This window comes from Lithobates pipiens, unplaced genomic scaffold (genome assembly GCF_037356315.1).
Source record: "Lithobates pipiens isolate NorthernLeopardFrog02 unplaced genomic scaffold, aLitPip1_a1.2 Scaffold_8, whole genome shotgun sequence".
In the NCBI taxonomy this organism is placed as follows: Eukaryota; Metazoa; Chordata; class Amphibia; order Anura; family Ranidae; genus Lithobates; species Lithobates pipiens.
In genome coordinates, this window is record NW_027507903.1 from 600,345,383 (window position 1) to 600,401,688 (window position 56,306).

Sequence of the window (56,306 nt, forward strand, 5' to 3'; positions counted from 1 at the left end):
AAGGTTTTAACCCCCCTGATTGCCCCTAGAGTTAACCCTTTCACCAGCGATCACCGTAAAAGTGTCACTGGTGACGCTGGATAGCCAGTTAATTATTTAGTTATTTAGGTTCCCGTCAGGTTTTTATATAGCGTCAGGAACCCCCATATACTACCTAATAAAGGTTTTAACCCCCTGATTGCCCCTAGTTAACCCTTCCACCAGTGATCACCGTATAAGTGTTACGGGTGACTCTGGTTAGTTAGCTTGCTTTTTATAGCATCAGGGCACCCACCATTTATTACCCAATAAAGGTTTAACCCCCTGATCACCCGGCGGGTGATATCAATTAGGTTTTAGGGTCAGGGTCTGCGTCGCCCCAGGCAGCACTAGGTTAGTGCCAGTAGAGCTAACACCCACGCGCAAAGCATACACCTCCCATAGTGGTATAGAATCTGAACAGATCAATATCTGATCTGATCAGATCTATACTAGCGTTCCCAGCAGTTTAGGGTTCCAAAAAAATGCATTGTTAGCGGAATCAGCCCAGATACCTGCTAGCACCTGCGTTTTGTCCCTCCGCCCAGCCAACCCAAGTGCGGTATCGATCGGTCACTGTCACTTACATAAAAACACGTTTGCAGAGTCAGGCCTGATCCCTGCGATCGCTAACAGTTTTTTTTGGTAGCATTTTATATTTAAATCCTGAAGGCGGTGCTTGGTTTTTGGGGTCCCGTACGCGGCTAGGCTCCCAAAAAGTCCCACACATGTGGTATCTCCGTACTCAGGAGAAGCAGCAGAATGTATTTTGGGGTGTAATTTCACATATGCCCATAGTATGTGTGAGCAACATATCATTTAGTGACAACTTTGTGCAAAAAAAGAAAAAGTTTGTAATATCCCTGCAACTTGTGGCAAAATATAAAATATTTCACGGACTCCACATGCTTCTCAGTAAATAGCTTGGGGTGTCTACTTTCCAAAAAGGGGTAATTTGGTGCTATTTTGGCATTTTATGGCCTTTGAAACTATGATAGGTAGTGAGGAGTGAAATCAAAAATTTGCACCCTTAGAAATCCTGAAGGCAGTGATTGGTTTTCGGGGTGCCGTATGCGGCTAGACTCCCAAAAAGTCCCACACATGTGGTATCCCCGTACTCAGGAGAAGCAGCAGAATATATTTTGGGGTGCAATTCCACATATAACTATGGCATGTGTGAGCAATATATCATTTAGTGACAACTTTTTGTAAACTTTTTTTTTTTTTGTCATTATTCAATCACTTGGGGGAAAAAAAAAATATTCAATGGGCTCAACATGCCCCTCAGAGATTTCCTTGGGGTGTCTACTGTCCAAATTGGGGTCATTGGGGGGGGGGGGGGTTGTACTGCCCTGTCATTTTAGCATCTCAAGAAATTAGATTAGTCATAAATTAAAAGCTGTGTAAATTCCAGAAAATGTACTCTAGTTTTTAGATGCAATAACTTTTGCGCAAACCAATAAATGTTCGCTTATTGACATTTTTTTTTTACTAAAGACATGTGGCTGAATACATTTTGGCCTAAATGTATGACTAAATTTGAGTTTATTTGATTTTTCTTATAACAAAAAGTAGAAAATATCTTTTTTTTTTCTAAATTATCAGTTTTTTTCCTTTTATATCGTAAAAAATAAAAATCGCAGAGGCTATCAAATACCATCAAAAGAAAGCTCTATTTGTGGGAAGAAAAGGACGCAAATTTTGTTTGGGTACAACATTGCATGACCGCGCAATTACCAGTTAAAGCAGTGCAGGGCGAAATTGTAAAAAGACCTCTGGTCTTTAGGCTGACAATTGGTCCGGGGCTGAAGTGGTTAAGAAGAACATGACAGGGACTTGACATTCTTCTGAACACCTTTGTACCTTTAGGTTTGATGTACCACTACCAACCTTTGCTTTATTGTCTCCCAATCAGGAAGTTATATTATCTGCCTTATGAACTATCTTAGATTTAATTTTTTATTTTTTGCTATTATATTATTTTACATCGCAGTTATTCATACACTAAATGTATGTGTCTATGCAAAGTGTGCAATGGTGATGTAAGTGAAAGGTATATAAGGAGGGATGTCTAGTCTCGGTCTCCATATTTCTGTTAAGGAAGAACCTTCTACAATCTCATTTCCAAGAAGTAATCTTATCATTGGATTTCATTACTGAGCAGACTCAACCATGAAGCTTTCATCGATGACTGTGATGCTACTTGTTGCAATGATAGGTAAGTGAAGCTCTTCTAATTACAGCATTTTTTACACTCTTTTGTAGCTGGGGGTATGTACTGACTTCCTGTTTGATGACAACTTGATGACAAAAAAAGGTACAGAATGGCATGACAGTGTATAATATATACACTATATTGTTAAAAGTATTGGGACCCTGACTTTACATGCACATGAACTTTAATGGCATCCCAGTCTTAATCTGTAAGTTTCAATATACAGTTGGCCCACCCTTTGCTGCTATTACAGCTTCAACTCTTCTGGGAAGGCTGTCCACAAGGTTTAGGAGTGTGTCTATGGGAATGTTTGACCATTCTTCCAGAAGCAAATTTGTAAGTTCAGGCACTGATGTTGGACGAGAAGGTCTGGCTCACAGTCTCCGCTCTAATTCATCCCAAAGGTGTTCTATTGTGTTGAGGTCAGTCAAGTTCCTCCACCCCAGACTCGCTCATCCATGTCTTTATGGACCTTGCTTTGTGAACTGGTGTGCAGTCATGTTGGAGCAGGAAGGGACCATCCCCAAACTGTTCCCACAAAGTTGGGAGCATGGAATTGTTCCATTCACTGGAACTAAGGGGCCAAGCCCAACCCCTGAAAAACAACCCCACACCATAATCCCTGTCCACCAAATGATTTGGACCAGTGCACAAAGCAAGGTCCATAAAGACATGGATGAGCAAGTTTGGGGTTGAGGAACTTGACTGGCCTGCACAGAGTCCTGACCTCAACCCGATAGAACACCTTTGGGATGAATTGGAGCGTAGACTTGTCCAACATCAGTGCCTGACCTCACAAATGTACTTCTGGAAGAATGGTCAAACATTCTCATAGATTGATAGATCTGATTTAAAGAAAAAATATTCCAGCATGTATTCCTGACTCAAGAGCCTTCTATTTCGCTCAGGCTCCTCAAAATCTCTGAGTTTCTGCTGTGATCTGACCTCCTGTGAGAGGGTGACTACATTCTCCATGGTCCTGCTGTATGTAGGAACATAACCACCCTCTCATGCTCGCTACATCTATGGGTTAGGAAGTATGGACTATGTGTGATGTGTAATGCGCATAGAGCAGTGCACATGATCGCAACCAATGTTCACCACTTGTTCCAAACGAGGGTGAAAAGGAGATGTTCAGGAGCTCATGGAGGACAATAACAAAGTCAGAATAACACAACAAGAAACAATTTAACGAAAAAAGATTACAGGGCCATTAGGTAGTGGACGTGCATAGATTATTTTTGGAAAATAGGAAAATTGTTTACTTTAATATCAGTAGTCTGGGCATTTTAACAGTGTCACTTTAATATCCATATTATGGACAATAACATAAGCAGCTAGGGTAGTATTGCTGGTAGACCCTGGCACCCAGGGTACATGCCCCTGATCTTCTACTGGGTGCCCTGGGTCTCTTTTGCAGCAATCTATCCTGTCAATGCAAGAACAGTTCTGTAGTCGTCCTTCGATGAACCTCCATTTATTGGCTGATGTATCCATTTGATTGGTTATATAATAATTAGGGATGGGCTGAACACCCCCCCCTTGGTTCGGTTCGCACCAGAAACACAGCGAACAGGCAAAAAGTTCTAAAGAACACGCGAACCCTATTAAAGTCTATGGGACACGAACATGAAAAATCAAAAGTGCTAATTTTAAAGGCTTATATGTATGTTATTGCCATAAAAAGTGTTTGGGGACCCATGTACTGCCCCAGGGGACATGTATCAATGTAAAAAAAAGTCTTTAACCACTTCCCGACCGGCGCACGCCGATGTACGTCGGCAGAATGGCACGAGCAGGCATATTGGCGTACAGGTACGTCCATTTTAATATGCCGCCCTGCCATCGCGTGCGCGTCGCCGGCAGCACGCTCGCGTGCCGGTCTGGACCCCCATGAGTCCCCGATCGTCTCACGGGGCAGCTGAACGGAGAGATGCCGTTGTAAACAGCATCTCCCCGTTCTGCCTAGCAACAGGTGACGCTGATCTCTGCTCCATGTGATTGGAGCAGAGATCAGTGTTCACTAACACAAAGCCCAGCCCCCCACAGTTAGTAGCACGCCCCTAGGAACACTTAACCCCTACACTGCCACCCACTGGTTAACCCCTTCACTGCCAGTATCATTTACACAGGAATCAGTGCATTTGTATAGCAGTGATTGCTGCATAAATGACAATGGTCCCAAAAAATGTGTCAAAAATGTCCGATGTGTCCGCCATAATGTCGCAGTCATAATAAAAATTGCTGATCGCTGCCATTACTAGTAAAAAAAAAAATATTAATAAAAATGCCATAAAACTATCCCCTATTTTGTAAACGCTATAACTTTTGCGCAAACCAATCAATAATCGCTTATTGCGATTTTTTTTTTTTTACCAAAAATATGTAGAAGAATACGTATCGGCCTAAACTGAGGGAAAACATTTTTTATATATATTTTTGGGGGATATTTATTGTAACAAAAAGTAAAAAATAATGCGTTTTTTTCAAAATTGTGGCTCTATTTTTGTTTATAGCGCAAAAAATAAAAACTGCAGGGGTGATCAAATACCACCAAAAGAAAGCTCTATTTGTGGGAAAAAAAGGACGTAAATTTTGTTTGGGAGCCACGTCGCACGACCGCGCAATTGTCATAGTGCCGAATCGCAAAAAGTGATCTGGTCTTAAGCCAGCTAAATGGTCCGGGGCTGAAAGTGGTTTACTACTGCTTAAAGTGAAACAATGAAAAAGAAAGTTTCCTTTAAATATCGTGTTGATGTTGATGGGGAAAAGAGCCTCTTCCCGACAACCCTGGCCATTGGTTGTCGGGGTCTGCGGGCGGGGGGCTTATCGGAATCTGGAAGGCCCCTTTAACCAGGGGGCCCCCAGATCCCGCCCCCCCCACCATTTGAATGGGCATCGGGTACATTGTACCCCTTAACATTCACCAAAAAAAGTGTCAAAAAGTAAAAACCACAACAGATAGTTTTTGACAATTTCTAAATTAAAAATAAAAAAAGGTGTCCCGTGATGTACATCCAGCTTCAATGACGTTGCCCGTCAGACCCGAAAAATAGAAGAAAAAAAAAAAACTGCCTCCATGGGGGGCCTCCCGGCGACTGCTGTCTTTTCGCTGTGACAGCTTATATATAGGCAAGGGCCAGGCCACCCACTGACGTGACCAAATGACCCTGCCCCCTCTGACGTCACATGAAGTCAGAAGAGGCTGGGTCACTCGGTTATGTCACTGGGTGTTCCCTTACTTGCCTATATAACAGCTGTCACAGCCAAGACACAGCCGTCGGCGGGAGGCCTCTTATCGAGGCAGAGCTTTTTATTTTTTCTATTTAACGGACGGCGGCATGATTGAAGATGGAAGGACATCGCAAGACATTTTTTTTTTCTAAAGGCAAAACTTCTGTTGGGTTTTATTTGTCATTTGTGCTTTTATTTATTTTCTGTAGAAGTAAGAAGAAATCTCTCCAAAGGAAATCAGTTCTTAGGCCTTGTACACACGGTCGGACATTCCGACAACCAAATCTGTCGGATTTTGTCCGACGAATTTTGTCCGAAACTGTTGCATACACACGGTCGGACAAAGTTGTCAGAAAATCCGATCGTTCAGAACGTGATGACGTTATTTCGTTACGACGGGACTACGTTCAGGCTAGTAGCCAATAGCTTTGGTGTAGGAATTTGATCTGAGCATGCGTGGCACTTTGTCCGATCGGAATTCTCTACACATGATCGGAGTATTCCGATCGGAGCATTTTGTCGGAAAATTTTATCAAGTTGGAAAACTTGGTCCGTTGGATACTCCGACGGAAACAGTCCAATGGAGCCTACACACAGTCGGAATATTCGACAAAACGGTCCGATCGGACACAGTCCGTCTGAATCTCCGACCGTGTGTACAAGGGCGTAGACATTTGTCCCTATGAGAAGATTTGACCTCTATTCCTGTTCTGGGGACAACTCAATATTTTTGATTTTTTTTTCCCCCTACTTCAGTCCCAGTGACAATGGTCGCCAGGACAAATAGAAAGTTCTAACTCACCAGTCTATCCAAAACTAAAAATAAAAAAGTTTGGGATTTAACTACACTTTAGGTTTAGGGGTTATAGCTAAATTAAACTGCACACAAAGTTTTGGACCTACAGCAGCTTTCTATAATGTGACGCAACAACTGCAAACTCTCTTATTGTACCTTCAGAATCTTGTCCCTGAACACATCAAGCTGCACATGCACAGATCATTGTACAATGTACAACATTTATGGCAGAAGAGACATACAGAGTCTTCTCAGTCATAAAAAAGATAACTCTCAGAATTTATAAATTAACCGACTCCAGTTTTTATTACGCCTGCCATTAAGTGAAGATTTATAGGTTGAGGTTAAAGAGGAACTGCAGTCTGCTCACATAATTTGTAATAAAAACATCTTTGCCATTCTAAAGCTTTCCTCCAACTACTTTGCATATTATTTTATATATTCTGTGATTCTGTAATTGCCAAATATGCTGCACAAATCTCCCTCCACTGAGACCGGCTGCATTCATGTTAACTGTGGGCAGCTGGGCAAACCTCCAGCTCTGCAGCCCGCTTTGCCCCTTTTATGACTCATCCCCCCTCCCTTCCTGGCAAACTCTCACAAGAGTGAGAGAGAGAGAGCTGTGCATGATGATATAAGCCTAGGCTTTTTACCAGACAAGAAACAGGATGTGGTCTGTATAAGGTATTTACTGGCACAAAAAATATTTTACTACCCAAAGTTAAAACAAGGGCAGAAGATTTAATAGATGGAAATATGAAAAAATTACTGAAGGTCCGCTTTAAGTTTAATGGTTAGTTGTACGTTAAGTTCACAAGTTAAGCTTAGTAAAGGCTATGTTAAATTTTATGCCACGTACACATGACCGGACTTTCCGGCTGGGTCTGATGGGATCAGCTCGTCAGACAATCCAATCATGTGTTGGCTAATCCGATCGTTTTTCCTTATAAAAATCAAGTGGACCTAGAAATAGAACATGTTTTAAATCTGTTCGGCGGACTCAATTCCTATCAGGAAAACCGCTCGTCTGTATGCTGGTCCGACGGATCAAATATGACGGAAGGGAAGCTATTGGCTACTGGCTATTGAACTACCTTTTTTAGTCCTGTCTTACGTCATCATGTTGAAAATGAACTGACTTTCGAACGGACTTAGTCCGTTCGTGTGTGGCCAAGTCCGTTCCTTTGGAAGTCCATCAGAACTCCACTGAAAAGTCAGTCGGGAAGACCGTCAGACCTAGTCTGCCGGAAAGTCTGGTCATGTGTACGTGGCATTAGTTGTACGTTTATGATGTTAGGTTGTCTTGAGGGTCATGGTTTTGAATAGGCTATATTGGTAACTTTGCTTTGATTGCTAGGGATTAAAAATAATGTTATGTTCATTAAAAAAATTATTATTTTAGTATAATCATATAGTTTTGTCCATGTCCTCATCAGCATGTTCACAAGGCGCTTTGCAGAGTTGGCCAATAGGCCCACAAGGTACTGCCAGATCTTGAAGGCATATGGCCTGGTATGGTTCAGAAGGGGAGGAACATGGTAGTTTCTCCCCTTTTCTGCCAGGCTGCATGCTCAGATAAGGGTCTAGAATAGATTTGGGGAGGGCATGCTTTTTTCTTGTTATAGCATTGGTTTCCCCCTACAAATCCATATCCGAAAGGGTGTGGTATGGACTGCAGGGGGAGTCCCGCTCTTTTTTTTTTTTGCATGGGGTGCCCCTTGATATCCATAAGAGACATGAAGGGTCACCCTTTGTTTACACACATCCGTCAACTGGAAATTCCAGCTAAATGGGCTGACCGGGGATGACTCACTAGTTTTTAGGGTGCCATGGCCACCAGCTCCCTAACAAGCAGTTTGTGGAAAGTAGCCACAGTTAGCAGCAGTAGTAGTAACACTGCTAAATGTATCACTTCCCACTGCAGCTGGAGTTTCAGCTTAGACAAACACCCCTTTAGTATGTTTGAAGGTTTAATGAACAACCAAACAAAATTGAGTCCAAACATGGGTTCAGATCAAACTGGTAGCTCATTCCTAGTATGGAGGGTCAACTACATTATATGCCAATTTTAACCATACAAAAGATATAACAATTTTTTTTTTTTAAGTATTTTTTAAGGAGGAGGGGGACAAATAGTTTTATCCTTCATAATAAGCCATTTCATAAAAATGGCTTCTACATTTTATAATGTGTATTAAATTGAGTTAAAAACACCCATTGATGCTTGTACTTTTTACCCTCTTTTGTTTTTTTATATTTAAATAAATTTCTTCTTTTCAGAGTGGTTGTTTCTTCAGTTTTTTTATTTTTTTTAACTAAAAATATTCACCTTTCTCTAAAAAAGGTGTCTTTAAATTAGCTGCCTGATCATAATAATCACTAAGAAAATTACAACTTTTTCTTTCATCATAAACTGTGGAAATGTAAGTATCCACTGAGGCTTATGGCAGCTGAACCATGATTATAAGTTGTTCGTTTAAGAAAGAATCATTAGAATGCGCAAATGCCATTACTACAAATAAATATCATTGGTGTTATTGGTGTTGTTCAGTCACTCCTGAAACTTACTAAGAGCACTTTTTTCACCATTCCAAATAAGAGGATGTCATCTATGTACCTTCCCCAAAACATCAGCTCCCGAGGAGTGGTAGCATAGACAGCACCTCCCTTCCAGCAAGCCAAATTAAATTGAAGACCATTTGCAACACCACCAAGTAGCTTTCCCAGCTATAGTGATTGCCAGGAACATCAGTATTTATAGCCACAGAAGTAACTCAGTACTTAAACCCGGACTAAACTTAAAGTAGTATTCCATTCAAATTCTAACTATACCTAAATCTATTCCCATTTTAAGCCTTTTCTAAATACCCTGTGTGTGAATGTGTGAATGGAAAGAGGTGTATACTCTACTATGCTGAGGGTACTCCTGTCTAGTTACATGATTTATTTCCAGTACCAGCTTCAGTGTAGAAGAGGGATAGCCAACAATGGATGCCTGTAGTAAGCCTATGAGTGACCTTATCGCCCAGGCTCTGCAGTCATTATCTGCAATCTTTCCTCTTCAGTGAAGTCGGCCATTGGAGAGATTGTGTAACTGGCCTGGAGTGCCCTTAGTATAGGTAAGTATAGATATCTTTCCTTTACAGTATATTTAGAATAGGTACAATGTCTCGTTTGCAATAATATACACTTAGCTGCCTACTTTTGATCTTCCACTGAATGCATGCTGAGCTGCTCATGCACAGCTCACCATACTTTCTTGGCACACTACAGCTGTTCACATGAGGCATGAAGGAGACATCTACTTAAAGGAGAAGTATGGCTAAACCTTTGTTGGCCATACTTCTCCTGTGGATCACAGGAGTGCAGTTAATTCTGCACTCCTGTGACCTATTTTTGGTCTAGGTTCGGGAAATATCTGGACAATATGGTCGGGATCCAACCAGATGCCTGGACCATAACCTGGCTCAGGCTTGCAGCTATCCACTGAGAGCCTGACCCAGCCCCCCCGCCCCTCCACAGCCCAGCACTCCAGTGAGAGCTGGAGGGGAGATCAGAGAGCTGCTGACTGACAGTCATGAGTTTCTGCTCAGAGTGGAGGGGGAAAACTGAGCGATCAGTGGTGTCTGATTGCTCAGTTCTCACTGCAAAACTGCCTGGGGACAGATGCAGCATCGGACCAATGCTGCATCTACCTAGGTGCATATAATTGTTTGTTTTTTAAATCACAAACATATCTTTTAAAACTTGAACAACCATCCCTAAAGAAAAGTGGGGGGCCTTTGACAACATCTGTCACTTACATGTAATGCTGTTCTAACATTTCTACCCCAAGGATTGGACAATTCAAACCTTAGGCCATATAACTAAGACAACTGACACTAGTCCTAGACTAGGTACTATGGTGATTGGAATCAATATACATAGAACAAATGTTCACCTTTTCCATTATGTTCTCTGCATAGAAACCAGCTTCCAGATGTTTTTGACAAAGCTTAATTGAGTAAGCTGAGGTTAAAAGCAGAGGGGCTGCCATGCACAGCTGCACCAGATTTTTCACTCTCCAGCTTTAGTAAATCAACCCCAATGAATACAGTGCAGTGGTTGAGACTATGTAACATGGTTACATTGCTGGTTATTATGGGAGAAAAAAATGCCTAAAGTTTTCAGTGTCAGGACATGTTAGACTAATAACAGGAGTGTGGGTATACAGGGTGCAGCCCATACCCTGGTATCAGTGTGGGTATACAGGGTGCCTCCTAGTGCCCAGATATTGATAGGGATATATAGGGAGCCAGCAAGAGAACAGGTATCAGTGTGGGTATAGAATGTGCCCCCACCCCCAGTGCCCAAGTATTGGTGTGGGTATACAGGGTGCACAACTCCCCTCCCACTGACCATCTTGTGTCCCCCAGAGCTCTCAGGATAATATAATGGAACCTACAAGCAGAAAGTGATAGGGCTCTGGCAAATAAGGTTGAGTATGAGCTTACAAGTGACAAATATGACAGCACATGAGCTTGAGGATTAACCCAGTACTGCATCATGGAAGGCAGAAGAGAGAGTCACATACTCCCCTATATTTGGAAGACACCAGGTATTTCATGGAACTCCGGGAAGGTAAATGGGGTGACTGGGAAGGATAAGTATTCACGGCAGAGTTGCAGGCTAGCCAAAAAAAATTTTTATTTTATCCCAAATGGAAAAATATCAAATTTGCTTTATTTACCTGAGAAGCTTTATTAAACTGCTTTATCTGTTTGAACGTTTTATGTATTCCTTTCCTGTCTTAGCCATGTTCATCACCTTTATTCATTTTTCTTTAATTTCTCCAGGAAACAACACAGCTACCTTAACCACTACTGCTCAATTATCACTTTCAACTAAAGAAGCAACAATTATAGCTCAAACTACAACAGAAGCAACCAATACAACACCTGCCTCTAATACAGCATCTACAAGTACAACCAATATAACAACGGCCTCTAATACAGAAAATATTAAAACTACAAGTACAAGCTCACTGACAACCACCACAAGTAACATTAGAACACCATCATGTGAGTTATGCCTAAGTATTGATGTATTCATTAAAAATAATCTAAGTGAGGCCCCATGTGTTCAGTCAGTAAGACTATCTTGGTTTACAGTATGTAGTATAGAGTTAATAGACTACTGGCTGTACTATAGAAGTTTTATTTGTATCTATAGCCAAGATTTTTAGTTTTGGATAAAGTAGGAAAGGGCTTATATACAGTTGTGCTCAAGAGTTTACAGAATGGCAGAATTTATGATTTCTTGACCATTTTTCAGAGAATATGAATGATAACACAAAAACTTTCTTCTTTCACTCATGGTTTGGCTGAAGCCATTTATTATCAATCAACTGTTTTTACTCTTTTTAAATCATAATCTCAACAGAAACTACCCAAATGACCCTGATCAGAAGTTTACCTGCCCCAGTTCTTAATACCTTGTATTGCCCCCTTTAACATCAATGACAGCTTGAAGTCTTTCGTGGTATTTTTGGATGAGGCTCTTTATCTTCTCAGATGGTAAAGCTGCCCATTCCTCTTGGCAAAAAGCCTCCAGTTCCTGTAAATTATTGGGCTGTCTTGCATGAACGGCACGTTTGAGATCTCCCCAGAGTTGCTCAATGATATTGAGGTCAGGAGACTGATATGGCCACTCCAGAACCTTCACTTTATTCTGCTGTAGCCAATGACAGGTCGACTTGGCCTTGTGTTTTGGATCATTGTCATGTTGGAATGTCCAAGTACGTCCCATGCACAGCTTCATGGCTGATGAATGCAAATGTTCCTACAGTATTTTTTGATAAAATACTGCATTCATCTTGCCATCAATTTTGACCAAATTTCCTGTGCCTTTGTAGCTCACACATCCCCAAAACATCAGCAATCCACCTCCGTGTTTCACAAAAGGAATGGTGTACCTTTCATCATAGGCCTTGTTGACTCCTCTCCAAATGAAGAGTTTATGGTTGTGGCCAAAAAGCTTACTTTTGGTCTCATAACTCAAAATTACTTTGTGCCAGAAGGTTTGAGGCTTGTCTCTGTGTTGTTTGGCATATTGTATGCAGGATACTTTGTGGCATTTGCGTAGTAATTGCTTTCTTCTGGCGACTTGACCATGCAGCCCATCTTTCTTCAAGTTCCTCCTTATTGTGCATCTTGAAACAGCCACACCAAATGTTTTCAGAGAGACCTGTATCTCACCTGAAGCTATTTGTGGGGTTTTTTTTGCATCTCGAACAGTTTGGCTGGCAGTTGTGGCTGGCATTTTAGTTGGTCTACCTGACCGTGGTTTGGTTTCAACAGAACCCCTCATTTTCTACTTCTTGATTAGAGTTGTAAGACTGCTGATTGGCATTCTCAATTTCTTGGATATCTTTTTATATCCCTTTCCTGTTTTATACAGTTCAACTACCTTTTCACGCAGATCCTTTGACAATTCTTTTGCTTTCCCCATGACTCCCTCACATGGTGAGAAGCATCTGCGGGCGCGCTCCCGTGATACAGCCGGTGGCTATAGCGTCAGTGGATGTGATTGACAGCAGCGCGAGCCAATGGCTACGCTGCTTTCCATCCATCCACTCCAGCCAATCAGCGGCCAGGCTGAACAGTGGAAAGGACGTCGGGGGACGAGCGCGGGACTTTCGAGGTAAGGTGAGGTAAGTAAAACGGGGGGGGGGGGCTGGGGGCGCAGGCACTGTCAGATGTTTTTTCACCTTAATGCATAGAATGCATTAAGTTGAAAAAACATTTACCTTTACAACCCCTTTAATGTTTGTAGTCATATCTTATATATGTGGTCTTTCAGTCCCCTTATTGTTCTTGTTGCCCTTCTCTGGACTCTATCTAGTTCAAGACATCCTTCCTGAGGATTGTTGACCAAAACTAGACTGCTTAACTCTTATCAGCTTAACTTTTGCTGTCTGTATCAATTGGTGAGATTTCTCTTGACTTCCTGTCCTAGATATGCAGCAGGAAATTAGAGATATTTTTTTTTTTTTACAGAATGGGGGGAAATTCTTTACTTAGACAGCTTCACCATTAAAACGATTTCTCTTCACCTCTGTTGGCATCTGTAACATTTTAGTTTGCCCTATACCACCCTCAGAGAGGGCTGACCCACTTGTGCTCAATAGTTGGAATAGGAAGATCCTACCCGCTTTAGGAATTGAATGGATTCCGGAGAGGGTTGCTGGAGTGGAACTCACTCCCCTCTCCTGATGTCTAGAGCGTCGGTCACCAGTATTGTCAGGTACATAAAATCACTTTCTGTCATAGTGACAATGCCTACAAGGACAAACAGATAGGGTAAGTCTAAACCAGGGACATCGACAGCAATAAAAACTTGACAAAGGATGTAATTCTTCAACACAAACTATTAATTCCAAAATGAAAAACAAACATACACTTTAACCTGTTGCTCATCATGATCACATGACCCCTGAGGACAGCAGACGCACTGAGGAAATGCGTCGGTTTACATACATGATACGACACTTCCACCATCGTGGTTGGAGCGCAGGTGGAGCGCAACTTGGCGTACCGACTCCATTTTTATGTGTTCTTAATGGAATGAGTAAATTTTTTCAAATAAACGGCTATAAGCTACACTATGGGGAGCTTCTTTTTCTGATCTACACATCTCGTTTGGCCACATCGTTGGGGAGAGACACCTGTGACAGACAGTTTATGGACTTTATTATGATTATATTGTTGCATTTACATAGTTCATTCATATTATTTGTCACATGCATATGTTTAATTTATATCACATGATTTGGTTTATTGAGGGTGGTATGAAATGTATTATTTATTTTTTTCACATTTTTAATAAATATGTTTGGCATAGGGATGTTGGTCCTTAACACCGATATTGCCCCATGGTGGTTAGGGTTTCTGTGATAAGTGTGTGTAATGAGACAAGCTCTCTCTTGATCGAGAGCCAGTGAGTCTGATTCCAAATCATGTGACCAAAGTGACAGCAAATCACAATAATCAGAAAAATTTGGCCCACCTGCTGGGATTTAATACCCAGTTAAAGGTCTGCAAGGAGGGGGAAGAAAGGGATGAAAAAAAGTATATGCTGCTGTTAGTGAGTAAAGCCATGTATATCTGGTAAATATATGGGAGCAAATCCAAAGCAATTTGTTTAGTATATTTATACTAGCTCTGTCGAATCTTCTTTATACATTCGACAGACACCATAAGCCTTCAAAGACAGATTCAATAGTAATTCATGTGGATTTTCGGACGAATGCAATTTTTGAACGAAAAATGAAATAAATAAAAACGAATTTCGGGAGTAACTAAATAAATTAAGTTTTCGGACGAAAACGAAATTCCGAAACAAAATATTTTACTCTGCACATGTCTAATATTTACTAGATCTTTAAAGTGGAAAGTCACTTAAAAGTTAAAGTTACACTCATCTTCCTCCTCTGCCACTCAGACCAGAAACAGTGTTTTATTGAGGGATAGAACTTGGATAGGTATTGTGATTATTATGGGTTGCCCATATTATGGGTTGCCCACCGGAACATACTTCTTCATATATACACTCCTTTCTTTCCTCCTGCACAAAACTTGTTGCAGAAAACAGCACAGACCCAGCTGGAACACAGTTTGGTGAATCTGGCAAGTCAGATCACTCAATCAGATCAAGCAAAAAGCCCTTTGCAGGCAGGGACCGCAGGCCCGTTTGGCTGTGTAGAGAAAATTCCAGTGTCCTGCTACATTCCTGTGGCTACTGTTCCCAGCACCACCTCTTCAGGCACTGCCAGCCCACCTGGCTGCAGCTGCCCCTCTCACTAGCCCTCCTAGCTGCGTCCCACAATTCTCCCAGACTGACAAACTTAGCAGCCACCCAGCTGTCTTCTCCCTGGAGACCTCTTGGATGTGCTAGCTGGCTCCTGTTGTCCTCACTCTTGCTCCCATGCTTCTGGACAGGACTCCCCCATGTGTTATAAGAAGATCCCTCCAGCACCTGACCCCAGGCCCGAGGCCATCCCCCAGAGTAGGGCGTTACCCTCAAGGGCCAATGACAGCCTCCTCAGCACTCCATCTACAGCTTCCACCCAAACTGCCCTTTGCTGACATGACCCTGTGTATTTTAGAGGTGCCCTCCCCCAGCCAGCCCACTTGCTGGAGCTTGGCTGGGGCCCTCATCAATACTCTAGGCAGATCCTCCTAACCTTCCTCCCATTCTTCTGGAAGTTTCTCCAAAGTTCCAGCAAGTAGGAGGAGGTGCTGCCTGATGAGTCATCCAGCCTCCCTGAGTCACTCCCACCTGACCCAGATTCAATACAGGCTTGGCTGCCAGCCAAACCTAACAATTTATCTACACTACAAACTATATACAACCTAGCACGCTACACTAGAGGGTGCTACAAGTGGAAATCTGATTCAATGACAATTCTCCCCAGAGGGGGTTTCCCTAAATTCAGAAAGACTTCCATTTATGTTCTAATATTTTCCCAGGGTCACAGACAGGGAAAAAATTGTGATAGTGTTCCCTACCTCTGTTTATTCCAAACTTAAAATAGTTATAGACACACTATAAAGGAAATTTGTATTGCAAGGACATAGAAGCAGAATTGCCCATCCCTACATGATCTTAAAACGCTAGTTGCTGGGTTGTCATGCTGGTAAATTTGCAGCAATTTTGTTTGAGGCACTGACCTGGAAAAAGTATATTATTCCCCACATAGGTCAATCTGACTTTCTAATCTGAAAATCTATATAAGATCAGAGGCAACCTATGGATGTGAATTAAATGGAAATTCTATTTGGATGTGAACACATCTGGTTGAGTAAGTTTTTTTGCTTTATAACTGAAAATGGCCAATGTCCAATGAGAACATAAAAGAATGAACCACGTAAACCAATGCCAATACCAACTATGTTTAGCCAGTTCCAGGCCCGCGGTTACAGCACTCTCCAGATCTGGCCTCACTTTCCTCTGCTGCATTTAAAAGAATAAAGCTTGGTCAAAGACTGCCCCAGCCAGTGATTGGATAGAGATGCCCCCTCCTATCAGGAAGCACCATGTGTACTGTGCAGTGTAAGAAGGCCTGATTGGCTTACAGTGTTTCTTTTTCTCATGATAGCCAATGTTTAAACCAACCACAATAAAGGCAAATACATCTGTTTGGTTGCTTTTTAATACGTCTGTATTGTTTCTTCTATAGTTCTAGCATGCCAGAATGGAGGTATCTATGAAAATTACATCTGTTATTGTCCAAGCAATTTTGAAGGAAAATTCTGTGAAATCATAAAAAACATTATAACTGTTGGTAAGTGTGGAAATAAATTAAATAGTTTATTATTTAACATACAATATATCTAACTTTGAAGTTATAGTCATGTTACTTAGTGTGCAGCTGAAGTTCCAATTCATTTTTTATTTTGCAAAGTGCTGTTAGCATTTAATAGGAGACACTTCCAGGAAAATCCCAATCTGCTCACTATGTTCACTGTGTTTAAGAGATTGGTGATACCTTATATCACCACCCCACTTTTTTCTCACTTTTCGCCCTTTTAACATCATCAGCAGCACCAGTAGTGAGCCCAGTTCTCACTGAAATACTTATCTCCAGTGCTGTTCCTTGCAGAAAGTTCACTTGACCACTAGATGGAGCCATTCCCTTCAGCATTCTCTTCTGAGCCCAAGATATCAAAGACCCTTCCCCTGGTGGCTCAGGCAACCCTGGAATCACAGGAGAGTGCTACCTCATGCCACCCCATCCTTGCTTGGTTCCTCAATGTGATGAGTGATCTCACTGCCAATAGTGAGACACAGGGGCCAGCTCTTACTGCAATATTTATCCTATCTCTGGCACTGTCCCCTACATAAAGCTGCTTCTGCCACTAGATGGTGCTGCTGTCTTCAGATTTCTCCTGGGAGCCCAGGGTGTCAAAGGTGCTGTCTCTTGGGGTAAAACATCTGGCCACCCTGCAGGAGAGTGTTACCTCATTCCACCCCATCTTTGTCCCACCATTGGCCCCTAAAAAATGATGAGCAGCTTCACTGGCGAACAGGGGCCAGTTTTCATTGCAATACTTATCCTATCTCCAGTGCTGCCCCTACAGAAAGCACTCTATGCCACTATATGATGCTGTCGTCTGCAGATTTCTCCTGTTAGCCCAGGGTGTCAAAGGTCCTCCCCTGGGAGCTCATCATCAGGTTGCCCTGGACCCCAGGAGAGTACTGCCTCAGTACCTGCTCCTTTGCCTTCTTATTAGCCTTTCGATCTGATGAGCAGGTTCACTGGCCAATGCAGAGGCACAGGGGCCAGCTCTCACTGCAATGTTTATCCTATCTGCAATGCTGTCCCCTGCAGAAAGTTCTCTTGGCCACTAGATGGTGCTGCTGTCTTCAGCTTTCTCCTGTTATCCCAGGGTGTCAAAGACCCTTCCCTCTGGGGGCTCATCATCAGGTCACTCTGCACATACAGGTGAGTGCTGCAAAGACTGGCAAGTGATTACATACTACTTGCAGAATTCAGGACCTGCCCACTGCCTGATGATGTCATAGGAGGTGGACACATGAGCTTAGGAAGCAAAAGGAATGCACCTGGAGGGAGCAGGAAAGTATAAAGAGTTAAAGTAAAAAAAAAAGTTGCAGAGGTCCTCCAAGGAAGCTAAAACACACTGATGATGTGGGAACATGCCTGGAGGGTACCCTATCTGACACTCCAAGAAGTGTCAATTTTGTATCAGGGCTGCTTCTCTAAACATCTAGCTCAGGGGTCTCAAACTGGCGGCCCTCCAGCTGTTGCAAAACTACAAGTCCCATCATGCCTCTGCCTGTGGGAGTCATGCTTGTAACTGTCAGCCTTGCAATGTCTCATGGGACTTGTAGTTTTGCAACAGCTGGAGTGCCGCCAGTTTGAGACCCCTGATCTAGCTGAATGTATATCTATTTCTGGGACTTCAGCTGTTCTTTAAAAAAAAAATGAGAATCAGTGTATTGGTGGGCATACACATAATGATCTGATTAAATGATTCTTCACAGAATCAGACAAAAATATGAATTATGGAAAAGATACTTAGGGATCTATTTATATAAAAAAAAACTAGCTGTGTGCATGTCTGTAAATAGCATACATTCGAGTTTTATATGCTGTGTTGGCCACATCCCTATGTTATAAATTTATAAAGAATAGAATTTCCCCTATTGGGTGGGACTTTTAAGGCTCAAATAATAGTAATATTTAAAAAATCTTTACATTTTACTTAAATTCCCTAAAAGAATAGTATACAAATTGTGTAAGAAGTTTTCACATAACAGGATACCAAATCACAAAATACAATATACATATGGTTGTTGCAAATTATACGTGCAGAGATTCTAAACGTATCCGACTCGTTTTGGAGTCAGTTAGCTCCTTCTTCAGGGTTAATTCTGTAAGCAGTATAATGTCATCTTTAGTAAAAATCACAACATATTTGGACATGCAAAATGGTGTAAAAATCACAACATACAGTACAGTTCCTTGAAATTTTCCACATTTTATCATGTTACAGCCAAAAACATATTTTTTTTTTGTTGGGATTTTATGTGATAGACCAACACAAAGTGGCACCTAATTGTGAAGTGGAAGGAAAATGATGAATGGTTTCCAAAATAATTTCCAAATAAATATGTGAAAAGTGTGGCATGCATGTGTATTCAGCCCCCCGGAGTTAATACATTGTGGAACCATCGTTCATTGCAATTACAGCTGCAAGTCTTTATGGGGATGTCTCTACCAGCTTTGCACATCTAGAGAGTGACATTTTTGCCCATTCTTCTTTGCAAAATAGCTCAAATTGGAAAAAAATTGTCAGATTGGATGGAGAGCGTCTGTGAACAGAAATTTTCAAGTCTTGTAACAGATTCTCAATTGGATTTAGGTCTGGACTTTGACTGGACCATTCTAACATATAGTTAGGTGAGGTTGAAAAAAGACACAAGTCCATCAATTTCAACCTATGTGTATGACTATATGTTAGTATTACATTGTATATTTCTATATGCTGCAGTCGTTCAGGTGCTTATCTAATAATTTTTGAATCTATTGATGCCCCCCCCCCCCCCCCCGCTGAGATCACCGCCTGTGGAAGGGAATTCCACATTCTTGCCGCTCTTACAGTAAAGAACCCCCTACGTAGTTTAAGGTTAAACCTATTTTCTTCTCAGTTTAATGAGTGGCCATGTATCTTAAACTTCCTTCTGCAAAAAAGTTTTATTCCAATTGTGGGGTCACCAGTATTGTATTTGTAAATTGAAATCATATCTCCTCTCAAGCGTCTCTTCTCCAGAGAGAATAAGTTCAGTGCTCGCAACCTTTCCTCATAACTAATATCCTCCAGACCCTTTATTAGCTTTGTTGCCCTTCTTTGTACTCGCTGCATTTCCAGTACATCCTTCCTGAGGACTGGTGCCCAGAACTGGACAGCATACTCAGGCGAGGCCAGACTAGAGTCTTGTAGAGCAGGAGAATTATTGCTCTATCCCTGGAGTTGATCCCCTTTTTAATGCATGCCAATATTCTGTTTGCTTTGTTAGCAGCAGCAGCTAGGCATTACATGCCATTGCTGAGCCTATCATCCACTAGGACCCCCAGGTCCTTTTCCATCCTAGATTCCCCCTGAGGTTCACCCTTAAGTGAGTAGATTGCAATCATATTTTTGCTACCCAAATGCATTATTTTAAATTTTTCTTCATTTGCCTTTTGTTGCCCACCCCATTAACTTGTTCAGAACTTCTTGCAAGGTTTCCACATGCTGTGGAGAAGTTATAGCCCTGCTTAGCTTAGTATCATTTGCAAATACTGAGATTGAACTGTTTACCCCATCCTCCAGGTTGTTTATGAACAAATTAAATATGATTGGTCCCAGCACAGAACCCGGGGGGACCCCACTTCCCACCCCTGACCATTCCAAGTATTCCCCATTTATCATCATCCTCTGAACTCGCACTTGTAGCCAGTTTTCAATCCATGTACTCACCCAATGCTCCATAACAACAGACCATGGCTTTTATCCAAACCATTCCATTGTAGCTCTGACTGTATGTTTAGGGTAATTGTCCTGCTGGAAGGTGAACCTCTGCCCCAGTCTACAGACTCTAACAGGTTTTCTTCTAAGGCCGCGTACACACGCGCGGACTGTTTGCCCAACCTTGTCCGTCAAACAGTTTCGGCAAACAGTCCGCTCAAAATTTGCATGAGCGGACTTGCCCACACACGAGCGGACTGTTTCAGCGAACTGTTTGCCAAACAGTTCGCTCAACTTTTGAAATGAACGGACTCGCCCACGTAAGGAGGTGGCAAATCCGCCCATTTCGAGCGCGTGTACAGGTAGGCGGGGCCCGCGAAGGAGACGTCGCGGGCTCCGCCGCCTGGAATGGGCTTAAAGGGGAACCCCAACGCCGAAAAAAATCGGCGTGGGGGTTCCCCCAAAGTCCACACCAGACCCTTGTCCGAGCACGCTACCCGGCCGGCCAGGAAAGGGGGGCGAGCGAGCGCGCCCCCCCTCCTGAGCCGTACCAGGCCGCGTGCCCTCAACATGGGGGGTGCCTTGGGGAAGGGGGGGCCGCGCGGCCCCCCCACCCCAAAGCACCTTGTCCCCATGTTGATGAGGACAAGGGCCTCTTCCCGACAACCCTGGCCGTTGGTTGTCGGGGTCTGCGGGCGGGGGGCTTATCGGAATCCGGGAGCCCCCTTTAAGAAGGGGGCCCCCGGATACCGGCCCCCCACCCTATGTGAATGAGTATGGGGTACAATGTACCCCTACCCATTCACCTGTGAAATAAAGTACAAAAAAAAACACAACACAGGGAAAAAATATTTTATTGCACAGCTCCGGGGGTCTTCCGTCTTCGGGGGTCTTCTCGCCGGACTCCTCCGCTATCTGTGTGCAGCTCTTTTACTAGCGGAGGAGTCCGGCTTTCTTCCTCCCCGCCGCCGGCCTCTTCTCCCGACTTCGGGGGTCTTGTCCCCCTCTTCGGTTCTTCTGCCGGGCCACCGCGCCTTCTTATAGCTCTTTTGCAGGCGGTGGCCCGGTCTTCTGTCGCCGCTGCCTTCCGTTCTTCTTTTCGCCGCCTTCGGTTCTTCTGCCGGGCCACCGCGCCTTCTTGTAGCTCTTTTACAGGCGGTGGCCCGGTCTTCTGTCGCCGCTGTCGTCGCCGCCGCCGCCGCCTTCCGTTCTTGTTCTTCTTCTTGTTCTTCTTCTTCTTCTCCTGGAGATGTTGACTCGACGAGCTCTCCGGCCGGAATGCCAGGGACACGCTCCGCTGCCACTTATATAGTGACAATGGGGCGGTGTCACATGGTATATGTCACATGGGTTGGTCACATGGTGACCCGCCCCCTTACGATGTCATAGTCCCCATGTGACATCAACCCATGTGACCAACCCATGTGACATATACCATGTGACACCGCCCCATTGTCACTATATAAGTGACCGCACAGCGCGGCTCTGGCATTCCGGCCGGAGAGCTCGTCGAGTCAACATCTCCAGGAGAAGAAGAAGAAGAACAAGAAGAAGAACAAGAACGGAAGGCGGCGGCGGCGGCGACGACAGCGGCGACAAAAGACCGGGCCACCGCCTGTAAAAGAGCTACAAGAAGGCGCGGTGGCCCGGCAGAAGAACCGAAGAGGGGGACAAGACCCCCGAAGTCGGGAGAAGAGGCCGGCGGCGGGGAGGAAGAAAGCCGGACTCCTCCGCTAGTAAAAGAGCTACACACAGATAGCGGAGGAGTCCGGCGAGAAGACCCCCGAAGACGGAAGACCCCCGGAGCTGTGCAATAAAATATTTTTTCCCTGTGTTGTGTTTTTTTTTGTACTTTATTTCACAGGTGAATGGGTAGGGGTACATTGTACCCCATACTCATTCACATAGGGTGGGGGGCCGGTATCCGGGGGCCCCCTTCTTAAAGGGGGCTCCCGGATTCCGATAAGCCCCCCGCCCGCAGACCCCGACAACCAACGGCCAGGGTTGTCGGGAAGAGGCCCTTGTCCTCATCAACATGGGGACAAGGTGCTTTGGGGTGGGGGGGGCCGCGCGGCCCCCCCTTCCCCAAGGCACCCCCCCATGTTGAGGGCACGCGGCCTGGTACGGCTCAGGAGGGGGGGCGCGCTCGCTCGCCCCCCTTTCCTGGCCGGCCGGGTAGCGTGCTCGGACAAGGTTCTGGTGTGGACTTTGGGGGAACCCCCACGCCGATTTTTTCGGCGTTGGGGTTCCCCTTTAAGCCCATTCCAGGCGGCGGAGCCCGCGACGTCTCCTTCGCGGGCCCGCCTACCTGTACACGCGCTCGAAATGGGCGGACTTTCCGAGCGGGAACAGTTTGCTCATTTCGAAAGTAGCCTACACACGGGCGGACTGTTCGCTCAAACACAGTTTCAGCGGACAGTTTTTCGGAATTTCCGAAAGACTTTGTCCGTCCAACTGTCCGCTGAAACTGTCCGCTGAAAGCCCACACACGGGCGGACTGTCCGCCCAAACACTGTTCAGCGGACAAGGTTGGGCGAACAGTCCGCCCGTGTGTACGCGGCCTAAGATTCCCCACTAAAGAAATGCATCCCCACAACATGATGCTGCCACCACCATGTTTCACGGTGGGGATGGTGTGTTCAGGGTGATGTGCAGTGTTAGTTTTCCACCACATATAGCAATTTGCTTTTAGGCCAACAATTTAAATTTGGGTCTCATTTCACTAGAGCACCTTCCCCACATGACTTCTCGCAACCTTCAAATGAGACTTGTTATGACTTTGTTTCAACAATGGCTTTCTTCTTGCCACTCTTCCATAAAGGCCAGATTTGTGGAGTGTATGAGTTATGCTGCGTACACATGACCGAACTTTCCGGCAGACTAGGTCCAACGGGATCAGTCCGTTGGACAATCCGATCATGTGTGGGCTAGTCTGATCGTTTTTTGAAAAAAAAAAACAGACGGACCTAGAAATATAACATGTTTCAAATCTATCTGATTGACTCAATTCCAATGGACTAAAAATTGGGAAAACCGTTCGTCTGTGTGCTAGTCCGATGGACCAAATATAACGCAAGGGCAGCTATTGGCTACTGGCTATTGAACTTCCTTGTTTAGTCTCATTCACGTCATCATGTTCAAAACAAACGGACTTTCAAATGGACTTAGTCCATTTGTGTGTGGCCAAGTCCGTTCGTTCGGAACTCCGCTGAAAGTCCATCGGGAAGACCGTCGGACCTAGTCTGCTGGAAAGTCTGGTCATGTGTACATGGCATAATAGTTGTGCTGTGGACAGATTCCTTTATACAGAATAGTTTTCCTGTGGTCCCGCACCCACGAACCACGTTATAATGCTCCGAGAGTCTGCTGAAACGAAAAGCACAGCCCCTCGTTGCCCAGGCAATGTGGGAGCAGCAAGACAGCATCAACCTCAATAAGCCGGAATCCGGAATCAGGACAGAGTGTCCCCTCGACTAGCATAAAAGGGGCCACATCTCCCTAAAGGCCCGTACACACGGTCGGACTTTTTGACAACAAACATGCAAATGAGCTGTTTTGGAGCAACATCCGACTGTGTGTACGCTCCATCGGACAAACTTTTTCTGTTTTCATCGGACTTTTGTTGGCTGTGCGAACAGACAAACTTTCTGGCAACAAAAGTCTGATGGAGCAAAGTCCGACCGTGTGTACGCAAAAGCATCGGACTTTTGTACAAGGTACAAACACGCATGCTCAGAACCAATGCAAAAGATCAGACTACAATACAGAAGTTCACCAAAGGTGGCGCTGGAGTCATTGAACGTCCTCTTTTGAAGCGGCGTCAGTACGTTGTGACGTCATTACGTTCGTGTTTGTTGTCAAAAAGTCCGACCGTGTGTATGCAATACAAACTTGTGGACCACGCCCTTTGTACAAAAGTCCACGGAAAAGTTTGTACAAAGTCCGACCGTGTGTATGAGGCTTAAGGGAAGAGGAAAATATATAGCCTGCCTGGAAGGAGTTTTGTTTTCCAAAAAACTGTCTCACTCTGATCATCTTCTTCAAACATAGTTCTCATCTGATCCATTTCATTATCTGGAGGTATGTAATCTGTACATTTACTATATACCACCAAATCGTGAGCCTTTTAAACGGGCCAGCAGTATATATTTATACTTCAATTAATCCATGTATTTTCTGATCATATTTTTCTCCTGGACAGTAAATTGAATAGTTCAATTGGTTATTAAATGGTTCCATGTATGGCCCCTATAAGACAGCCACTTAAAGAGCAACTCCCACTTTTGTTGGGCTAAAAAAAAAAAACATTCCCTCTGGGTGATCTATTTACATCGCAGGGATTTTGAAAAACTTTGTTGCAGATTCCTAACTTTAGTTATTTAGAAGAAGTAGCCATTTGTGCCCATGTGCAAAGCTAATGTCAATTATCAATTATGCCACAATTGTATATATACTATTTTATTTGTTCATCTGATATTTCTTCCCCATGAAAGTGGAATTACTCTTTAAGGGAGACTGACAGAAACAAGAGCTGGGAAAGAAGCTTCTTGCTGATTGGGTAGAAGTCATGGTTTTTGTGCTTGAAAAGTGGTTGTTCTTTTTAGCCTGGAGTTCTTCTTTACCTTTAACAAATCTACCATTTATATCATTGCAGATAATGGCACCACTGCGTCTTTAAATGTAGTCTTGAGAATCACCAACATGGTATTTACTGAAGATCTGAAAGATAACACATCTGAGGAATATAAGAAGTTTGAAAATGACTTCAAAAGACATGTAAGTGGATTACAGCCTTAAAAACTTATCATTAGAAGCCACATTGCATAGGTAGTGAGAACATAAGCATGACCAAATATCATTGGACTTTTAAAGTGTATCTAAGCCAAACAAACAAAATATTATACTCTACTTGTCTAAAGTATTGGGACGCCTGACTTTGCACGCATATGAACTTTAATGGCATCCCAGTCTTAGTCCGTAGGATTCAATATTGAGTTGGCCCACCCTTTGCACTTACAACAGCTTCAATTCTTCTGGGAAGGTTGTCCACAAGGTTTAGGAGTGTGTCTATGGGAATGTTTGACCATTCTTCCAGAAGCGCATTTGTGAGGGCTGGCTTGCATTCTCTGCACTAATTCATCCCAAAGGTGTTCTATCTAGTTGAGGTCAGTCAAGTTCCTCCACCTCAAACTCACTTATCCATGTCTTTTACATAGTTAGTCAGGTTGAAAAAACACACAAGGCCATCCAGTTCAGCCATAAAATAAATAAATAAATAAATAAATAAAATAAAATATATCATACAATCCCATATACCCAATACTATACCCACAATTGATCCAGAGGAAGGCGTTGCATTTGTATGAATGTGTTTTTTTTTTTCAGGGGGGACTTCCACTTTAATGCAATCTACTGAGCTGGCCAGAACCACCTCTGGAGGGAGACTATTTCTCATTTTCACGGCTCTTACTGTGAAGAAACCTTTCTGTATTTGGAGATTTAATCTCTTTTCTTCTAGACGTAAAGAGTGCCCCCGTGTCCTCTGTATTGACCGTAAAGTGAATAACTCAACACCACTATACAGACCCCTTATATATTTATACATGGTTATCATATCCCCCTTTAATCTCCTCTTCTCAAGAGTGAATAAATTCAGTTCCTCTAATCTTTCCTCATAGCTGAGCTCCTCCATGCCTCTTATCAGTTTGGTTGCGCTTCTCTGCACTTTCTCCAGTTCCCCGATATCCTTTTTGAGAACTGGTGCCCAAAACTGAACTGCATATTCCAGATGAGGTCTTACTAATGATTTGTACAGGGGCAAAATGATATCTCTCTCTGGAGTCCATAGCTCTCGTAACACAAAAAAGGACTTTGCTCACTTTGGAAACCGCAGCTTGGTATTGCATACTATTATTAAGCTTATGATCTACCAAAACCCCCAGATCCTTCTCCACCATTGATTCCCCCAGTTGTATTCCCCCCTAGTATGTATGATGCATGCATAGGTGTGCGCAGACTACTGCATTGGGGTGTGCACCCCAAAGCTCAAACACAAAGGAACAGGGAGGAGGCTCTGATGTGGGAGACAGTTGATTGGGAGCCTATTACCTTACATCCTAAGTATAGCTATAATGTGTTCCTACAGTTGAACCTAGCCTTTAATATAATGGGGGCAATTACACTGGCTGCTGGTACCCTAACCAACCACCTGGTGTCACTCCTGAATAATGCTAATGCACCATGGGGTGATTAGGGTGTGCTCGGGCACCTGTGCGCACGCCTATGGATGCATGCATATTCTTAGCCCCCAAGTGCATAATTTTATATTTATCAACATTAAACCTCATCTGTCACATCATCTTTATGGACCTTGCTTTGTCTTGTTGGAACAGGAAGGGGCCATCCCCAAACTGCTCCCACAAAGTTGGGAGCATGAAATTGTCCAAAATGTCTTGGTAGGCTGACGTCTTAAGAGTTCCCTTCACTGGAACTAAGGGGCCAAGCCCAACCCCTGAAAAGACAACCCCACACCATTATACCCCTCTACCAAATGATTTGGACCAGTGCACAAAGCATGGTCAATGCTGACATAGATGAGCGAGTTTGGGGTGGAGGAACTTGACTGGCCTGCTCAGAGTCCTAACATCAATCCGACTGAACACCTTTGGGATAAATTAGAGCAGAGACTGTGAGCCAGGCCTTCTCGTCCAACATCAGTGCCTGACCTCACAAATGCGTTTCTGAAAGAATGGTCAAACCTCTCCTTTATTTTCCATAACATAGAAAGGTGGGGTTCTCAAGTCCTCAAATAAAGCTGGGAACAATAGTAATTCAGCACAGACAGAGAGCACAGGAAGTTATTGGCTCACTAAATTAGTGGAAGGATCAACAGGTATTTTGTTATCAAGAAGATGTAACAAAACACTTTCAATGTTATATATAACAGACTAAAAGGAAGCAAATAAGAGAAGTTCAATGTTGGGGTTTACAGTGCATGCCCTTTAACCACTTGCCTACTGGGCACTTATACCCCCTTCATGCCCAGGCCAATTTTCAGCTTTCAGTGCTCTTGCACTTTGAATGACAATTACTCCATCAAGCTACACTGTACCCATATGAATTTTTTGTCATTTTTTTACACACAGATAGAGCTTTATTTTGGTGGTATTTAATCACCACTGGATTTTTTTGCACTATAAACAAAAAAAACTACAATTTTGAAGAAAACAATTAAATATTTTTTCTTCATAAATTGCAACATTTATGCTGCTGCATTGCTCTGGTAAAAATAACCCATATCAGTGTATATTATTTGGTCTGTGGGAAAATTATAGGCTCCTTTCACACGGGCTGTCCGATCAGGTCCACCTGTCATTTTTTTCAGGCAGACCTGAGCAGATTCTCCGGTCTCTTCTATGGAGCTGAAAAAAAACAGACGTATGGTCCTATTCCCCATCCATCTGGTGGCATAGATTGGAAACAGACAGGCGGTTTGTTTCCAACTGATAGCCCCATAGAGAAGAGTGGGCTGTGTCCCTGTCCACTCTGCGTAGCAATCATTGAAAAGTGATCACACCTGATGTACTGATAGCCTATCTAATTTCTTGAGGCCCTGACATGCCAGAACAGTACAAATACCCCCCCCCCCCCCCCCAATGACCAATTTTTGGAAAGTAGACATTCCAAAGTATTTAGTAAGAGGCATGATGAGTTTTTTTAAGGTTTCATTTTTTTTACCACAATCCTATTTTTCACAAAATTGTAATATTAACAATTTCTTTCTCCCACATGGCATAGGCATACTTGCAACTACACCCCAAAATTCATTCTGCTGCTCCTCCTGAGGAAGGGGATACCACACGTGTGAGACTTTTTCACAGCCTAGCCACATTCAGAGGCCCAACATACAGGGAGCACCATCAGGTGTTCTAAGGACATAAATTACACATCTAATTTCTTGACTTCACTTTTGAAGGCCCTGAAGCCCCAGGACAATTAAATTACCCACAAAGTGACCCCATTTTGGAACTAAAACACCAAAATTTACAGTATATTCCAAGAGGCATAATGAATATTTGTGGAAAGAAAATTTATTTATTGTCTTTTCTTTTCACAAAGTTGTCCATTTATAAGATATTTCTAACACACAGTATGTACATACCAATAATTAAACTTCAAAATACATTCTGCTGCTCCTACTGAGTATAGCAATACCACATGTGTGAGACTTTTTCACAGCCTGGCCACATACAGAGGCCCAACATCCAAGTAGCACCTTCAGGCATTCTAGTGGCATTAATTATACATTTAATTTCCTGACTATCTATCACATTTCGAAGGCTGTGAAGCACCAGGACAGTGGAATTACCCACAAAATGACCACATTTTGGAAAGCAAACACCCCAAGGTATATTCTATGAGGCATAATGAGTCTATTGAACATGTCATTTTTTTCCACAAGTTTTTGGAAAATATGGAAAGAAAATTAAAACATATTTTTTATACACAAAGTTGTCAATTTATAAGATATTTCTAACACATATCATGTACCTACCAAAAATGACATCCCAAAATACATTTAGCTACTCCTGGCCACTCAGAGAGGCTCAACATCCATGTAATACATCCAGGCATTCTAGGAACATAAATTACACATCTAATTTCCTGGCCCCCTCCGACATGACATCCATCCACAGACTGGCCCCCTCTGACATGACATCGCATCCACAGACTGGCCCCCTCTGACATGACATCCCATCCACAGACTGGCCCCCTCTGACATGACATCCCATCCACAGACTGGCCCCCTCTGACAAATCCCATTCACAGACTGGCCCCCTCTGACATGACATCCCATCCACAGACTGGCCCCCTCTGACATGACATCCCATCCACAGACTGGCCCCCTCTGACATCCCATCCACAGACTGGCCCCCTCTGACATCCCATCCACAGACTGGCCCCCTCTGACATGACATCCCATCCACAGACTGGCCCCCTCTGACATCCCATCCATAGACTGGCCCCCTCTGACATGACATCCCATCCACAGACTGGCCCCCTCTGACATCCCATCCACAGACTGGCCCCCTCTGAAATGACATCCCATCCACAGACTGCCCCCCCTCTGACATGACATCCCATCCACAGACTGCCCCCCTCTGACATGACATCCCATCAACAGACTGCCCCCTCTGCCATCGCCCATCTGCAGACTGCCCCCTCTGCCATCCCATCCACAGACTGGCCCCCCTACATACCGTCCTTCACGTTGCCGCACGGAGACTAACTTTTAACTGTGGTGCCGCCCACTGCACATTACACACACACTGGCAGCGGGGGTGGGCAGCGCCACAGGTTCTCTATTGAAGACCAGCTTCTGGTCTTCTTAAAAATGGCGGCTGGCAGAGACATTGTCTCTGCCGGGCGCGGACCTCTAGCGGCCGGCGAAAAAAAAACGGGAAATTAAATTTCCCGGGACAAACCGAATTTCTGGTCCACAAGTAACTAAGTAAATTTTCAGGCAAAAAAAAATAATTTCTGAAAAAGTTCAGTGTTGTTGAGTTGGAAGGCAGCCATATTGGGATGTCAAGATCATTTAGGAAGTATGTTTGGGCCCTGATTCCTAGATATGTGATATCCCCAGTGCTGGTACTGGGCCTTTCATCTTGGGGTCTAGCGCTGTTGGGGTTTGCCGATTGACCGTTCGGGTGTATAGTGCTGCTAGGGGCTGCCTGGTTTTCAGAGCGTCGTATCTTATTAGGAGGGACTCTTTCCTTCTCTGATTTGGTAGCAGATCCACTACTTTCAATGGGTTCAAACACCAAATCAGAATTGGACTGTGAGAGCTCCCCGCTGCTCTTATCAGTCATACTGTGGATTTTGAAAAACTTTTTTGGAAGTGGCCGGCTCTGGTGACACTGGGAGAGGTAGACTGCTAATGTGCAATGGGTACTCTGCTGATGGTGGCTGTGTGACGAGTAAACTTCTGATGGGCACTGATTGCTGATGTGCGACAGGTGCACTGATTGGCGACAAGTGCACTGCTATACACGCTATACGATCCAAGAGGAACGTTAGGGAGTGGCAGGTATGCAAGCCGCATGAATGAGCTGAAGACTCTGGGTCACATGACATGATGACGTCAATGCATTTCACTCACTGGGTCACGTGAGCTTCATCAGGACACTGTGGGAATCCATTCACGGGCTTAAATGGGGAACTAAATTTCCTCCCCTTTGAAGTTTTCCCTCCGCTGCTCACCGCAGTATTAAAGGGCCCACATCATGCTAATTGGAACACAAGAAAATTGTATATATGGATGTGTATATTTTGTCAACAATTTCGTCTTCTGATGGCCTTAAAGTAAAAGGTTTTTCTGCCCTCACCCTATCCAACTGCAGGGGGGACTTTGATACAGTCCTCTGGCGGAAGGAAAGAGTGGATTTATTCATTTACGAACAATGATTCCTAAAGGGCTCAACACCGAGCCCAGCTTGCAGGTGTTCTCTGATCCCTTAATTGGATTTGCTGTCATGGAATCAATTTCAATTTGATTAATTCAATCTTCCCATTCTTACCCTGAGTCTCCTCTATCGCCTGCCCGTTTTAAAAATAAACTTTTTCTTTTTTTTTTATATATATATTTTGGTATTTGTATCTACTGTAGGTGTTACTTTTGATTGTCTGGTTGAATTTTTTAGCCGGATACAAAGAATATTTTCTTCTCTTTTAGTAAGCTTTCTAAGCATTCTAATCAAAATACACACATACATCTATACAATTTGCTTGTATCCCAATTTGCATGATGTGGGCCCTTTAATACTGCGGTGAGCAGTGGGGGGAAAACTTCAAAGGGGAGGAGATTTACTTTCCAATTTAAGCCTGTGAATGGACTCCCTCAGTGTCCTGATGAAGCTCACGTGACTCAGTGTGCGAAACGCATTGACATCATCATGTCATATGACCCAGTGTCTTCAGCTTATTGCACACCTGCGGCTCCATATCATTCCTCTTGGATCGTATAGTGCCAGCAAGGATTCACTACTCTGCATCAGCTTGTCCATGGCACTGGCACCTGCAGCTATCTGGAGCCTCATCATTGGGGAGTGAAGCAAGACTTACTGCCACTAAGAAGCAGTACCTTCCATGGGAATCTGGAGCTGCCTGCATCGTGGGTAAGACTGTTCATGGGACACAGTTCCTGGATGTAGACTCGATTGATTGAGCTTGTATAGCGGCGCTGACATGTCTCCCATGTGTGATTACTTACCTGCTCTTTCCCCCCCCCCCCCCCCCCCCCATGGCTACCTATGCTGCATACATGCTTGCTATTGATCCATCCATGGGTACCTAAAATCCACAGCATCAGGTTATCCTAGTGTTTTCTATTTCAGTTTGAACCAACGCCACATGGACTTTATCACATCTGCAGCTTGTTATTATTGCCCCCGTGCTTTCCGCCATATTTTTGCCACTAGTGGCTTTTTTTTTTAAATGCTGACTTGTCCCTATCCATTACGCATTTTCATTGAATCTTTTGGCATGATTGGATGAATGTTCTTTATGCTTGGGTTGTTTTTATTGTTGTTCCTGACAGCGTTGTCATGAATGGGTTTTTAATATGGTGTGGTGAAGGGTTTGAATTCTCCTTTCTGATAAATTTTAATTTTTGTATCAATACATTTTGATTCATGCACATGCTGCAGTGTGTTTTCCATTCAGAGCCCCTCCAGCTTGACTCTGGTTCTTTGTACCTGGGTCACTACCCTTTTAGCATTTAGAGGAAGAAGATGCCTCAGATTAGGGATGAGCCGAACACCCCCCGGTTCGGTTCGCACCAGAACTTTCGAACGGACCCCAAATTCGTACGAACGTTAGAACCCCATTGAAGTCTATGGGACTCGAACGTTCAAAATGAAAAGTGCTAATTTTAATGGCTAATATGCAAGATACTGTCCTAAAAAGGGTTTGGGGACCTGGCTCCTGCCCCAGGGGACATGGGTCAATGCCTAAAATGTTTTTAAAAATGGCCGTTTTGGCGGGAGCACTGATTTTAATGATGATTAAAGTGAAAAAAAAGGGAAATATTCCTTTAAATATGGTGCCTGGGGGGTGTCTGTAGTATGCCTGTGAAGTGCCACGTGTTTCCCGTGTTTAGAACAGTCCCTGCACAAAATGACATTAAACGGAAATAACACCATTTAAAACTGCTTGCGGTTTTAATGTTATATCTGGTTCCTGCAATATGGTTGAAAATCATTGAGAAAAATGGCATGGGTAGCCCTCCCTGCCCATTACCAGCCTATTTGGGACTTGTACGCATATTAAGGGGAACCCTGTACCCATATTAAAAAAAGGAAATGCGTGTGACCCCAGGCCCTATATACTCAGAACAGCAGTATACAGGCGGTGCAAACAAGACAGGGACTGTGTAGGTTTGTTGTGTTAAGTTGAATCTGTTTGTAATTTTCAACTGGTACATTTTTAAAGTGTAGCTCCAGTCAAAAAAACTATTTTTAAGCTTTTTGGAAAACATAGGAAAGGGTTATCACCCCTGTATAATTTGTTTTGTCGTCCATCTTTTTTCATCTCACTTGCTGTTGTCTCCTTCCGTTTGCAAGTAGGAGATGTTTGTAAATTGGATGTTTGAAAGTAGGGGCCTGCCCTATATGCTCTGCAGAAATGGCGGAACAAGGTGTTGGTTTTGCCACAACATTGTAAGCCCTCAAAGTGACTCTTGGTGGGCGCTGGAGCGCCCTGCTGTGAACGATTATATCAAGAATTGTAATTACATGCCATTGTTGAACAGTGGTAGAAAAATTGACCTTTGGTGGTTGTGGTGCTGGTGCCACAACACTATAAGTCCTCACCGTTACTCTGGGTGGGCACAGGAAGGGGCCCTCCTGTGAAATATTATATCAAGAATTGTAATTACACGTCCCTGTTAAACAGGGGCAGAAAAATTTGGCCTTAGGCACTGCTGCTGGTGCCACCACACTGCAACCTCTTCCATATACTCTAGTTTTATTGCAGGAATTAGCCCTGCTGCAAAGCATTGCATCAAAAATTGTACTTAAACGCCCCTGTTAAACAGGGGCAGAAAAATTGGGCCTTAGGCACTGGTGTTGGTGCCACCACACTGCAACCTCTGCCATATACTCTAGTTTTAATGCAGGAATTAGCCCTGCTGCAAAGCATTGCATCAAAAATTGTAATTAAACGCCCCTGTTAAACAGGGGCAGAAAAATTGGGCCTTAGGCACTGGTGCTGGTGCCACCACACTGCAACCTCTCCCATATACTCTTGTTTGATTGCAGGAATTAGCCCTGCTGCAAAGCATTGCATCAAAAATTGTACATAAACGCCCCTGTTAAACAGGGGCAGAAAAATTGGGCTGATGGCATCAACCAGAACCAGAAATGTTCTTCCAACATATCAGTGGAGGAAGAAGAGGATAGACAATCAACATAACAGGACAGTCACTCAGCATCAGCATAGGCAGTCTTGAAGGGATGTGATATTTCAAAAAAAATTATTCTGTTACATCAGCTTCAGGTGCTTGGTAGCTGTGGGTGATCCAAGACTGATTCATCTTGATGAAGGTCAGTCGATCAACTGATTCGGTGGACAGGCGCACCCTGTGATCGGTAACAAAGCCACCAGCAGCACTGAAGGTGCGTTCCGAAAGAACGCTGGATGCAGGACAGGCCAGTAGCTCAATTGCATACTGTGCAAGCTCTGGCCAGTGATCCATCCTCAAGACCCAGTAAGCCAGAGGATTTTCGGTGGGAAAGGTGTCCAAGTCTGACCTTGCCCCTAGGTATTCCTGCACCATGTAAATCAGGCGCTGGCGATGGGTGCTGGAACCGATCATACCTTGGGGCTGCGGACTAAAAAATTGTCTGAAAGCATCAGTCAGACGGCCACCTTCTCCACCGCTCCTTCTGACCGATGCCTCAGCAACACGTTGTCCAGGACCAGGAGTTTGTAACCTCCAAGTCTCTGGGAACGCGTTGCACAGACCTTTCTGCGAGGCCTCCCGGAGATGTCTCATCCTCTGCTCCCTCTGCGATGGCAAGATAAGGTCGGCAACCTTACCCTTGTACCGTGGATCAAGGAGAGTGGCCAGCCAGTAATGGTCCCTTTCCTTGATCCGAAGAATACGAGGATCCATCCGCAGGCTTTGCAGGATCAGGGAGGCCATGCAGCGTAGGTTAGCTGAGGCATTCGGTCCGGAGTCCTCTGGGTCACTAAGGACAACATGATCCGCAGCTACCTCCTCCCAGCCACGTACAAGTCCACGTGTTTCTTGGGACTGTAAATCATCCCTACAAGACTGCTGCTGCTGCTGCTGATGCTGAGTGCCAGCCTCCGCCTCCATGCTGACACAATCATCCTCCTCCTCCTCTTCCTCCTCCTCATCCTCTTCCTGTGTGATGGGTGGCACAGCAGGAACACTGTCTGGATAAAGGGGGCCTTGAGAGGCAAGGAAGTCCTCCTCTTCCTGCCTCTGTTCTGCCTCAAGTGCCCTGTCCATTATTCCACGCAGCGTATGCTCCAAGAGGTGGACAAGAGGTACAGTGTCACTGATGCATGCACTGTCACTGCTCACCATCCTTGTGGCCTCCTCAAACGGTGACAGGACAGTGCATGCATCCCTGATCATGCCCCACTGGCGTGGTGAGAAAAAACCGAGCTCCCCTGACCCTGTCCTGGTGCCGTAGTCGCACAGGTACTCATTGATGGCCCTCTGCTGCGTGTGCAGCCGCTGCAGCATGGCCAATGTTGAGTTCCATCTGGTGGGCATGTCACATATAAGGCGGTTCTTGGGCAGGTTCAACTCCTTTTGGAGCTCAGCCAGCCGAGCACAGGCATTAAATGATCGGCGGAAATGCACACAGACTTTCCTGGCCTGCTTCAGGACATCCTGTAAGCCGGGGTACCTGCCCAAGAACCACTGCACCACCAGGTTAAGGACGTGAGCTACACAGGGCACATGGGTCAGTTGTCCCTGTCGGAGGGCGGAGAGGAGGTTGGTGCCATTGTCGCAAACCACCATTCCTGGCTTAAGCTGGCGTGGCATCAACCACCTCTCGGCCTGCCCCTGCAGAGCTGACAAAACATCCGCCCCAGTGTGGCTCCTGTCCCCCAAACAAACCAGCGCAAGCACAGCATGGCATCGTTTTGCCTGCGTACTTGCGTAGCCCCTGTAACGCCTACGGAGCACCGCTGGTTCTGAGGACAGAGCACTGGAAGAGGCCATGGAGGAAGAAGAAGAGGAGGGGGTGGAGGAGAGAGGTGTGTCACAACCAATAATAGCATTTTGGAGGCGTGGTGGCGGAACAACCTCCAACACTACTGCACCTTGTCCTGCATCCTTCCCAGCTGCCAGAAGAGTGACCCAATGGGCCGTGAAAGACAGGTAACGTCCCTGTCCATGCCTGCTGGACCATAAGTCAGCGGTAATATGCACCTTACCGCTGACCGCCCTGTCCAGCGAGGCAAGGACATTGCCTTCCACATGCCGGTAGAGAGCCGGAATCGCCTTCCTGAGAAAAAGTGGCGTTTGGGGACCTGCCACTGAGGAACCGCACATTGTACAAACTCACGGAAGGGGGCAGAGTCTACCAACTGAAAAGGCAGCAGTTGAAGTGCTAGCAATTTAGCCAAGCTAGCATTCAACCGCTGGACATGTGGATGGCTGGGAGTGAACTTCTTCCGCCGGTCCAGCAGCTGGGGCAGGGACATTTGCCTGCTATAATCGGACGTGGGTGTACCGCTAGCAGAGTTCCCGGAAGCACTTGGCTGTGACACACCTAATTCTACACCTTCATTCCTCTCAGAGCAGGTTTCAGAGAGGACTGAAGGTCTAGTGGGGTTGGAGATGCCAGCTGATGAGGAGCAAGGAGAGGTCCGCTTTGTTCTTTGGTGTGGGTCTTTGAGGTACGCTTGCCAACGAGCTGCATGGCAGGTCAACATATGTCTGGTCAAGCATGTGGTGCCCAAGCGGCTGATGTTTTGGCCACGTGAGATACGCTTGAGACATATGTTGCAAATAGCAGCGGTGCGATCTGATGCACTCGTCTCAAAAAAGGCCCACACCAAAGAACTTTTAGAATAACGCGCAGAGGCAGCGCTCTGCACAGGCGGAGCTCTGCGGTGTGATTCAGTCGGTGTGCTGCCCCTAAGCTGGCCCCCGGAGGGCATCCTGCCTCGTTGGACATGTGCCTCCTCCTCCTCCTCCTCCTCCCTCCTTCCAGGCACCCACCTGGCAGTATGCTGCAGCTTGTGGAACATGACTGCCAGATTGCTGTCCTTCTTGAGCATCCCCTCTCTCTGCGCTCACGCTACTGCCTTCCTCTAGCTGAGTGTCATCATCAGAGCCCACAAAACACTGGGCATCCTCCTGGAGCATGTACCCAACACTGTGCTCAAAGAGTTCAGGAGACTCCTCAGGAGGACGTGGTGGGTCTAGGGAAGGAGTCACTGATGATGACATTGAGAGGAGGGAAGACGATGCGTTGGCAGCTGCTTTGCTAGTACCCTGAGACTGGATGAGAGAGGATGAGGAGGATGAAGAGGGCTTGGTCATCCACTCTACCAAGTCGTTGGCATGTTGCGGTTCAACATGTCCAGCTGCCGAAAAGAAGGACAAGCGTGTCCCATGGCCACGTGCTGATGACAATGCACCGCGTCCACGACCAGCACTGTTGTCTCTAGACACAGAGCCTGCTTGCCCTCTTTTATCGGCTCGCGCCTGTCTGCCTCTCCTTGCTGGCCTTCCAGACATGGTAATGGCCTGAAGGGAGTTGGGTAAAAAAGTAATTGGGTAGTGTATATTGTGCTAGAGGCACACAACACCCACTAACTCCTGCAGATGCCTTTATTATAGAACACCAGAGATAAAGGGGTATATACAGATGTATACTGTGCTGTGCTGGAGGCACACACAACTTCCAATAACTCCTGCAGATGGCAAGTGGTCTCAAATAGAGAACAGCTATGTAGGTGGATATAGCGGTATGTACTGGTTACAGAGCACGCAGACAGCACGCACTATCTCTTAACACTACTGACTGCAAGCTCTATTATAAAAGATAGATCACTAGCTATATAGGTGAGGTGAATATAACGGTGTATACTGCGGTCAGGGCACGCAGACAATAACCAGAGAACACCAGAGATAAAGGGGTATATACAGATGTATACTGTGCTGTGCTGGAGGCACACACAACTTCCAATAACTCCTGCAGATGGCAAGTGGGCTCAAATAGAGAACAGCTATGTAGGTGGATATAGCGGTATGTACTGGGTACAGAGCACGCAGACAGCACGCACTATCTCCTAACACTACTGACTGCAAGCTCTATTATAAAAGATAGATCACTAGCTATATAGGTGAGGTGAATATAGCGGTGTATACTGCGGTCAGGGCACGCAGACAATAACCACTACACAACAGCAAGATCGAAAATCGGCCGAAAACGATCGGTGTGTACTGTGTTGAAGGTACACAGAACACCCACTGCTTCAGACGCCAACACACTACACGAGGCCGCCGCGCTGGCGGCCTTATATAGTGTGGGGCGTGCACTACACAGCCTGAGCTATGATTGGCCACAGGCATCCTGCCTGTGGCCAATCATGGCTCTCCTCGCTGCTGGCGCTGTGATTGGCCAAGCATGCGGGGTCACAGTGCATGCTTGGCCAATCATGAGCCAGCAATGCACTGCGCCATCGCAGTGCATTGTGGGCCGTGAGCGGCACACGAATTTGACGCGAACGGACCAAAATGTTCGGACTTCGCCGAACGGACGAACAGCCAATGTTCGAGTCGAACGTACGTTCAACTCGAACACGAAGCTCATCCCTACCTCAGATGCTCTTCTGATTGGTCATCACGGCCACATAGATATGCTGACCAATTAACACTTGACATTGCGAGTATTACAATGGCTACTCACTTTGAGGCTGTGTATTGTTGTGGTGTACATTGGCAACACCAGGCATCACAGTCACTATGTGCAGAAGGGTCCAGAGAGGTAACTGTTTTTTTTTGGATTTAATCCAACTCTGCATTTTTCGTGAACTTAACTATTGAAATTTACAAGGGATGTTGGTACCTCCCCACTGGGTCAAATTCACTTCCCAGATGCCAAACTTTGTTGTCTATATTGCAGATTGTATTCTTACCTTTGCTTTTATTTATCTATTTCTTTTATTCATTTTTTGACAGATGAGCATTGTCTATTTGAGCGTTGCTGGGTTTGAAGACGTAAAAATACTGTCTATAAGGTATGAAGACAATTTGAAGCCTTTTTCTGATGCATGGAGATTTTTGGCACTTTTAAAAATGATTTCACCAATATATACAGTATATATATTTTTTAAATTAATAAAAAAATCCCGATCAATAAAATGTTTATGTCTCCCACAGCGCAGGAAGCATTATTGTGCATCATGAGGTCATTGTGAGATTCCTATATAACCACGGTGTGACTATAGCTGACCAGTTCAAAGAAGCACTTGAAGATGTAAAGGAAAACATGGTTGAACTGAGCAAAAACTGCGACGCAAACTGTAAGTACAATATAACTGCGATCGCTGGACCAATAGACTAGTTTGACTTTTTTGGGTTTCATGCACATGAGCCCATTTGCCCAAGCAATGTAATAATGCTGCATATTTCTGTTTCCCGGGAGGTCCTGGAGCTGCATACACTGGCCCCTAAACATGAATGGGTGAAGGCAGCTTTACACAGCAATGCGCTGCTTCTAGCATAAACTAGTGCATGCATATACGTGTTTTGTCCCAAATGCAGTTAGTGTGTGTTGGAGACCTTACGTTTGTGAGCATGTGTTGCTTGACTACAGGGTTCGTCAACCTCGGTCCTTATCATTAAATTAAAGACACCGACTGCATGACATGGGTTTTATATGGCCACAGCAGCCAAATTTTATTAACCAAAGAATAAAATAACATCACTCAAAACATGTAAAACAATACCCGTAACAACAAGAGGTCTTTGGGTGTCTTTTAAGGTCACAATTTATAACTGTAATGGTCCATGTCCTCAGCTGTGCCCCAACTGGCTCGAGGACTCTCTGACATCACATATACTTCCATATTACCTTCCCCCAGGGGACCAAGTTCCTGGTAGAACCACAGCTAATCAAGTGTAAGTACCATACCTTAGATGGGCCCCACTAATCTTGTAACCATGTAATTCCTCACTGACCCCCCAAAGACCCCTTGAACCGCCGACTGCTGTGACAAAACTGAGCAATATACATCATTCAATAAATATACCCATATCCAACATGGGTTTTTTTTTTTTTTTAAATGGGACACATTGACAACAACAAAATTACTCAACCCTACTGACACCAGTACTCCCCCCACCTGTCTAGTGCTCTAACTCCTAACCCCAGGGCGGAAAGGTCGGAAGCTGTCTTGTCCTCCTAATCCCTGGAATGCTGTATCCACCTCCCCATCCACCTGATTTCCTCCTCTGGACCCTGCCCCTTCTAACTTCGACCACCAATCAGGTAAGAGTTATCCCCTTGCCCCCAACACTGACCTAGCTGACCAATATATGACCCTATTCCTCCCCCTAGTCATGCAGTCCCTCCGTCCATACTCTCCTACGGGGCTCACTTTATGCTGATAGCAGTGCATACAGTGCCTTGAAAAAGTATTCATACCCCATGGAATTTTTCCACATTTTGTCATGTTACAACCAAAATTGTAATGTATTTTATTGGATTTTTATTTTATGTGATAAACCAACACAAAGTGGCACATATTTGTGAAGTGGAAGGAAAATTATAAATGGTTTTCAAAATGTTTTACAAATAAATATGTGAAAAGTGTGGCGTGCATTTGTATTCAGCCCCCTGAGTAGGGATGAGCCAAACACCCCCCTGTTCAGTTCGCAGCAGAACAACCCAAAAATTTGTTAAAACACGCAAACACCGTTAACGTCTATGGGACCTGAACATAATTAATCAAAAGTGCTTATTTTAAAGCCTTATATGCATTGTATTGTCATAAAATGTGTTTGGGGACTTGGGTCCTGCCCCAGGGGACATGTATCAAGGGGATATGTATTTTTTTTCGGGAGCAGTGATTTTAATAATGCTGAAACAATAAAAGTGAAATATTCCTTTAAATTTCATACCTAGGAGGTGTCTATAGTATGCCTGTAAAGTGGCACATTTCTCCAGCGTTTAGAACAGTCCCTGCACAAAATGACATTTCTAAAGAAAAAAAAAGTAATTTAGTACTCGCGGCTATAATGAATTGTCGGTCCCGGCAATACAGATAAAAGAAGTCCTTGAAAAAAATGGCATGGGATCCCCTTTGGATCTGGTATCAACATTAAGGGGATCCCTGAACCAAAATTTTTAAAAAAATGTGTGGGGGTACCCACAAATTCCATACCAGGCACTGCAGGATTGGTGTGGATATTAAGGGGAACCCATGGCAAAATGTAAAAAAAAAAAGGGGGGGTTCCCCCAAAAATCCATTCCAGACTCTTATCCGAGTGCGCAATCTGGCAGGCCACAGGAAAAGAGGGGTGAGAGAGCACTCCCCACTACTGAACCGTACCAGGCCACATGCCCTCAACATGGGGAGGATGCTTTGGGGTAGCCTCCCAAAGCACCTTGTCTCCATGTTGATGAGGACATCCCCACAAGCCTTGCCCGGTGGTTGTGGGGGTCTGCGGGCAGGGGGGCTTATCAGAATCTGGAAGCCCCCTTTAACAAAGGGACCCCCAGATCCTGGCCTCCTCCCCTGTGTGAAATGATATGGGGTACAAATGTACCCCTACCATTTCACAAAAAAGTGTCAAAATTGTAAAAATGACAAGACACAGCTTGGGGCAAGTCCTTTATTAAAAACGAAAAAAATAAAAATGTCCCACAAAGTCCATTCATCTTCTCTCGCAGTTTTTTTTATTTTGGTTCGGGGTTCCCCTTAATATTCATACCAGACCCAAAGGGACTGGTAATGGACTGAGGGGATCCCATGCCGACTTCTTTTATCTTTATTGCCGTGACCGACAATTCATTATAGCCGCAAGTACTTTTAACAGCTTCCCGACCGCCTCATGCAGATATATTGTGGCAGAAGGGCACATACAGGCAGATTAATGTACCTGTACGTTGCCCTTTAGGAGGCGACTTGCAGGCGCGTGCCCGCTGGGAGCTCTGTGACTGTGATCGTGGGTCCCGTGGACCCGATATCTGAGAGAATACCCTTGATCGTGTCACGGTGAGGAAGAACACGGAGGTACTAATGTAAACAAGCATCTGCCCGTTCTGCCTAGTGACACTGTCACTGATCACAGCTCCCTGAAATCAGGAGAGGTGATCAGTGATGTGTTACACACAGTTCCTCTCCCCCACAGTTAGAATCACTCCCTAGGACACACTTAAGTAACTCAGTTAAAATAAACCGAGTTACTTAATGCAGTTACTTTAGAGGGCAACAAGTAATCTAACTGATTACTCTTCCCCTCATGGTAACTCAGTTCCCATTACTTGGTCGGCGTTACCGCAATTACATCTACCGTCCAGGAGGCCCGCCGTGGCCGCGCTGCCTGGATGTTCGTTCCGTTGTTGGGAGAGGGGCTTTCGCCCACTGAGCTGAGAAGAGGTTGAGACTCAGAGAGACTGTCTGGACTCCCCCGCCTTTCCAGAGAGAGAGAATGTAGGGAGGCGGGGCAAACACTGAAAAATGAAGACAGCTGACCAGCTGACACCAATCGAGTGAAGGGGAGGGTCTCTCTCTCTCCCCATGAGGAAAGGCATCCCTGGAGGCATTCAAGTAAGTGACTGTCTGACGATTCGAATTGCAGTGCAATCGATCCAACCTAAGTCCTCCACCACCTCTGCTTCTTACTGATCCCATCCATTCCCACCCACCATCACTTCTACAACGGAGGTGATGGAGGGGGGGGTACGGTAGGGATGAGATCAGTGGTGGTGGTGGATGGGATCAGTAAGAGGCACAGGTGGTGGTGTACGTGGGTGCCATCCTCTCCCACCACCACCTGTGCCTCTTACTGATCCCAAAGTACCACCGCTGCTACCCCTCAAGTACCACTGCTGCCACCCCTGTCACAGTTACTTTGCTGAGTAACTAATTACTTTTTCAATGTAGTAATTGAGTTACTAACGCAATTACTTTTTGGGAGAAGTAATTTGTAACTTAACTTAACTAATTACTTTTTTAAAGTAAGATGACCAACACAGGGTGGTTAACCCCTTTACTACCAGTGACATTTTTTCAGTAATCAATGCAATTTTTTAGCATTGATCACTTTACTAACGCCAATGGTCCCAAAAATGTGTCAAAATTGTCCGATCTGTCTGCCATAATGTTGCATGGTAAAAATCGCTGATCACCGCCATTACTAGTAAAAAAAACAAAAAAACAATAAAAATGCCATAAAACTATCCCCTATTTTGTATAAATTTCGCGCAATAAATGCTTATTGCTTATTGCAATTTTTTTTCAGAATTTCCGTCACACAAAGTGCCACGTATGCGCAGAATCAAGCAGAAAAGCAGCACTGGCTATTGAACTTCATTTTTCTCGGCTCGTTGTATGTGTTGCACATTACTGCGTCCTTGACGTTCAGAATTTCCGCCCAACTTTGTGTGACCGTGTGTATGCAAGACAAGTTTGAGCCAACATCCATCGGAAAAAAAAACATGGATTTTGTTGTCCAAAAATCCTATTGTGTGTACGCGGCATAACAGGTTTTCTTCTACGATTGCCCTGTACTTGGCTCTATCCATCTTCCCATCAGCTCTGACCAGCTTCCCTGTCCCTGCTGAAGGGACAGTGGGGATGGTGTGTTCAGGGTGATGTGCAGTGTTAGTTTTCCGCCACACATAGCGTTTTGTTTTTAGGCCAAAAAATTCAATTTTGGTCTCATCTGACCAAAGCACCTGCTTTCACATGTTTGCTGTGTCCTCAACATGGCTTTTCGCAAACTGTAAATGGGACTTCTTATGGTTGTCCTGTGAACAGATTCTCCCACCTGAGCTGTGGATTTCTGCAGCTCCTCCAGAGTTACCATGGGCTCTTGGCTGCGTCTCTGATTAATACTCTCTTTGCCTGGCCTGTTTAGTTGGACGGCCATGTTTTGGTAGGTTTGCAGTTGTGCCATACTCTTTCCATTAGTGGATGATGGATTGAACAGAGCTCCATGAGATGTTCAAAGCTTGGGATATTTTTTAATAACCTATCCCTGCTTAAATCTTCTCCACAACTTTATCCCTGACCTGTCTGGTGTGTTCATTGGCCTAACAAACCTCCGAAGCCTTCACAGAACAGCTATATTTATACTGAGATTTAATTACACACAGGTGGACTCTATTTACTAAATTAATTGACTTCTGAAGGCAATTAGACCCACTAGATTTTAGTTAGGGGTATCAGAGTAAAGGGGGCTGAATATAAATGCACGCCACACTTTTCAGATATTTATTTGTAAAAAAAAAAATGAAAACCATTTATCATTTTCCTTCCACTTCACAATTTTATGCCACTTTGTGTTGGTTTATCACATAAAATCCCAATAAAATACATTTATGTGCTTGGTTGTAAGATGATAAAATGTAGAAAATGTCAAAGGGTATTAATACTTTTTCAAGGCACTGTAGCTGCGTACAGCGGCCTTCACCCATTCATGTTTATGTGTGGCTATACGCAGCACCAGGATATCCTAAACACCAAAAATAATGCATGGAATGGGAAAATTCTCCTTACCATTAAAACTGAATTACAATCACATTTAAATTACATACAGCTGCATCTCATAAAATTAGAATACAGTGGAACCTTGGTTTACAAGTAACACCGTTAACGAGCGTTTTGAAAGAGGAGCAACTTTTCTTTTTTTTTATTCTGACTCTATTTGTAAGTGTTGTCTCACAAAACAAGCAGAATTCAAGCTAATGGGTGGTGCAGTACTGCATTTTGGCCAGAGGTGCGGGGGTGCCGGGGACACTCGGAACAGTTTGGAGCCGTTTGGAAATACTTGGAATGACTTGTAAACACTCAGAAATACTCCATTCTCAAGTGTTTCCAAGACTTTCCGAGATGTCCCTGAGTATTTCCGCCGCTCTCCAGCACCTCTCCACCTCTGGCCACATGCGGTATTGCATGTAATGCGGAACAAATTATCTTAATTTCCATTGACTTCTATGGGGAAACTCGCTTTGATATGCAAGTGCTTTGGATTACAAGCATTCTTCTGGAATGGATTATGCTTGTAATCCAAGGTTACACTGTATAATTATAAAGTTAATTTATTTCAGTAATTCAAAAAGAGAAACTCATAAATTTTCTATAGATGCGTTACACACAGAGTGATATATTTCAAGCATTTATTTTTTTTAATTTTGATGATTATGACTTACAGCTAGTGTAAACCAAAAATTCAGTAACTTAGAAAATCTAAATATTGCATAAGACCAATTTAAAAAAAGGATTTTCAATACAGAAATGTTGCTTACTGAAAAGTATGTCCTTGTACACATGGACGTCCGCACCATAGAGCAAGGGGGGTCAATCGTAAGAGTGTTGAAGTCAGAGTGAAGACACTTGCCCCCGTGTTGCAATGGCCACTGCAGCCGCCTCCCCGACAGCCGTGGACTTTTTTTTTCAAAGTGTGCTGCTGGCCTGGGGGCTGGGGCTGCTCTCAGTCTTTCCGACTACACATCCGTCCCTCCCTCCTCACCCCTGGTCCGAGCATCGGATTGGCTCTGCCGCTCAGGCCTTTGACTGTGACCTGGCTGTTGGGTGATTGGCTGCTGCCTCAGCCTGCCTCTGCCTGTGTAAATGTATGTTGTGCTTATGCCGATCCAGCCGGCGCAGCGCTGGCTCCTCCGACAGGTCACAGGTGCGTGGCGTGTAGTGGCCAAGATGACAGAGAATACACTGCCTGGCTGCCAGTGCCTGTCCTGGGTCTATCGCTGAAGAACCACAGGTAACAGCAGTGCCTGTGCCATGGCACCACTGTGTACATGATGCCCCCCCCCCCCAAAAAAAGTTCAGCGGACGTCCATGCTTGTACAGTATAGTATGCACTCAATAATTGGTCAGGGCTCCTTTTGCATGAATTACTGCATCAGTGAGGCATGGCTGGATTAGCTTGTGGCACTGCTGAGGTGTTATGGAATCCCAGGTTGCTTTGATAGCGGCCTTCAGCTTATCTGCATTGTTGGGTCTGGTGTCTCTCCTTTTCCACTTGACAATTCCCCACAGATTCTCTATGGGGTTTAGGTCAGGTGAGTTTGCTGGGCAATCAAGCACAGTGATACCATGATCATTAAACCAGGTATTGGTATGCTGTAGGCAGGTGCCAAGTCCTGCTGGAAAGTGAAATTAGCATTTCCATAAAGCTAGTCAGCAGAGGGAAGCTTGAAGTGCTCTAGAATTTCCAGGTAGAGGGCTGCACTGACTTTGGACTTGATAAAACACAGTGGACCAACACCAGATAGCATGGCTCCCTCATCATGGACTGTGGAAAAATGTGCATTTAATTTGGAAATCAAGGTCCCAGAGTCTTGAGGAGGAGTGAAGAGGCACAGAGTCCAAGTTGTATGAGGTCTAGTGTGAAGTTTCAACAGTCAGTGATGATTTGGGGAGCCATGTCATCTGCTCGTATTGGCCCACTGTGTCTCCCCTGCCCCCAGTGGTTGGGGAAAGTGACATCCAAACCTGAAAATGATGTAATGCAGGACGCGTCTGGATTCTTACTGGGTAGGGGAGATCAGTGAATTGATGTTTGCTCTCTCTCCTCTACGTGGTGGGACAGTGGAGTCCGTGTCTGTTCTAACAAGGGGTGCATGTAAGCGATGCAGCAGCTGTACTGCAGCCAGATGAACTCCACCTAGTGGTAATGGTGGAGGGGAGCAGGTAACAGATTTTCACAGGTCATCAAAATTCAGACAAAGTTAGTACTTGAGCCCCATTAATCTGTTTTCAACAGCTCACCTCAAAGACAGGGATCCCCCAGGACAGGACACTCACCCCAGATGAGAAATCTAAAATGCTGAAAAGAGAGTGCTAGTTCAAACATTCTTAGAAATCCAAAGTCTTTTACTGGTCAACTGGTTACAACAAGCAGGGCAAAAAGCATCTAACGCATTTCTGAGGCCACAAAATCCCCCTTCCTCAGGGCAGAGTGAAATGGCAGAATGTTAAATGGACTCAAAAGTACTCCTAAGCAGACTGATCTACAGGCAGAGAATTTTATAATCAACACTCAGTGCTGGTGTTCATAGTAGAATTGAAAAAGGAAACTCGTTGGCTGCCTTTTGCAGATGAACAATAAAGACCTTGGACCCCTAAGGATTTTCCATTTGATTCTCACTTTGACTGATTTCACTTGCATCAACTCAAACTTCACAGTCATCTTATTTTATTTACACAATTTCCTACAGTGAGGGAAAAAAGTATTTAATCCCCTGCCGATTTTGTAAGTTTGCCCACTGACAACGAAAATTGTAATGGTAGGTTTTTTTTTTTAACAGTGAGAGACAGAAGAACAACAAAAATATCCATAACAATGCATTTCAAAAAAGTTATAAATTAATTTGTATTTTAATGAATGAAATGCGTATTTTACCCCTTCGCACAACATGACTTAGTACTTGGTGGAGAAACCCTTGTTGGCAATCACAGAGTTCAGATGTTTCTTGTAGTTGGCCCCCAGGTTTGCACACATCTTAGGAGAAATTTTGTCCCACTCCTCTCTGTAGATCCTCTCCAAGTCATTAAAGTGGTTGTAAACCCTTGTGTTTTTTTTTTTATACCTTAACCGGTTCCCGACCAGCGCACACCGATGTACGTCGGCAGAGTGGCACGGGCAGGCAAATGGGCGTACCTGTACGTCCCTTTAAATTTTCTGCACTGCCATCGCTCGCGTGCCGCCGTTGGCGCGCTCGCGTGCTGGTCGGGACCCCCCGTGAGTCTGGCCGCTATCGTCTCACAGGGTGGCTGAATGCGGAAATGCCGTTGTAAACAACATCTCCCCGTTCTGCCTAGCAACTAATGATGCTGATCTCTGCTCCATGTGATTGGAGCAGAGATCAGTGTTCACTAAATGAAAGCCCAGCCCCCAACAGTTAGTAACACACCCCTAGGAACACTTAACCCTTACACTGCCACCCACTGGTTAACCCCTTCACTGCCAGTGCCATTTACACAGGAATCACTGCATTTGTATAGCAGTGATTGTTGACAATGGTCCCAAAAATGTGTCAAAAATGTCCGATGTGTCCGCCATAATGTCGCAGTCACAATAAAAATCGCTGATCGCCGCCATTACTAGTAAAAAAAAAATATTAATAAAAATGCCATAAAATTATCCCCTATTTTGTAAACGCTATAACTATTGCGCAAACCAATCAATAATCGCTTGCGATTGCGATATTTTTTTACCAAAAATATGTAGAAGAATACATATTGGTTGTCAGTTAAAGCGACGCAATTCCGAATCGCAAAACGTGGTCTGGTCTTTGACCAGCAAAATGGTCCGGGGCTGAAGTGGTTAATGCATTCTATGCATTAAGGTGAGAAACCTACTGTCATGCAGCTGCCCCCCCCCCCCGACCCTCAGTTTTATTATCTGAACCCGGTCTTTCTCACCCCGGGGATTAGCACACCAGCTCTAGCCGGTGTGTCTCATGTCCTGATTGGATAGATTGATAGCAGCGCAGCCATTGGCTCCCGCTGCTGTCAGTCAAATCCAATGACTTGGGTATGTCAATAGATGCATCCACACGAGTCTCCCAAAGGAGAGCACTTCTGCGACGGGGCAACCGAGAAGGAGGAGATACAAGAGCCACTAAGGGACCCCAGAAGAGGAGGATTGGGGGCCACTTTGTGCAAAACCAACTGCACAGTGGAGGTAAGTATGACATGTTTGTTATTAAAAAAAAAAAAACGAGGGTTCAGTAACCCTTTAAGGTTTAAAGGCTGATGTTTGGTAACTCAAACCTTCCGCTCCCTCTGTAGCTGTTGCAACAGTTAAAAGTGTAAGGCCCCTTTCACACAAAGGGTCCGATCAGATCCACCTGTCAGTTTTTCTTGTTGGACCTGATTGGATGGTCCATTCACCCCTATGTACCTGCGGGTAATAATGAACTGGCATCTGTTTACACTTCAATCCAATCCCATACACTAAAAAAAAAAGAAAAAAGAGGGGATCCATCCTCCTCCATCTAGGCTGATTATTGTCGGAGGTAGTTGGGTGTAAACTGACAGCATAGACTGTTTACTCCCGGGCACTCATAAAGCAGAGAAGCTATGTCCATGTCTGCTCTGCATAAACTAAGCGGACACAAACCTGTTATCCACCCATTGTGCTCTGAATATCAAGGGATCAGCGGAGGGATCTCCTACTGATCAAAACAGAGCCCGTCCTGTGTGAAAGCAGCCTATGACCCCCCTGCTGCTGCCATCATCTACCATATGTCAATGGCAGCCAAAAGGGTTAAACCCCATTTGTCACATAGTTGTCCAACCAGAACAGTGCATCCAGGTCAGCCTGCAAATCACAGACCTCCTGTAGGGAATGAACTCCGTTACTTAGCTTTGTGTCTTCTGAAAACACAGAAATGGCTTTTAACATACCTCCCAACATTTTGTGATGGGAATCAGGGACACCTACTAGCAAACATAGATAGGCAGAGGACATTCCCGTTGCCATACCCCCTTAAAGGGAACATAACCCAAAAAAAAAGGTTAATTAAATCCACAAGTGTTTTTTTTTATCACTACAATTCCTTTATATTGGCTTTTAAAATTGGCAAATGCAGCAATTTAGAATTTGGAAGAAAAGAAAGTGTATTTTATATACAACTATATAGATTAGACCAAAATGAGGGACAAATGAGGATGAAAGAGGGACATCAGGGACATCAGGGACAATCCCTCGAAATAAAGGACAGTTGGGAGCTATGCTGTTAATACCAAACTTTGTCCTGATCTTATGTTTTCCTGTGTTATAGCCGAGATGTGCATTGATGACCATTTCGCGGTGATAGCTGGTATGGAACCCATATCTCCTGAAGGTAGGTGAAATGTTTGTGGTTTTTCAGTGACTTGTCCTAGGACATTCCAGATATGATAGTAAGACAAAGACACGTTCTATCTCTTGTCTCATCAGAGCTATGCAGGCAAAATGTTGAAGAAGGTTTTCAAGATTTTTTCACTCCAGAATTTGAAAATGGGATTCTTATCTGTGTGTCTCATTGTGGTGAGATATCTCCTCACTTTAAGGACTGTCATGAAGGAACCTGTCAGATTGAGAAATGGAGTGGGCCCCGCTGCTCGTGAGTATCCTTTGATTGAATTTGCTTTAATCACTTGTACATATACGGCAGCAGGATGGCTCTCCTGCGCAAATCGCTGTATATGTATGGCAGCTCCTTTAAGAGCCATAGCAGGCACATGCCCTCGGAGGGCACAAAGCGCGTGGCTGGTGGGCGGGATCACCGCCAACAACACGCAATCACAGGAACAAGAGCCAGAATGGGGATTTGTGTGTGTAAACATGCAAATTCCTCTTCTGACAGAGGAGGAGAGAAAGATTGTCTATTCCTCCTAAGTAGGAACAATGGACAGACCCCTAGATTTAAGTCTGTACTCACAGTAGCCAGGAACAGATCCTTCTAGGTATGTCTCCCTCCCAGTTAGCTCTGCAGGACATCTAGGTTGCAGATTCTGTGGGCCTGGCCCTCAAGTTGACCACCTGAGACCGCATGTCAGCCTATACAGAGGAGGGGCAGCGCCTCCCCCCCCTTACTCCGGGACCCCGCTCTCCAGCCAAGGACTCCCTACACATGTGCTCTTGGTATAAATACAGTCACCCAGCATGCCTTGAGGCACCTTTCTCTGCCAATGGCCAGGGCTGTATCTATACCCATGCTCCCATTTATTAGGTTTCCTCCCACTGTTCAATATGCCCCTTCCTATTGGACCAGTGTAAAAAAAGCAGACAGCATGAGCAGCATCTGAGCACACTGAGCAGACCCCATCAATGGATCCCTACTCCCTGATAGGCAGAAAAAAACCAAAACGATGCACTCTCTATCACCTACCTAGGAGGGTGCTACAACAGTTATCCCCTAAAGGGTCATTTCATTCTTTGAACAATAGAGCTCTGTCCTCGCTACATGTTTCACTGTGTGTAACTCCTATTCTGCAATAAGCTAGACTCAATGTAATCTTGAAAGGTTTTGGCAAAAGCTCAGGAGCACTTTAAAGATATGTTATAGATCATGCATAATTCTTTTATAATTGGAAATGGTTCTTTGTATCCCCAGTTGTCCAGGTGGAGACCGCTACTTATACACAGACAACCAGTGCGGTGGGAGGATATTGAAGCTCGGCCTGTTTATTGGTGGAGGAGTTGTTTTGGGTGTCCTTGTTATCATCACCATCACTGTGGGAATCTGCCTGTACAGAGCAAAGTCCCAAAAGGCTCCGCGTAATGAATTGTTTTATGAGACTATTGAGTAGCCACATTTCAGGCTAAATTTGTCTTATAGTTAAAGTGTGGCATTGTATTGTTTTTTTGTTTTTTTTAGATACACGTGCAAAAAGATATTGACTTGATTTAACCACTTCAGCCCCGGAAGATTTTACCCCTTTCCTGACCAGAGCACTTTTTTGCGATTCGGCACTGCGTCGCTTTAACTGACAATTGCACAGTCGTGCGACATTGCACCAAAAAAAATGTTTTTGCCACAAATAGAGCTTTCTTTTGGTGGTATTTGATCACCTCTGGGTTTTTTATTTTTTTGCGCTATAAACAAAAGAAGAGCGACAATTTTGAATAAAAAGCAATATTTTTTAAATTTTGCTATAATAAATATCCACAAAAAATATATAAAAAATGTTTTTCCCCTCAGTTTAGGCCAATGTGTATTCTTCTATATATTTTTGGTAAAAAACCCACAATAAGCGTATATATTGATTGGTTTGCACAAAAGTTATAGCATCTACAAAATAGGGGATACATTTATGGTATTTTTATCATTATTTTTTTTTTCATTTGTAATGGCGGAAATCTGCAATTTTCATCCTGACTGCGACATTATGGCGGACACATCAGACACTTTTGGCACTATTTTGGGACCACTGTCATTTATACAACAATCAGTGCTATAAAAATGCACTGCTTACTGTGTAAATGACACTGACAGGGAAGGGGTTAAACATTAGGGGGCGGTCAAGGGGTTAAGTGTGTCCTAGGGAGTGATTCTAATTGTGGGGGGGGGGGCTACATAGGACATGACAGCGATCACTGCTCCCAATGGCAGGGGGCGGTAGATCTCTGTCTTGTCACTAGGCAGAAAGGGGAAATGCCTTGTTTACATAGGCATCTCCCTGTTTGCCGCTCCGTGACATGATCGCGGGACACCGATGGACATCGAGTCCGCGGGTACCATGGACATGGTCACGGAGCATGCAGCGGGCGCGAGCGCCCACAATGCCGCTTCTTAAAGGGGACATACCTGTATGCACATTTGCGCAGCCGTGCCATTGTGCCAACGTATATTGTCGTGCACTAGTCGGCAAGCGATTAAACAACTTGTATCTATGTATAGTTTGTAATATATTTATTAGATGTACTATGAACATATTTTTGATATACACTATGCATTTTATGGAATAAAGTTTTCATCTCTTGCAAATCTGGAGTGTGGTCATTTTCCCTTGCATATTGAAATCCACTATAGCCTGTGTCCTCATACTTTTATGGGAGGCAGATCATCTATCAATCTAGAAGTGACATCCCACCCACTGTGTTCTTTTTTTTAGTCATTGGGCATGGAGGAGGGAGGGACTGGGCTGTCATTTAGGATCTGTATACACACCTAAATGTGCGATGTCAATACCATGTGACCTGACTATGTAATTATACATCAAAACCTCGTGAGCAGCTATGTAGACAAACCAATAAACAAAGAGCTGCCAGCAGTCCCTACACTTCCTAAATATGTGATACTACAGAAAATGTATGACAAATGAGTGCAGCGCTAAGTGAACATGAAGTGTTAATAATATAATAAAGTGTGTGTGGCCCCCTAAAATGCTCAAAACAACCTCCCACTCCTCAGTAAAGTGCAAGTGCTCTCACCTTCACATAATCTCCCAATCATATGATATAGTAATTTAAATGAATTGATGAAAATGAAATAATATATAAATATACAATACAATTAATAAAAATAATGTGATTGTGAATCAATCGATTACCGTATATACTCGAGTATAAGCCGAGATTTTCAGCCTCTTTTTTGAGGCTGAAAGTGCCCCCCTCGGCTTATACTCGAGTCATCGCTGTCTGCCCGCTCGATCAGCGTGTCGAGCAGACAGACAGCGGCCATTCTATTCAAAAGCCGCGCCTCCGGCTCCGCCTTCGCCTGTGATAGGCGGAACACTGAATTTCCCAGCAGCCTGTGTTCCGCCTATCACGGACATCGTATCATCCTCGTACTACGGACGAGGATGATACGACGTCTGTGATAGGCGGAACACAGGCTGCTGGGAAATTCAGTGTTCCGCCTATCACAGGCGAAGGCGGCGGCGCAGCTTTTGAATTTTACAATGGCCGCCGACGAAGAGGGCACGGGACGGAGGCAAGGCAAGGCACGGCACGGCACGGGACGGGACGGGACGGGGGCAAGGCAAGGCACGACACGGGACGGATGCAAGGCAAGGCAAGGCACGGCACGGGACGGAGGCAAGGAGGCAAGGCACGGGACGGAGGCTCGGGACAAAGGTAGGCTGGACACACACACACACACACACACACACACACACACACACACACACACACACACACACACACACACACACACACACACACACACACAGGGATGGATGGAGACACACACAGGGATGGATGGATGGATGGATGGAGACACACACACACAGGGATGGATGGATGGATGGATGGATGGAGACACACACACACAGGGATGGATGGATGGATGGATGGAGACACACACACACAGGGATGGATGGATGGATGGACACACACACACACAGGGATGGATGGACGGACACACAGGGATGGACGGACACACAGGGATGGACGGACACACAGGGATGGACGGACACACAGGGATGGACGGACACACACACAGGGATGGACAGGCATGTCTCACCCTCGGCTTATACACGAGTCAATAAGTTTGCCAGTTTTTTGGGGGGTAAATTGGGGGCCTCGGCTTATATTCGGGTCGGCCTATACTCGAGTATATACGGTAATAGTGAATAGTCCAATCTTTGGTGATAATAAATAATATTATAGTCCAATATGTGATAGAGAAAAAAAAACACAGATGCTGTGAAAACACCAATCTTCACTCTGATCCACCTCTGTGCATATGACAAATGAATCCTTGTGCACCCTCCACCGGATGTACCCTCACCTCAAAGCTTAAAATAAAAGCAAATCAAACTCTGCGTGAACACAGTGGTTTCACCTTGGAACCGGTTCTGCAGCTCCGGTCGGCAGTGTCCCCTCCGTCTGTCACACTGGAAAAAGCTTCCTGATCACTTCCTCATACGCTAGGCCTCCACGCTCCTCCTACTAGTTTTGTCACACCCTCGTGACTTCCAGGACCAGCAATGTATTGGTATGTTGCTGGACTTTGAGTGGTTATACCAGAATGACTGCAGGTTTAGGTATTGATATCATTCTTTTTAGCCAGTGGTTGGCTTCAATGTAAAAGCAATCCTAGTGGCTAATTAGCCTCTAGACTACTTTTATAAGCAGTGGGAGGGAACGACCCCCCCCCCCGACCATCTTCCATGGTTTTCTCAGGCTCTCCTGTCCCAACAGGGAACCCGAGAATGCAGCCGGTGGTTCCGCCAGCTGACCATAGAGCTGATCAGAGACCAGAATGGCTCCAATCATATCTATGGCCTAAGAAACCGGACGCTATGAGCATTTCGCCGGATTTAAACAGCGCCATTGGGAAATTGGCAAAGCATTTTATCACACCGATCTTGGTGTGGTCAGATGCTTTGAGGGCAGAGAAGAGATCTAGGGTCTAATAGACCCCAATTTTTTTTTAACCACTTGGGTACCGCGCTATTGCCGAATGACGGCATTAGCGCGGGCCTAGATTTCCAGGACTACGTCTATTGACATCAGTCCCGATCACGGCCAGCAATGAAAGGCACCACATGCCACCTGCCAGTGCCCACCTGCCTCCCGCAGTGCCATCCTGAAATATAACAAAGTAAAAGTAAGTGCCCCCGTCTGTGCCCATAATGCCCACAGTGCCACCCCACAGTGCCACCCACAGTGCCACCCCACAGTGCCACCCCACAGTGCCACCCACAGTGCCACCCACAGTGCCACCCAATCTGCCTCAAAGGTGCTGCACCCCAGTGCCGCCCATCAGTGCCCAGCAGTGCCGCCCATCAGTGCCCAGCAGTGCCGCCCATCAGTGCCCAGCAGTGCCACCTATCAGAGCCACCTATCAGTGCCACCTATCAGTGCCCATCAGTCCCATCTATCTGTGGTACCTATCAGTGCCCATCCGTGCCACCCATCCGTGCCACTTATCCGTGCCACCCATCCGTGCCATCTTATCTGTGCCCATCTTTGCCCATCAGTGCCGCCTTATCTGTGCCCATCTGTGCCGCCTTATCTGTGCCTATTAGTGCCGCCTTAACTATGCCTATCAGTGCCCACAAGTGCAGCCTATCAGTGCCCACCAATGCAGCCTATCAGTGCCCACCAATGCAGCCCATCAGTGCCCACCAATGCAGCCTATCAGTGCCGCCTTATCAGCGCACTTCAATGAAGGAGAAAAATGACCCGTTTGCAAAATTTTATAACAAACTATTAAAACATGATTTTTTTTTTTTTTTTTTGCATCTTTTTTTGTTTGTTTAGCAAAAAATAAAACTCCGAGCTGTAACTAAATACCACCAAAAGAAAGCTCTATTTGTGGGAAAAAAATGATAGAAATTTCATTTGGGTACAGTGTTGTATGACCGCGCAATTGTCATTCAAAGTGCATCAGCGCTGAAAGCTGAAAATTGGTCTGGGACTGAGGGGGGTTTAAGTGCCCAGTAAGCAAGTGGTTAAAAAAAGAGTACCTGTCAATACCTATTGCTATCAAATAAAAATGCAAAAAAAAAAAAATGAAAGCAACAATTTAAAAATATAATAAAAAATAAAAATAAAAAAAGCACCCTTGTCCCCCATGCTCACACGCAAAGGCGAACGCAAGCATGTGAGATATCACTGCGAAAGTCAGATAAAGAGCAGTAATTTTAGCAGTAGACCTCTCTAAATCTAAAATGTATGTAGTTTGTTGCCACGGCACGTTTGTGCGCAATTTTAAAGCATGTGGTGTTGGATATCCACGTGCTCGGCATAAGATATCTTTTTTATTTCATTAAACATTTGGCAATATAGTGTGTTTTAGTGCATAAAAATTTTAAAAAAGTGTTTTTTCCCAAAAAATCACTGCACAAATACTGTGCGTAAAAATTTTCAACACCCACCATTTTAATCTGTAGGGCCTTTGCTTTAAAAAAAAATATATAATGTTTGTGGGTTCAAAGTGATTTTCTTGCAAAACTTTTTATTTTTTTTATGTAAACAAAAAGCGTCAGAAAGGGCTTTGTCTTCAAGTGGTTAGAAGAGTGGGTGATGTGTGACATAAGCTTCTAAATGTTGTGCATAAAATGCCAGGACAGTTTAAACCCCCCCCCCCCCCATGACCCCATTTTGGAAAGTAGACACCCCAAGCTATTTGCTGATAGGCATGTTGAGTCCATGGAATATTTTTTTGGGGCCAAAGTTGTCACTAAATGATCTATTGCTCAAACATGCCATGGGCATATGTAAAATTACACCCCAAAATACATTTTGCTGCTTTTCCTGAGTACTGGGATACCACATGTGTGAGACTTAGCCATGTACAGGACACCAAAAACCAATCACCGCCTTCAGGCTTTCTAA

The 56,306-nt window shown here is 44.7% G+C and overlaps 1 protein-coding gene across 2 annotated transcripts; it reads left to right on the forward strand.

Moving 5' to 3' along the window:
- Positions 1–1,993: 1,993 nt before the first annotated feature.
- LOC143961286 (mucin-17-like) lies at positions 1,994–52,005 on the forward strand. 2 transcript variants are annotated; one of them, XM_077470537.1, is made up of 9 exons: positions 1,994–2,236; positions 11,099–11,323; positions 16,483–16,587; positions 24,930–25,051; positions 38,514–38,572; positions 38,715–38,857; positions 49,315–49,377; positions 49,473–49,638; positions 50,632–52,005. In XM_077470537.1, exons 1-9 carry the CDS (start codon positions 2,191–2,193, stop codon positions 50,825–50,827), a joined length of 1,125 nt encoding a protein of 374 aa, XP_077326663.1. In that variant the 5' UTR covers positions 1,994–2,190; the 3' UTR covers positions 50,828–52,005. The 2 variants fall into 2 exon arrangements, with proteins under 2 accessions (XP_077326663.1, XP_077326664.1); XM_077470538.1 differs by lacking the exon at positions 16,483–16,587 and having other exon boundaries at positions 1,999–2,236.
- Positions 52,006–56,306: the final 4,301 nt, after the last annotated feature.

Bases quoted from the DNA above. Each gene is read 5' to 3' on its own strand.
- LOC143961286 (XM_077470537.1), top strand. From the start codon at position 2,191: ATGAAGCTTTCATCGATGACTGTGATGCTACTTGTTGCAATGATAG. The intron at 2,237-11,098 runs GTAAGTGAAGCT...TAATTTCTCCAG, and splicing joins GCTACTTGTTGCAATGATAG to GAAACAACACAGCTACCTTA. The intron at 16,588-24,929 runs GTAAGTGTGGAA...ATATCATTGCAG, and splicing joins AAAAAACATTATAACTGTTG to ATAATGGCACCACTGCGTCT.